The sequence below is a fragment of the Triticum aestivum genome, chromosome 3B, assembly GCF_018294505.1.
Source record: "Triticum aestivum cultivar Chinese Spring chromosome 3B, IWGSC CS RefSeq v2.1, whole genome shotgun sequence".
Classification (NCBI taxonomy): Eukaryota; Viridiplantae; Streptophyta; class Magnoliopsida; order Poales; family Poaceae; genus Triticum; species Triticum aestivum.
Window position 1 is genome coordinate 459,751,716 of NC_057801.1, and position 72,089 is coordinate 459,823,804.

Sequence of the window (72,089 nt, forward strand, 5' to 3'; positions counted from 1 at the left end):
TGGCACATCACTAGCATGTTTATTCATGGGGAGCATATGGTGCACACAAGTAGTGGGATCATGCAAAGTATGGGATGGATCAAAATCTCCTAATATGGATGAGGAAACTATGGGGGTCTCCTCATGAGCAATAGCGGAAACATCATATGGAGAAAATGGATAACATCGGAAACAATGCATATTCAAAGCTAGGTGGTCATGGCATGGCATATGAGATAAATGATGCAAAGGAAGCATATCAATATTATCACAAGAAAAACAAAAGCCAATAACCAAGGGCTTGTCATTTATGCCATATGTGAAAATTGGGTTAATTTTAATGGCATATGCATAGTCCTACGATGAGATTGCAAATATGACATATTGTTAATCTCATGCATAGCATATGACAAGTCAAGGGATTGTCAAACATGATGTGACCGAGAGAATTATCACAAGAAATCCTATGTAACATGGCATCACAACTAATAGACTCCACATGGCAATCATCAAACTCATCATAAATGGGTAAATCGTCACATGGGGAAGTCGAACTAGCATGAAGCATGACAATAGGTGGATCAACATCATGCAAGCAATCAATGTCAAGAATGTCCACTAGTGGGACTAGAGCATCACCTTCACCTATGTTACCATTCTCATTCCACTCATGTGGTGTAGGTGAGGTGGCAAAGACCAAATGGTGGTCATCCTCATCAACTTGACAGAACCATGTGGGGGGTACATCATAATCCACCATGGCTATCGTCTTGTCCAAAGGAAGGACGAAGTCGTCGCGGATCGGTGCGTCATCATAAATGGGACCTAGCACCAAAGGAGAAGACACAATAGAGGGAGTGGTTAAGTCGTTAGAAATCATAGTGGCCTCACATGCCCTATCAACTACCTCACTCTCTCTATGTGGTGGTGGCTCACTCACTCCCTCAAGGTAGGTGCACTCAATGTCACATATGGTGGAGTCACTCAAATCACTCAAGTGGTGGTGGTGGTAACTCTCCTCACATGGGAATTGGGGCAACTCATCATATATGGGGCTAGTGGTGAAGTCACTCTCACTCTCAATATGGTGACACAAGTCACTCAAGTCATCATACGTCGCTGTGGTCGAAGGGAAAATCCCATGCTCAACCATCTCATCACCGTTGCCGTGGATGAAGGCCGATGTAGGCGTACTCGTCGGAGGTAGGCAAAGATGTCGTACGTCCAAAGGCGAAGATGCCTTGATAACACTTGGCGAAGATGCCGAAGTGGTGGTAGTAGTCGTAGCTCTGTCTTGTTGGTGCTCATCTCGCGGTCTTCTCTTGTGCTCATGAAAGTTTTCTTGATGGTGTTGTGTGGTACTTGCATCTTGTGGCCGTTCCGAAGACTTGCGACTCGAGTGTCTCTGCCTTGAAGATGACGAAGAGGAAGAAGACTTGTAGTTCGCCCACACGTGTCGGATGTCATCCAATTGTGCGTCCAACTTGGTGTCGATGTAGTCCCTTGTCCGTGCTTCGCTTTGGTGAATGTCGACGGTGAGTCGCTCAATGCCTCGCATTGCTCGTTGTAGTTCGAAGATGGGCGTTTTGGTGATGTAGTTGTTCGCACTGTCATTGTCGTGGAAGACCGGAGATGAAATGCCTTGCCTATCCATCACAAGACTCGAGCAAATGTAAGTGGAAGAAAGGAAAGAACTAGACAAATGTACCTTATCCAATATTGAAGATGGATCAATGATCACTCAATAATGTAACAAGGAAATAGCACAATTGGTATCGGATCTTGTCAATTCTCACACCTACACAAGTAAGGCTTATGGTGGAGCTCAGTGAGGATAGTGGCACAAAATTTGATGCAAAATGTTAGCAAGAGTCAATAATGTTGGAAAAGATTCACAAATTCGCAAGTGAAACAAGTAGACCAATAGCAATATGTGGCACATGGAAACACACACACGGATAGATAAATGGGGTCGTGCAACCAAGGAATGAGCACCAAATATGGAATCCACGGAAAACGCTCGTGTTTCACAACTCAAGAGAGACGCTAGCACGATTGCTCAATAGGCATATACGACACTTGTGCACAACCTATAAGATGCAAAAAGTATGAGCTTTCTATCCCAAGTATGCTATGTGTATGATGTTCCCGATGTTCTTCTCAAGGTAATCCAATATGGTTGGATATGATAATCTTATGTGCAATGTGGTATGATGCTATGGCTCTTGCTCACAAGCTCTTTGCTCTCTTTTTGCTTAAAAGCTTATTCTCTTTTTTTTATCTGGCCACTTATGCGAAATGCACAAACCAAGATAACAATTGTGTATATGCGGGTACAATCTTGTGACACAAGGGATGATATGATGATACCAAGATGATACCAATATGATATGGTATGTATGCAATGGGAGGTACAGATCACTAAGGTGCACAAGTAATGTTGCCGGCAATACTCAATGGCTAGTCTCGATAGGCAAGTGACGCAAAATGGGTTAAGGGGTTAACAATGTAATGGCAAGAATGAATGTACAATGATGGGATACCACGATAGCAAGATGATATAGAGGTTACCGTTCTTGCTTACGGTTAGGTTGTCAAAATGGTGAAGTGCTCGATGTCAAATCCTTGTCGAAGGTGAGCGGCGGTGTTGTCGATGTCGAACCATTCCTAGTTAGCCAAAACACCCTAGGAAACGGAAAAAACCACAAACTCAAAATCTCAAAGGAAAATGTCAAAAGGTGGTAGCGGAATGCGTTGGTGGTTCCGGAATTAGCAACGTGGAAGTGGTGGTGGTGGTTGATGATGAAGCAACCATTCCTAAGTAGCCGAAACACCTCAGGAGACTCAAGTCACCACTCAAGCAACCACAAATGCTAAATGGAGCAAAATGGGTTAAGTTGCGGAAAGCGATGGTGGCGGCGGATGATATGGTGGATGGCCTATGCAAAGATGCCAAAATACCAAAATTTTGATGGACTTGAACATATCTAGATGGATGGGGGATGTCAATAGCTACTCAACGAGCTAAAGAACGTCAAAATCAGACTCCATGAGTGAAAGTTATGGCCAAAATGGTGAATGTTGGTGGGCTGATTCGGGGGGGTGCGGGCACCCGGGGGTGAGAGGTGCGGGTGCCCGGGATGGTCAGTGGAGTTGGGAGGAGGAGATGGCCCGGGGGTCCGGGTGCCCGGGGGTAAGGGGTGCGGGCACCCGGGGTGGTCAGCGGGGTTGCACGGGGGGTCCGTGTGCCCGGGGTATGAGGTCCGGGTGCCTGGGGGTCGCGGGTTTGGACGGAAAATCGTGGAGAAAAGAAAGAAATTGGTGGATTTCATGGACGGAAAGGTGGAGATGGATGGGGGGAATGCTAGATCCACTTGAAACCAAGCAAATCTATGGATCAAATCCAACAAAATCTCATCAAACCAACAAATCACAAAAAAGAAATTTTTTGGGGGCTATTTTTGTGGGGATTTTCGATTTTGGATGAAAAACAACAAAATGAAGCTAGCAAATGGGGGGATGGGACTCCAAGATGTGAATAAACCTTGCTCATGATACCAAGATGTTGTAGGGTCAAACCCTAGAGGGGATCTTTTCACACTTGGAGGGGGATGAGGGAGTCCTGGATTAGGGGGTATCCGGACAGCCGGACTATATACATCGTCCGGACTATTGAAGCGTGAAGATACAAGACTCAAGACTCCGTCCCGTGTCCGGATGGGACTCTCCTTTGCGTGGAAGACAAGCTTGGCGATCCGGATATTGTATTTCCTTCCTTGTAACCGACTCCATGTAAACCCTAGCCCTCTCCGGTGTCTATATAAACCGGAGAGGATGGTCCTTAGAAGGCCGATCACAATTACAATCATACCATCATAGGCTAGCTTCTAGGGTTTAGCCTCTACGATCTCGTGGTAGATCTACTCTTGTACTACTCATATCTTCAGTATTAATCAAGCAGGAAGTAGGGTTTTACCTCCATCGAGAGAGCCCGAACCTGGGTAAATATTGTGTCCCTCGCTTCCTGTTACCATTAGCCTAAGACGCACAGATCGGGACCCCCTACCCGAGATCCGCCGGTTTTGACACCGACATTGGTGCTTTCATTGAGAGTTCCTCTGTGTCGTCACTGCAAGGCTTGATGGCGCCTTCAATCATCAACAACACGGTACAGGGTGAGACTTTTCTCCCCGGACAGATCTTTGTGTTCGGCGGCTTCGCACTGCGGGCCAATTCGCTTGGCAATCTGGAGCAGATCGACATCTACGCCCCCGGCCACCAGGTCAGGTTCAGAAACCTGAACTACACGACCGATATCCGCGGAGACTTAATCTTCGATGGAATCTGGCCTGTGCCAGGAGCGCCAGACAGTTACGATGAGCACGGCCTAGACCTGCTATCGGACAGTGCTCGGGATATCACCCCTGCAGTATCCTCGGACCTAAATCCGGAGCAAACTGCATGGCCCAAGGACGGGTGGATGGACCCCGCCCCGCAGGCCGCGCACCCATCGGCGGTAGAGCCGAACTCAGGCCTCACCTCTAGGGACGCCTGTGATGCCGGACCCCCGGACTCATATCCGATTGTAGGTTCCAGTCAGTGCGCTCCTGAACCCTCCGAGCCTGGTTGGGCTCCGGTAATGGAGTTTACCACTGCGGATGTCTTCCAGCACTCGCCCTTTGGCGGCATGCTGAATTCATTAAAGTCTCTCTCTTTGTCAGGAGGCTCTTGGTTGAACTATGCCCGGCTCGAGTGGGAAGCTAGCGACGAAGGAATTCGTTGCCCACCCACCACCCACTTCATAGCCACGGTCGATGATTTGACCGACATGCTTAACTTCGACTTCGAAGACATCGACGGTTTGGACGACGATGTAGGAGAAGAACAGGAACCACCACCCACGGGGCGGTGGACAACCACCTCTTCACATGACATATATATGGTGGACACTCCAAAAGAAACCAATGGCAATGAGGCAATGGAGGATAACCCCTCCAAGAAGAAAGCAAAGCAGGGGCGTCACTAGCATCGCTCCAAGCCCCGCCACAGCAATACCGACACCGGAGACGAAAACAATTCGGACGATGCCGAAGATAAATACAACCCCGATCAGCCCGCCTTCGAGCAGGCCGAGCAGGAAGATGGGTAGGACAGCCCAGATGAACAGGCGACGGACGGGTATCCGGAGGAGGACAACTACATGCCCCCTCCGAAGACGAGATTAGCCTCGGCGACGATGAGTTCGGCGTGCCTGAGGACCCCGCGGAGCAGGAGTGCTTCAAGCGCCGGCTTATTGCTAGTGCGAGGAGCCTGAAGAAGAAACAACAGTAGCTTCAAGCTGATCAAGACCTGCTCACAGACAGATCGACAGAAGTCCTGGCAGCCGAGGAATATGGACTCGAGCGCCACACGGCTGACCGGCCACCTCGAGGTCGGGATAAAACGGCATATCAGCCTGAATACCAGCCCGCACCCCCACGCCAGTTTACTACGGCCCGGGGCAATACTCAGGACCTGCGCGATAGATTGGATAACACCGTAGGACAACCAAGATTGATCTACGGATCACAGGGGCGCGCTGCAGCACATGACGATGTCCGACATACCGGATACACTAATAGTAAATCTGGTCGGGCCGAACACAACCAGCCAGACTTAGTCGGACTGCGTCGCGACATAGCCCGGCACAGAGGCGCCGCACACACCCTCTGCTTCACTGATGAAGTGATGGATCATGAATTCCCAGAAGGGTTCAAACCCATAGACATCGAATCATACGATGGCACAATAGACCCCGCAATATGGATTGAAGATTTCCTTCTCCACATCCACATGGCCCGCGGAGACGATCTACACGCCATCAAGTATCTTCCCCTTAAGCTCAAAGGACCCGCCCGGCACTGGCTAAACAGCTTGCCCGCAAATTCCATTGGCAGTTGGGAAAACCTAGAAGACGCATTCCTCGACAACTTCCAAGGCACATATGTGCGACCACCGGACGCTGATGACTTGAGTCACATTACTCAATAGCCCAGAGAATCAGCCAGGAAATTCTAGACTCGGTTCCTAACTAAAAAGAACCAAATAGTTGACTGTCCGGACACCGAAGCCCTGGCGGCCTTTCAGCATAATATCCACGACGAGTGGCTCGCCCGACACCTCGGCTAGGAGAAACCCAAGTCCATGGCAGCTCTCACGACACTAATGACCCGCTTTTGCACGGGCGAGGACATCTGGTGGGCTCGCAGAAGCACTACGCCACATTCTGGCACTTCAGACGTCCATGACAATAATGGCAAGCTACGGCGCAATAGACACAAGCAACGGAACAATGGCGACAACACCGAAGACACGGCAGTCAACACCGAATTCAGCGGATCCAAATCCGGTCAGTGGAAGAAGCCATTCAAACGAAACAATCAGGGACTGTCCAGTCTGGACCGTATACTGGAGCGCCCGTGCCAAATTCATGGCACTCCAGACAAGCTAGCCAACCACACTAATAGAGACTGCTGGGTGTTCAAACAGGCCGGCAAAATAAACGCCGAAAACAAGGACAAGGGGCTGCACAGCAACGACGACGAAGAGCCCCGGCGTCCGAACACGGGGGACAGAAGAAATCCCCCCCCCCATGTGAAAACGGTCAACATGATCTACGCTACTCACATTCCCAGGCGGGAACGGAAGCGAGCACTACGGGACGTCTACGCAATGGAGCCAGTTGCCCCAAAATTCAACCCATGGTCAGCCTGTCTGATCACCTTCGATCGTAGGGATCACCCTACTAGCATCCGTCACGGCGGTTCAGCCGCATTGGTTCTAGACCCAATCATAGACGGATTTCACCTCACACGAGTCCTTATGGACAGAGGCAGCAGCCTGAACCTGCTTTATCAGGACATAGTGCGCAAGATGGGCATCGACCCTTCAAGGATCAAGCCCACCAAAACCACCTTTAAAGGTGTAATTCCTGGAGTAGAGGCCCGTTGTACGAGCTCTATAACATTGGAAGTGGTCTTCGGATCTCCGGATAACTTCTGAAGCGAAGAGTTAATCTTCGATATCGTCCCTTTCTGTAGTGGTTACCATGCACTGCTCGGACGAACCGCATTCGATAGATTCAATGCGGTACCACACTATGCATACCTCAAGCTCAAGATGCCAGGACCGCGCGGGGTCATAATAGTCAACGGAAATATGGACCGCTCTCTCCGTACAAAAGAGCATACTGCAGCCCTTGCAGTGGAAGTGCAATGCGGCCTCCTCCGACAAACCACCAATCCGGCGATGACAACCTTGAGCACCGTCAAGCGAGTCCGGAGTACCCCGCAACAGGATCACCAGGCGCGCCAAGAGCGCGACTAGTAGTCCAGCCTCCACTCAAGCCCTATCAAAGCAGCATTCGTGCCACTCGTACACAATTACGCACTCAAAATACCATGGGCACAGGCGGAGGCTCAGCAGTACCTAAGTCAACATTGCGGTATCACCGCAACATACTTTTGTAACCCTCCCTTTTTATCTTTCAGGACATTGCTTTAGGGCAGCCTCTTCAGAAGATCCGGATTGTCGGACTTACATAGGAGAGAAAACCAAGGAGGTAACAGGCTTTGTGCATCAAAGGAAATACCCAGGTGGAATCTGTTCATGATCGTTATACCTGTTTTATATACCTACATGCAGCCTGCCCTTGGATAGGACATGTTAAATAGTCCTATTTACTTCTGCTTAAATGCACCCACTGTAAACATACGCTTAAATGTATTATTTATCAATGGGAAATCATATACAGCGTCAGCTTATTATTCCTATCTGCACATTTTTTCTATAAATGTTTATTTACTATTGCATGCGTACACTTTGGTACGTTTATTTTTCCAGGGGCTTCTTATGGCGCCCCGCAATGCAGCAAGCAAAGTCCAAACACTTTCAACAGTGCGGCACCCCGAACTTATAGCATTATATGCATCAGCTCCGAATCGTGTCTTGGGTCTACAGTTGGGTTAGCCCGGCTCCCTTGTTTTGGTACCTTACGTTCCGTTATATCGGCTAAGGTAGCGCAGGGAGAACTACTGCGATTGTGTCTCGGTTCTTCCGGACGAGCACCTCAGTAGAGAAAGCCGAAAACTGACCGGCATGATGTGGCGAGAGCTGGTCGCTGTTCGAGAGGTCTTAAAATCCTTAAATATTTTCTCCGCTTTAAGCGAGGAATCGGCCTCGTCCAAAATAGGCGTATATAGCGCCCCAGTTCAGCCTTCCGAACTCTAGGGGCTTTGCCAAAATTTAAAATTGTAGACTTCTATGGCTAAGTGAAAGTTATAAAGCCGCGTAGTCCGATTGCCTTGTTCGCTGCGCTAGACACCTCCTTTAGGGACCAAGTATTTGGATAAAGAGTGTCTGGGTTTTCCACGAACACCCCAGTACTAGTTGCATGGGGGCAGAAGCCGACGACTGGCCTACTTTCAGAATTTTATAAACAGCCGCATAGAAGGTAATATTTTAAATCAAAAAGCGCTAAATAGCGCAAGTAACTTTGTCCTTATATTACAAACATGACAGAAGTGAATTCATTCTAAAATAGTGTCCTTGGTACATTCATCGGTGAGACGAGCGCCCTTCATAATGCCTTCATAATATTTCTCGGGATAGCGATGCGCCTTGCCCTTCGGCGGCCCGTCCTTCACCAGCTTCTCCGCATCCAGCTTGCCCCAATGCACCTTCACACAGGCAAAGGCCCTGCAGGCACCCTCAATGCAAATGGGTCGTTTGATCACTTCAAGCCGTGGACAGGCATTCACCATCCGCTTGATCAGGCCGAAGTAGCTAGTGGGCAAGGGCTCACTAGGCCACATCCGGACTATGAAATCCTTCATAGCCACTTCGGCCGCCCTGTGGAGTTCAACCAACTACTTCAGTTGGTCTCTCAGAGGCATTGGATGTTCGGCCCCAGCATACTGGGACCAGAACAGCTTCTCCGTCGTGCTCCCCTCCTCGGCGCGGTAGAACTTCGCGGCATCCGATACGCTGTGTGGCAGATCTGTGAATGCCCCTGGAGAGCTCCGAATTCGGGTAAGTAAAAGAAACGCCTCCTCCACATGCTTGCTTTGCATAAAGAATTTCTTACTCGCTGCTATCTTCTTGGCCTCCTGGATTTCCTGATGTGCCTTCTCGTATTCGGCCTTGGCGTCTTTTATACTAGCAAGGGCCTTCGCAAGCTCGGCCTCTTTCACCTTAAGCTCATGCTCCACGGACTCGAACTTCTTGCCGAGCTCCTGGAGCTCTTGCTGTACCTCGCCCACTCTAGCATCTTGCTTTTCGCGCTCCTTGCATTCCAAGGCCGCCTTGTCTTCGGCCTCGGACAATGCTTTCTTCAGAGATGCCACTTCGGTGGTGGCCCCTGGTACAAAATCACGATGCTCCGTCGTCAGAATAACCAATTTTATCTATCATTCATTATATGAGAGCAGGGAATCACTCACATTTGTTCTCTTCGAGCTGCCTTCTTGTGAGGTCGAGATCTCCCTGCGCCTGCTCCAGGTCCTGTTTTAGTCCGGCGATCTCGGTCGTACGGACAGCGGCGGCAAGCAGCACAACCTGCTTATTCACATTCAAACTTATTGTTAGACTCCTTCGGATTATGATTGACCCTCCATTTGGTTTTTCTTTCCGAACACCAAACAGAGTATCATGGGCTACTACCTATCGAGTGATAATTGCACAAGTTTTTATTACTTACCTCAAAGCCTGTCAGGAGGCTGGTGCAAGCTTCGGTTAGTCCGCTCTTAGCGGACAAAACCTTCTGAATCACCGCACTCATAAGAGTACGGTGCTCTTCATCCATGGAAGCGCCTCGAAGCGCTTCCAGCAGATAATCCAACGCCTCGGGCGTAGAGGAAGTCCTCGGCACAGACGGCTCGCCCTCCCTAACGAGGGACTGTCCGCCTGAGTCCGGAACCACGGGAGGTTCCGGAACAGTGTTCGGCTGAGAGTCCAGCTTACTACGGCTCTCATCAACACGGTCCGTGGGGATCTTGAACCCCGTGTGTCTGACGTCTGGAATGCCGCCTTGGGGCGCCTCCAGAGCCACCTCCCCCCGCTCTGGGAACCTTTGGGACAACACCTTCGTGTCGTCTGCAGGCTGACGAGTAGTGGCTGTCGGGAGCGAGTTCATCGCTGAATCGCTCAAGGACCCATCCGAAGACGACACCTCGGGATGGACCCTGGCCGGACTATATACAAGTTCGGCGTTATAACAAAACTATGAAGCAAAATTACGATAGAGTGCGGATACTTACGATCGCACTAAGGGCTTCTTCCTGGGCAGCCACCCCTCCTCGCTATCGGCGGCGGTGGCGGAGTAGTCCGAAAGGGACGCCTTTCCCTTCTTGGACGTCATAGCCTCCCCCTCCGGGGCGGCCTTCCTCTTTTTCTCCCCCCCCCCCCAGTACGGGGAGGCGGAGTTTCTTCTTGTTTTCCCCTGCCTCCACGGGAGGAATCTGCCTCATCGTCATCGGACGATGAGGGTATGACGGCCTTGCGCCGGGGGCCTCTCCTGGCCCCATGGTCTGCCCTCTCAGGCCCCCCGTCCTCTCCGGATGGGGCGGCCTCCTCTTCTTCTTCTTATTCCCCTTCAGGGGAGGAGTGCGCCTCGTCGTCTTCGAACGAGGCCTCCGGTACAACTTTATGCCGGAGACCCTTCCTGGTCCCCGGGGCCTTCTTCTCGGCCTTCTTCTCCGGTGCCTTATAGGGCGCCGGAACCAGCATCTCCGTCAGGAGAGCATTGGCTGGACCTTCGGGCAGCGGAGCCAGACAGTCGATCCGCTCTGCTGTCTCCACATAATCCTGATCAAACATGCACAATTGCTTAAGACTCCCCCACAAATACATTAAACTGAATCCGGTGGTAGTCAGAAAACTCACCGAACGAGGAAGCCGTGCGGCGTGAAGTCCACGGTCCTCGGATATGGGAGGAGGTCCTTCGGAGGACTTGAACAGTGCCTTCCACGCGTCTTTGTGCTTCATGCCATAGAGCTTTTGAAGCATCTGGTGTTTGGACGGGATGAACTCCCACAAATTAAACACCCGCCTTTGGCATGGAAGAATCCGGCGAACAAGCATGACCTGGATCACGTTGACAAGCTTGATGTTCTTGTCCTTCATATTCTTGATACAATTTTTGAGTCTGGTCAGCTCTGTAGGTTCGCCCCAGGCCAGGCCCTTCTTTTCCCAGGAGGTGAGCCGCGTGGGGGTTCCGGATCGGAATTCGGGGGCCGCTGCCCAGTTGGCATCGCGCGGCTCGGTGATGTAGAACCACCCCGATTGCCACCCTTTTACGGTCTCCACGAAGGAGCCGTCAAGCCAGGTGACGTTAGGCATCTTGCCCACCATGGCCCCTCCGCACTCTGCTTGTTGGACACTCACGATCTTCGGCTTCACGCAGAAGATTTGCAGCCACAAGCCAAAGTGAGGCTGGATGCGGAGGAAGGCCTCGCATACGACAATAAACGCCGAGATGTTGAGGACGAAGTTTGGGGCTAGATCATAGAAATCCAACCCATAGTAGAACATGAGCCCGCGGACGAAGGGATGAAGTGGAAATCCCAGTCCACGGATGAAGTGGGCGAGAAACACGACCCTCTCGTGGGGTCCTGGGTTTGGGACCTGCCCGTCGTCCGATAGCCGGTGCGCTATGTCTGCGGCCAAGTATCCAGCCGCCTGAAGATTCGCGATATGCTTCTCCTTCACGGTGGAAGCCACCCACTTGCCTCCTGCTCTGGACATATTCAGCTGTGCGGAGAAGACTTGGACTAGGGCGCTGGAGCTCGAGGAAGCAAGCAGGAGCAAAGGAAGAGGAGAGCATGGGCGAAAATGGGGATCCTTTATCCCTTTATAGAGGCGACGAAAGCGGTGCGCCTCCCCACTTACCCGTTGAGAATCGCTTACTTCCCAAGCGCCACGATTGATGGCATGATGGGATTACCTACCCGTATTGATGAGAATCCCGTGATAAGGGGACATGATCTTTGCTATGACAAGACATGTCAAGGAAACCGCCTCGCAATATGCGTTGTGGATGGTTGTGGGAAAACGGTTCGAATGATGACCCGACCGTAATGACATATCACGTTGTCTAAAAAGTTGTCAGCTGAAATATCATTCTCTCTACGGTGGTATGTAAAGATCATTTTGCAGATCCGGACACGGTCTACGTGTTCGATAATAAATTTGGAGTATTCGGAGAAGGAACCCGCCTTGCAATGCCGAAGACAAGACTGCGCGCCAGACTCATCGTCATTGAAGCCTGGTTCAGGGGCTACTGAGGGAGTCCTGGATTAGGGGGTATCCGGACAGCCGGACTGTATACATCTTCTGGACTATTGAAGCGTGAAGATACAAGACTCAAGACTCCGTCCCGTGTCCGGATGGGACTCTCCTTTGCGTGGAAGACAAGCTTGGCGATCCGGATATTGTATTTCCTTCCTTGTAACCGACTCCATGTAAACCCTAGCCCTCTTCGATGTCTATATAAACCAGAGAGGATGGTCCTTAGAAGGCCAATCACAATTACAATCATACCATCATAGGCTAGCTTCTAGGGTTTAGCCTCTACGATCTCGTGGTAGATCTACTCTTGTACTACTCATATCTTCAATATTAATCAAGTAGGAAGTAGGGTTTTACCTCCATCAAGAGGGCCCGAACCTGGGTAAACATTGTGTCACTCGCTTCCTGTTACCATTAGCCTAAGACGCACAGATCGGGACCCCCTACCCGAGATCCGCCGGTTTTGACACCGACAGGGGAAAAGCAGGAAGAACACTCAAGAACACAAGGAACAAAACACTCAAACAAACCCAAATATCACATCCACTAGAGTAGCATACATGAGATCCACAAGATTACATGAACAATTCAAGGAGAATAGAACTAGGTAAGTTCTTCCCACTAGGTGAGGTCTTGATGATGATCTTCTCCAAGAGGAGGCCTTGACCAAAGGATTCTTCCCTAGGTGGGGGCTTGATCTCCAAAGAGGAGGGGATACAAGGAGCAAAGCTCACAATGTTTTCTCAAATACTTTGCTATCCTCCAAATGAGCTAGGGAAAGAGTTTATATAGCCTAGGGATGAGTTGGGAGAGGGGAGAGGGATACAAGGGTAAAAACCCAACAAGGCACGCAGGCTCTCGGAGTCGTCCGGGCACCCGGGGTCAAACCGGCCGAGCACCCGGACCGGTTAGAGGGCTGGCGCGGGGTAGGCTGGACACCCGGGGGTGAGAGCCCGGGCACCCGGGGCGAGCTGGGCCAGCACAGGCAGGAGGCCGGGCACCCGGGCCCAAGTGACCGGCCACCCAGGGTGCGGGCCGGGCGCGGTCCAGGGAGGGACCGGGCACCCGGTGTCCAGAGGCCAGGCACCTGGGCCGGCGGCCTGTGGCACTGGAGGGGGGGGGGGCACCCGGGCCTCAAGGTCGGGCACCCGGGGTGGCCTGGGCCGTGATATGTCTCCAACGTATCTATAATTTTTTACTGTTCCATGCTATTATATTACCCCTTTTGGATGTTTATGGGCTTTATTTTACACATTTATATCATTTTTGGGACTAACCTACTAACCGGTGGCCCAACCCGTATTGCTGTTTTTTTTGCCTATTTCAGTATTTCGAAGAAAAGGAATATCAAATGGAGTCCAAACAGAATGAAACCTTCGGGAGCGTGATTTTTGGAACGAACATGATCCAGAGGACTTGGAGTGCAAGCCAAGAAGCAGCCGAGGCGGCCACGAGGGTGGAGGGCGCGCCCACCCCTACAGGGCGCGCCCCCTGTCTCGTGGGCCCCTTAGGCGGCCACGAACGTACTTCTTCCTCCTATATATACCCACGTACCCCGAAACATCCAGGGAGCCAACAAAAAACAATTTCCACCGCTGTAACCTTCTGTATTCGCGAGATCCCATCTTGGAGCCTTCGTCGGTGCTCCGCCAGAGGGGGAATCGACCGCGGAGGGCTTCTACATCAACACCATAGCCCCTCCGATGAGTTGTGAGTAGTTTACCACAGACCTTCAGGTCCATAGTTATTAGCTAGATGGCTTCTTCTCTCTTTTTGGATCTCAATACCATGTTCTCCCCTCCCTTGTGGAGATCTATTCGATGTAACTCTTTTTGCGGTGTGTTTGTCGAGATCCGATGAATTGTGGGTTTATGATCAAGTTTATCTTTGAGAAATATTTGAATCTCCTCTGAATTCTTTTATGTATGATTGAGTTATCTTTGCAAGTCTCTTTGAATTATCAGTTTGGTTTGGCCTGCTAGATTGATCTTTCTTGCAATGGGATAAGTGCTTAGCTTTGGGTTCAATTTTGTGGTGTCCTTACCCAGTGACAATAGGGGTTGCAAGGCACGTATTGTATTGTTGCCATTGAGGATAAAAATATGGGGTTTATATCATATTGCATGAGTTTATCCCTCTACATCATGTCATCTTTCTTAATGCGTTACTCTGTTCTTATGAACTTAATACTCTAGATGCATGCTGGATAGCGGTCAATGTGTGGAGTAATAGTACTAGATGCAGGCAGGAGTCGGTCTACTTGTCACGGACGTGATGCCTATATACATGATCATGCCTAGATAATCTCATAATTATTCACTTTTCTATCAATTGCTCGACAGTTATTTGTGCACCCATCATAATACTTATGCTATCTTGAGAGAAGCCACTAGTGAAACCTATGGCCCCCGGGTCTATCTTTTATCATATAAGCTTTCAATCTACTTTTATTCGCATCTTTACTTTTCTTATCTATATTATAAAATACCAAAAATATATTTATCTTATCATACTATCTCTATCAGATCTCACTTTCGCAAGTGGCCGTGAAGGGATTGACAACCTCTTTATTGCGTTGGTTGCGAGTTCTTTGTTTGTTTGCGTAGGTGTGTGGGACTTTTGAGGAGCCTCATACTGGATTGATACCTTGGTTCTCAAGAACTGGGGGAAATACTTACGCTACTATTGTTGCATCACCCTTTCCTCTTCAAGGAAAACCAACGCAAGCTCAAGATGTAGCAAGAAGGATTTCTGGCGCCATTGCCGGGGAGGTCTTTGCTCAAGTCAAGACATACCAAGTACCCATCACAAACTCATCTCCCTCGCATTTACATTATTTGCCATTTTCCTCTTGTTTTCCTCTCCCCACTTCACCCTTGTCGTTTTATTTGCCCTCTCCTTCCCAATCTCCTCCTCCTCTCTCTTTTGTTTGCCTTCCCGTTTCCATGGCCGAATCAAAAAGAACTAAGGGTCCTTTCCAGGGTTCTAGTACCTTGGATAACCCCTCTATCCTCTCTAAGCTCATAAATAATGATGCTATGGAAAGACCCACCGGGGTCACCAATGAGAGCTTAAATAATTTTGATGAAGATGACTCTGGAATTTTTCGCTATTTGCTTGATGAGTCCTTAAAAGATGCTTGGGATAGGTTATTAAGGATTCGGGCTAGCTATGTGCTACAATATCAAATTGATGTTTACTTAAAAGGTTTCTATGTTGTCCTACCCGCTTCTTTCAAACAAGTTCTAGATTCTACTTTTGAAGAAGGTTTTCTTGAAGGGGATGCTATAGATACTTATGAAAGAATGAAAACTATATTTGGGCACCCCATGAATGATAAGGTTGAATCTTCCACCCTCTTATGCTTTTATCAAAACAAAATTATCAAAGAGATGAAGTCAAGTTTAGATGAAAATTTCTGTAACGTGCTTAATCTTACTTCCTCCATTAATGGCAATGTACTTTCCCAAAATAGAAGGATGAATGCCATAGAAAGGAAATTTGCTCTTTTCTTTCCAAGTGCCAAAGATGTCACTACTTAGATCTATCTTCGCTTTTGTGCCTAGCTAGGGGCGTTAAACGATAGCGCTAGTTGGGAGGCAACCCAATTTTATTTGTGTTTTTTGTTTTTCTTTCTATTTAGGAATAAATTTTGCATATACCTTCTGTTTATATGTGTTTTTATGTTTTAATTAGCATTTGTGCCAAGTAGAACCTATAGGATAACCTATGGTGATAGTTAATTTGATTCTGCTGAAAAATAGAAACTTTGTGTGCACGAAATTAGTTTTGTTAAATCACAGAAACGTGCTTTTGTGTTGATTCTTTCTGATGCTGATCAATAGGAAAATTTACCAGGACTTCCTATTTTAGTAGGATTTTTAAAGTTCCAGAAGTTTGCGTTAGTTACAGATTACTACAGACTGTTCTGTTTTTGACAGATTCTGTTTTTCGTGTGTTGTTTGCTTATTTTAATGCATCTATGGCTAGTATTAAGTGGTATGAACCATAGAGAACTTGAAATAAACTAGGTTTAACATCAATATAAATTAAGAATGAGTTCATTACAGTACCTTATGTGGTGGTTTTGTTTTCTTTCACTAATGGAGCTTATGAGATTTTCTGTTGAGTTTTGTGTTGTGAAGTTTTCAAGTTTTGGGTAAAGATTTGATGGACTATGGAATAATAAGTGGCAAGAGCCTAAGCTTGGGAATGCCCATGGCACCCCAAGATATTAAAGAGTAGCCAAAAGCCTAAGCTTGGGGATGCCCCCGGAAGGCATCCCCTCTTTCGTCTTCGTTCATCGATAACTTTACTTGGAGCTATATTTTTATTCGCCACATGATATGTGTTTTGCTTGGAGCATCGTGTATGATATTAGTATTTGATTTTTAGTTTTCCACAATCATCCTTGCTGTACACACCTTTTGGGAGAAGCCTACTTGATTGGAATTTATTAGAATACTCTATGTGCTTCACTTATATCTTTTGAGCTAGATAGTTTTTGCTCTAGTGCTTCACTTATATCTTTTAGAGCACGGCGGTGGCTTAATTTTGTAGAAATTGCTAGTCTCTCATGCTTCACTGATATTATTTCGAGATTATCTTAGAACAGCATGGTATTTGCTATGGTTATAAAATTGGTCCTAGAATGGTAGGCATCCAAGTTGGGTATAATAAAAACTATCATAGGAAGTGAATTGGATGCTATGATCAATTTGATACTTGATAATTGTTTTGAGATATGGAGGTAGTGATATTAAAGTCATGCTAGTTGGGTGATTATGAATTTAAAGAATGCTTGTGTTGAAGTTAGCAAGTCCCGTAGCATGCACGTATGGTTAAAGTTGTGTAACAAATTTGAAACATGAAGTGTCCTTGGATTGTGCATCCTTAGTGGCGGTCGGGGACGGGAGATGGTCTTTTCCTACCAATCTATCCCTCTAGGAGCATGCGCGTAGTGCTTGGTTTTTGATGACTTCTAATTTTTGCAATAAGTATATGAGTTCTTTTGACTAATGTTGAGTCCATGGATTATACGCACTTTTACCTTTCCATCATTGCTAGCCTCTTCGGTACCGTGCATTGCCCTTTCTCACCTTGAGAGTTGGTGCAAACTTCGCTGGTGCATCCAAACCCCGTGATACGATACGCTCTATCACACATAAACCTCCTTATATCTTCCTCAAAACAGCCACCATACCTACCTATTATGGCATTTCCATAGCCATTCCGAGATATATTGCCATGCAACTTTTCCACCGTTCCGTTTATCATCATGACACACATTACTATTGTCATATTGCCATTGCATGATCATGTAGTTGACATCGTATTTGTTGCAAAGCCACCATGCATACTTTTTCATACATGTCACTCTTGATTCATCGCACCATCCCGGTACACCGCCGGAGGCATTCATATAGAGTCATATCTTGTTCTAGTTTTGAGTTGTAATTCATGTGTTGTAATCAATAAAAGTGTGATGATCATCATTATTAGAGCATTGTCCCCAAAAGAAAAAAAGAAAGGCCAAAAAAAAAAGGCCCAAAAAAAGAAAAAGAAAAGATAAGAAATAAAAAGGGGCAATGCTACTATCTCTTTTTCCACACTTGTGCTTCAAAGTAGCACCATGTTCTTCATATAGCGAGTCTCATATATTGTGCTTCAAAGTAGCACCATTTTCTTCATATAGAGAGTCTCATATGTTGTCACTTTCATATAATAGTGGGAATTTTTAATTATAGAACTTGGCTTGTATATTCCTACGATGGGCTTCCTCAAATGCCCTAGGTCTTCGTGAGCAAGCAAGTTGGATGCACACCCACTAGTTTTCTTTTGTTGAGCTTTCATACATTTATAGCTCTAGTGCATCCGTTGCATGGCAATCCCTACTCCTCATGTTGACATCAATTGATGGGCATCTCCATAGCCCGTTGATTATCCTCGTCAATATGAGACTTTCTCTTTTTTATCTTCTCCACACAATCCCCATCATCATATTCTATTCCACCCATAGTGCTATATCCATGGCTCACGCTCATGTATTGCGTGAAAGTTGAAAAAGTTTGAGATTATTTAAGTACGAAACAATTGCTTGGCTTGTCATCGGGGGTGTAGAATTTGGGTACATTTTTGTGTGACGAAAATGAAGCATAGCCTAACTATATGATTTTGTAGGGATGAACTTTCTTTAGCCATGTTATTTTGAGAAGAAATGATTGCTTTTATTAGTATGCTTGAAGTACTACTATTTCTTATGTCAATATGAAGTTTTATTTTGAATCATTTGGATTTGAACATTCATGCCATAATAAAGAAAATTACATTGAGAATTATGCTAGGTAGCATTCCACATCAAAAATTCTGTTTTTATCATTTACCTACTCGAGGACGAGCAGGAATTAAGCTTGGGGATGCTTGATACGTCTCCAACGTATCTATAATTTTTGATTGTTCCATGCTATTATATTACCCCTTTTGGATGTTTATGGGCTTTATTTTACACATTTATATCATTTTTGGGACTAACCTACTAACCGGAGGCCCAGCCCGTATTGCTGTTTTTTTGCCTATTTCAGTATTTCGAAGAAAAGGAATATCAAACGGAGTCCAAACGGAATGAAACCTTCGGGAGCGTGATTTTTGGAACAAACGTGATCCAAAGGACTTGGAGTGCAAGCCAAGAAGCAGCCGAGGCGGCCACGAGGGTGGAGGGCGCGCCCACTTCTACAGGGCGCACCCCCTATCTTGTGGGCCCCTCGGGCGGCCACCGACCTACTTCTTCCTCCTATATATACCCACGTACCCCGAAAACATCCAGGGAGCCAACGAAAAACAATTTCCACCGCCGTAACCTTCTGTATCCGCGAGATCCCATCTTGGAGCCTTCGTGGCGCTCCGCCGGAGGGGGAATCCACCACGGAGGGCTTCTACATCAACACCATAGCCCCTCCGATGAGTTGTGAGTAGTTTACCACAGACCTTCGGGTCCATAGTTATTAGCTAGATGGCTTCTTCTCTCTTTTTGGATCTCAATACCATGTTCTCCCCCTCTCTTGTGGAGATCTATTCGATGTAACTCTTTTTGCGGTGTGTTTGTCGAGATCGATGAATTGTGGGTTTATGATCAAGTTTATCTATGAGAAATATTTGAATCTCCTCTGAATTCTTTTATGTATGATTGAGTTATCTTTGCAAGTCTCTTCGAATTATCAGTTTGGTTTGGCCTACTAGATTGATCTTTCTTGCAATAAGAGAAGTGCTTAGCTTTGGGTTCAATCTTGCGGTATCCTTACCCAGTGACAATAGGGGTTGCAAGGCACGTATTGTATTGTTGTCATCGAGGATAAAAAGATGGGGTTTATATCATATTGCATGAGTTTATCCCTCTACATCATGTCATCTTTCTTAATGCGTTACTCTGTTCTTATGAACTTAATACTCTAGATGCATGCTGGATAGCGGTCGATGTGTGTGGAGTAATAGTAGTAGATGCAGGCGGGAGTCGGTCTACTTGTCACGGACGTGGTGCCTATATACATGATCATGCCTAGATAATCTCATAATTATTCGTTTTTCTATCAATTGCTCGACAGTAATTTGTGCATCCACCGTAATATTTATGCTATCTTGAGAGAAACCACTAGTGAAACCTATGGCCCCCGGGTCTATCTTTTATCATATAAACTTTCAATCTACTTTTATTCGCATCTTTACTTTTCTTATCTATATTATAAAATACCAAAAATATATTTATCTTATCATACTATCTCTATCAGATCTCACTTTCACAAGTGGTCGTGAAGGGATTGACAACCCTTTATTGCGTTGGTTGCGAGTTCTTTGTTTGTTTGTGTAGGTGCGTGGGACTTTTGAGGAGCCTCCTACTGGATTGATACCTTGATTCTCAAAAATTGAGGGAAATACTTACGCTACTATTGCTGCATCACCCTTTCCTCTTCAAGAAAAACCAACGCAAGCTCAAGACGTAGCAGGCCGCGGCTGGCCAAGAGAAGCGGGCACCCGGGGCTACAGGCCGGGCACCTGGGGCCGGCTGGGAGCAGCGCCATGGAGGGGCTGGACCTCCAGGGCCAAAGCGCCCGGGCACCCGGAGGGTCCAGAGCCTCTCCTTCATCTCTCTTCTCGCTTCTCTCCTCCTTCTCCTCGACCGTAGGTGCTTGGGTCTTCGTGCTAGCCTCTCCATGATCAACCCCCTGACATCTAATCATGCATAGTACTTCCGTTTGAGGTAGGACCCAATTCTCGTGTGAAATAGAATGGAACTCGGAGAGGAAAGAAGTGACCTCGTTCTCGATGTTGCGTGGACGTGCTCTTGTCATCGGTCCTCGAGGTGCTTGACGAGTTGTAGTAGAGTCCATGGGGATGAGCGAGGTATGCTCCGCATGACGAGTGGTTTTTTTTGGGTGGGCTAAGGTAGTCAAGAGCGAACGTGACAGCAGTCCTGACGCCCGCGCCTGTGCTCGCGGTTTGTGGGAAAAAGCACATCCGAGCCGTCGAGCGGACCGACAAAACACATTTGGACCAACAATTGCGGGCAGTTTGAGGGTTGGCCTTGGAGATGCCCTTAGGATGCATTGTGCATTCCCGGAGAAACGTGGCATCACGCTTGATACGTGGAAGTATGTTACTATTATTATTTTTTATTTAAAAGAATCTTTGATGTAAATGCAAAATGAGGTAAAACTTCGTCTTAAGAAATAAAATGTCCATTCGGATCAACACCATCTTGGCGTGGGGCGTCTCCGACGAGAAGCTTCAGCTCAGAAAGTAGTGTAGCTTTTGGTCCACAGCCACAGCCACAGGGATCAACTCAAAGTCCATGACTGACTAAATTGACCCGTCCCCATCAACCCTTTCTCCAAGCAAACATAGACCATTCCATCCCCAGCTTCTTTCTCTTCAAGACAAAGGCAAGCAACACCCCGCGGCAAATAGATCTACGCCGTTCATCTCACAAGAGCCCTCCTTCCAGTTCCATCCCTCTCCGCCCCCCCAAAACCCACTCCGGACCCGATCGACGCCCCTTCCAAGCAGGCCCCGGTCGACGTCCCTTCTTCCAAGCCGGCCCCGGTCGACGCTCCTTCCAAGGCGGCCCAGGTCGACGCCCCTTCCATGGCGGCCCAGGGTGGCGCTCCTCCCAAGGCGGCCACCGGTCCCGGTCTCTACTCCGAGATCGGCAAGAAGGCCAGAGGTCAGGACGAGCGCGCGCTTCCCTTTTGGGTTACTTTCCAGGGGTTTTGTGGAATTTTGGTGCTGATGATTCTCGATTTGAGCTTTCTAAGCGTCCCCCTTTACTAATTTCTGGTTGCTGTCCTTGGTGCTTTTGCAGATCTTCTGTACAAGGATTTCACCACGGACCAGAAGCTTACCCTCACCACTTACGCCGCAAATGGAACTGTGAGTAGTAACGATCTCTGCTCGCTTTTCGTGGTTTCCTGTCATCCTGTGGAATGCTTGCCTCGCATGATTCGTTCATGTATGCGGCAGTTTGTAATTGTTTGAGTTGGATTCTAGATGGCTGCTGGGGTTTTCGTTTGAGGTGTTGTCTTGTGTAGCGTGCATTTGGGAGGATCCGAGGCTTCGTTTTTGTTTTCTGCATTTTTATGCAGATTGGGGATGAAGTGCGTCTTCGCCAGCGGTCTGATAGGCTTTTGGGGGATGGTTCGATTTTGAGATGAGTTGGAGTGCACGAGATCTCAGACTGCCTTAAGAATAGTTGGTGGATGAGGCGTGATATTGGGCTTTTTTTTCAGTTCAAATCGTTGGTAGTCCCTGTCTCGGATGCTCTAGTTTATTATCTATGTTGCCCGTGAAATTTCTGTACCGGTGCGATGGTGCTACTAGTTGGAAAATTGGATCTTTTGTGGGTCTTATTGTGGTGGGCTAACGATACATGTGGTCATCTTTAGATTGAATTACTGTGTTCATGTTATGTCATATGGAATGTTGATTACAGGTTGGATAGAACTTGCAATTTTCCTGGTTTCAAATTTGAAGTGAAGCTGTATGCAAGTGTTTTTGGTGTGTGTGCATTGTGACATGCATATTGATGGTTTTCATGGATTGAAGCTGTATGCTTGATGAAAGTGGCATTTGGGGTTGGATGTAATAGCTAGTGAGGAGCATGATGCTTTAGTATCTGCAGTTTTCACTTTTCACCAAGTAAACCTAGACCTGATATTAATTAGGTGTTATTCCCTTTATTCTGTGCCATTGTTCATCATTTCTTCGCCCTCCTGGTTTATTTAGTGTCTAAAAGTACGTGTTAATACAGAATTAATATGAACTGCTTTCTGATATTTAGGATTTGATGTCTGGTACCTTTGGGTGTTAACATTTTGGTTCAAGATCTGCTTGCACTCTACCTAGTTGTCCTTATTTTTGGTTTCAGAGATTATGTTTGCACCCAGATAAACTTCATGTTATGTTTTAACTGGAACTACGTCATGTTACTCAACAATGTAGGATTTCTAACGTGTATTTATGAACTTTCTTTGTTGATTATGGCCGAAGCCCCGCCCTGAATTAATAGGTAGGAGTAGATTATAAGATAGATAATCATTAGAGAGTTTGCAATTATAATGTAACAGTAAATACTAGATTACATTATTTGTATTGGTTTATTTTGGTAGGACCATTGTTAATATGTTAGTTCACTTTGTCTACTGCTTTATAGATACACATGCTGACAAACAACTGATTCAGTCACACTTTTTCATTTTTATATAGTCCATTGTTAACTGACACTGTCAAAATTTCAAAACCTGACAGTTCAGCGACACTTGGCTTGCTAGAAATCCTTATTTTTGGCTTCAGAGATTGTGTTTTCACCCAGAAAAACTTCATGTTATGTTCTTTAACTGGAACTACGTTTATTTAACTTATCAGTGTAGGATTTCTAATGTGTATTTATGAACTTGATCTTTATTAATTGTGAGTGAAGGCACGCTCTGCGAATAGGTAGATGAACATAGATAGTCGTGAAGGAGTTAGCAATTAGAATGTGATAACAGTAATACTAGATTCTAGAATTTGTATTGGTTTATTTTAGCAGGACCATGGTCGATACGTTAGATCACTTTGTCTACTGTTTTATAGATATATGTTTGCTCATTATGTGATACAGACTGACAAACAACTGATCCAGTCACACTTTTCAGTTCTTTTATAGTCCCTTGTTTACTGACACTGTCAAAATCCTAAAACCTGCTAGAACAGCTCTTGTTAGTACTTGGCTTGCTATAAAATTATGGCCTGTTGCTAGTCTTTATCCATTTTCTGTCCATACTCGTCTCATCTTTCATATGTCTGTAAAGTTCAGCTCCCGCTGTCTTAAGCTTTCAGTTCTAGGTGTGAACTATAAATCTGATAATATATTCTGTAATTTATCCCTATAGGCAATCACTGCTACAAGCACAACGAAAAAAGAAGCTATCCTTAACGAGATCCAGACCCAGTTTAAGTACAACAATGTCAAAGTTGATGTGAAAGCAAATTCAGACTCTCAAGTAAGTTTGTGGCTGTGTCCTTTTCCTGTCAAATCTTATTGTAAGGAAGTCTCAGATTCTGATGATGAACCAAGCTTAATCAATTGTTTCAATGTTTCCTTTTTAGGTGTTAATCACAACCACATCCGAGTTTCGGTACATACCAGGCTTGAAGAGAATTGTGACCATTCCTTTGACAAACCACACTCCTGCTAAGGTACCATCATTTTCCAGATTGGTTTGGTCTTTTATAGCTCAATAAAAATGATGTCTTTTACACTCTTACCTTCTTCTTGCAGGCTGAGTTGCAATACTTCCATGACTACGCTGGAATCAGTGTGGGTTTTGGCCTACACTCAAAACCTCTGATTAACGTTTCAGCTCTGGTTGGCAACAAAGCTCTTGCTCTTGGTGCTGATGTTGCCTATGATAGTGCAACTGGGGATTTCACCAAGTGCAATTTTGGAGCGAGTTTCACCAATGACGATCTTTACGCTGCTCTGATGCTGTAAGTTTTTGCTTCTAAAAGACTCTTGGCCACTTCACCTTTCCTGCAATCTTGCATGAACTAGATGGGGGTGTGTATGAATGGTGGATGATTTCCCTTTTCAGGAACAACAAAGGGGATAGCCTATCTGTGTCTTACTACCAAATGGTGAGCAACAGCCAGGCCGCTGCTGGAGGAGAGGTGAGCCACAGCCTGTCGAGCAATGAGACCACCACCACCTTGGGGTTTCAGTATTCCTTGGACCCTCTGACGACCACGAAGGTGCGCTACGACAACCATGGCATGGTCAGTGCCCTCATCCAGCACGAGTTGAGGCCCAAGTCATTGCTCACCATCTCAAGCAAGTTCGACACCAAGGCCATCGAGAAGAGCTCCAAGATCGGGCTCTCGCTGCTCCTTAAGCCCTGATGATGATGATGATGATGATTATGCCGATCCCTTTAGGTTTAGGATGGGGGTGGTCGACTGGTAGCTTTTCATATCGCATATTACACCTGAGGAGGTCGTGTTTGGTGCGACTCATCTCGTTTCTGCAAACTTGTCCTCGCTTGGTGCCATTTTTTTATTTTTTTTGAGAATTAGTACTACTTGCCCAATGTCCGTCCAGTAGCTTGTTTTAGATGTTCGAAAGCTAAATCAGTGATTCTCTAAGTATTGAACTGAATCTCGTAAATGCCTCTATCTAGAAAATGCAAGTCCCGTTCCGTTATGCTATTATGCCTCCCCACAAAATTCTTGGATCCCTCTTGCTACTTACTTCCTTCGTTCCTAAATATTTGTCTTTCTAGAGATTTCAACAAGTGACTACATACGGAGCAAAATGAATGAATCTACACTCTAAAATATGTCTACATACATTCGTATGTGGTAGTCTATTTGAAATCTCTAGAAAGACAAATATTTAGGAACGGAGGGAGTAACATGCTGTGCAAGTGTACAACTTGTACTTGAATACACTAGAAAAACATGATATGCTTCATTTATTCTCGTATAAATCAAACAAAGTGACTTCAACCTTATTGTAAATGCACTATCTTACATATATCAGACAGAGTGGGGTAACCAATGTCCAGTAGCTTGTCCTCGCTTGGCGTCATTTTATTTTGAGAATTGGTACTACTTGCCCAATGTCCAGTAGCTTGTTTTAGATGTTCCGAGAGATAAATCAGTGATTCTCTAAGTATTGAACTGTATCGTAAATGCTTTTGGCCATCATATGCCTCTTATCTAGAAAATTCAAGTCCCTTTCCGTTATGCTATTATGCTTCCCCACAAAATCCTTGGATCCCTCTTGCTACTTAACATGTTGTGCAAGTGTACAACTTATACTTGAATACACTAGAAAAACATGGTATGCTTCATTTATTCTCGTATAAATCCAACAAAGTGGACTTCAACCTTATTGTAAATGCACTGTCTTACATATATCAGACAGAGTGGGGTAACCACTGCAAATAAGCATCAGGCAATTTGCCTTCAGTAGCAATGTTTCTGCACATAGATACAAAATATGTTCAATTGCGTACATATTAAAGCGTTGCTGCAGGGAAAATGCTTCCACTGCCATTGCAATCGCCTTTTCTCGGCACCACTAGTGACCAAGTCAGCCACTCCATTCTGATGCCATCTCTTCCTACCTGTATGCTATTAGTAGATTAATTATACTGAGTAGCGGTGCGACAAAGTCTAGGACGCCGCTTCCCAGATTTTGTAATCATGTCCCTCTGCTGCAACAATCCAGTTTATGGGACCAGTTGGTTCAAAATGTCCCGCGCCAATCTTCATCAGTAAATTCTCATTAATCTCGGCGGCATATAAATTCTGTTCTGCCTTGAGTATCTTGATCTACATACCGACATATACATATGACCAGAAATTTTAGATATTTGTTCATTGCATATATGGACATCAAGTGGAAGGGAGAAAAAAAGGTACACATTTTTATACCTTGCTGCGGCACTGAATCTTTAAGCGGCGTCTGATAGACATTAATTTGGCAATATCTTGCTGTAAGTGTGAGAAGATGTGATCATAGAAGACTGCAGGAGTGCCAGGATGTGTCAAGATATAGGCATAGCCTTGCATCTCCATACCATAGGGAAATCTCCAATGACCCTACAGTTATACCAAAACCCATGTTAGGAGTATCAAGATTGGTAACTCAGAGTTGAACCCCGGAGCACGTGCTTCCGGCTTAATATAAAACATTCCACATTGTCAAAATTATTGACAAAAATATTGCAAACACTTGTTATCTTGTGCCCTGTGAAAAAAGAGCAAATTCAATGCATACAAAGTTGCTAGAAACTATTCTAGCAACTCATTCTTCCTTTTTGTGAAGAACAGTTACTAACATACTTTGTCATGAATTGCTGTCAAAAAAAAACTTTGCCATGAATTGCTGTCAAAAAAAATACTTTTCATGAAAATTTGCAGGTACATGCACATGGCTGAATTTTTTCCAGAATTTTATGAAACTTCAAAACATCCTCTTTTGAAAAAAAAACTGAAGGGTGCAAACTAGCTTGGGAGCACAAAATCTCACTCTTGGATGAAGACCTGTAGAAAAATTTGCAAATTCTTGCAGTTGGGGGGGAGGGGTGATCTTAGAACATAATTCATTTGTACAAGAATTCTCAGGATTCCAAATTTCAACAGCGATGGAGTAAGACAGGGTATTTTAGAAACCGTGTTTCAAAAAATAAATAGAAAAGGGAAACTGAGCAACATTAAGTAAATAAGAAAAAGGCAGATACACAGTGTTTATTACTAAGGTACATCAGATGGCAGGATACCCAGCATAGAATGGCAAAAGCTTTTGACTATTCCTGCACAAATACATTTAAGCCAGGATATGTCCACTTGCCCAAGGTTCTGTGCATACTCATACCAATATTAGGGAGATATGGCTAACATTGTGTCACATGCTAAACTTTTGGGGTCCATGCCCATGACACATTGATCCGTGCATATATAGAGATAATGTACTGTACCTGAGTAGATCCGGTGTCATGATTTTCTATAAATGTGACTGCACGTGAAGGCCACCAACCTAATACTCCAGGGGGGTTTCCTTTTTCATCGGACAAGCGCCAATACTCAGATCTTTCCAGTGCCTGTGCAACGCAAGGAAGTTCCATATTACAGTCGTATAGAAACAAAAGAAGAAACTAGAAGAAGAGTACACGATGTCCACCAGTACAAAAACAAACAATGGGTAAGACTAAGCACTAAAATCATTCATGAGTTAAATAGCATCAGGAAACCACTTCAGAACAGATTTATCAACAATTACTGGAATGGAAAAACTATGTAAAAGCAAGTTTAATTAACTAACATCATGATGGTTTTGCACCTGCATCTCGCGTTAAAATCAATAAAGAACTTATTGTAGAGAAAAATACTCAATCATCAATAACACTTACATGATCTTTCTGTAAAAATATATAAGACATGATTCAACCAAGCAGGCAGGCAATGCTTCACGACGCATATGGCAACAGAAGTTACTTGAACGAATTTCGCTGAAATCTTACCATATGAAGTATTCCCTTAGTAGTGACATCAAATGCACCAGCAGTTCCGTTTGTAGCATTTATCCAGTCAACAATTCTCTGCCTGTGAGCATCCTGGTTATAATCCATCTCACCATAAGTATAACTGAGAGAGTCCCAGTACTCTCCTACTGCAAAGTATGGTTCAGTTGCTTCCATGTAATCTTTGACATATCCACCCCAAAAGCCACGAGCAAAATCAAGTCTCCATCCATCATATCCAACTTCCTTTCTGCAATTCGAGCAGAACAACTATGAAAACATGTGATGCTGGCATTTCCGCAAAATTCAGGTCCAATTGTCCATAATTCAATTAATATCCTAAAGTTAATGGAAAATATACCAACACATTAAGATTTGTCAGCTTCTCACATATTGGAGTAGTGGGAACATCAAATGTTCTATCTCCAAAGGAAGGAACAGGTAGTATTTCCTAATAATGTGTCGCTCATTCAACAAACTATTTATGTATTAAAATTGTGGAATGTGTTGTGTGGGCTATGTGTCAGGCCATCTTGAGTTTTCTCCTCTTTCTTTTCTCAACGAAGCAGGCCATGTTAAGTTTGTTAGACATTCCTATCAACCAACTATCCGAAAAGACTGGTCTGATAGGAAGAGGAGATATAATATACTCTACTTAACACCCCCCCCCCCTCCCCCCTTCACATCCGACATGGATATGGAATGATCAACACCTCCCCCCATGCCCGATATGGGCATGGATAACTGATTGGGGAAAATACAGGGACTGAGAAAAAGAACTCAGGTCTGATATTATGTTAGATATTCCTATCAACCAACTATCCCAAAAGACCAATCTGATAGGAGGAGATATAATATACTTAACAAAGTTGTGGTGGTATGAATCGTTTTTTATAGGAAAACTGTACGACAGGAAGGGCATCGAATGAATGGAACTCTGAATTCCATATCCATTTATCTGCCTCTCTTATCTTCTTCTCAGATCATATCCCTGATCCCCAACTCTCTGGTGAATTCACACAGTATCCAGACCAATTCACTGAGAGATTTGATCGTCAGAGTTGAGAATACAAGTCATATAACACACAGCTGCAAATTAGATACATAAATGATGCATTTACATGTAGTCTATTAATGGATGATGCACATTTGAACAGCTCATGCATTAACAGACAGTTAAGAATGAAAAAACATAGGAGCTTTCACCAAGAAATGAAAGGGTAGCAGACCTCAGCCAGCGAAGCCATTCTTTAATATCAGTTCTCACAAAATCTTGTGAGTGATCAATGTTTGGTGCAGCATGGAAGTTATCTCCACTGCTCTTGTTTCCTCTTCCCTACAAGCACAAGAATTTCGCCATGGTACAAAGGGTTAACAGATATCATATGCTGCAGAAGGAAAATAAAATGGTAAAAGCATGTAGAACAATCTTTTTGAAAGGAATGTAGAACAACCTTGTAATTTCTAATTTTACTTCTGGAGGTGGATATTTATTTCCTTCTATTTCAGAACACAGGTCAAGTTCCATTAAGTTATTTGCACAACTTAAGTATGAATGCAAATTAGTGCATTTTACTTTCAGTGCTAAAAAGGTAAAACAATAAAAGGCAAAAAGGCAAAGAGTTAGTCAGAATTTGCAGGTCACTCAGCCAGACTACCTTTAAGCATCATTTTGTTGGTTGACTTAAGTTTATTTTCTCGTAACTTCAGTAAGCCCACACTTGAGGGTAAATATCGGTGAAATTTCATTACTATACCCATGCAGAGGAATGATGCAACCCATTTTATGTTTGTGTCTTCAACAGAAATTATAGCAGCACAGTGGAAGAACCAAACAACCACAATCGGTGATGATATTAGAGAATCAAAATGAACTTTGAAGAACGACGTACTCGAAGTCGATTAATCAGGTTTAGTTAGCACGGAAAAGCCTCACCTGGAAATGTGGATCATCAGCAACGACCGCTCGGTCATCCCAGTTCATGCGCCCACCAAAAATATTCCAGATCCCGTTTTGATTCTGAAACTGAGCACATCTGTGATTTAGAACAGCATCACCAAGAACCTTCACACCATTTTCATGAAAAATATCCACAAGCTGCTTCAACTCTGCCATGGTTCCATATCTGAAACATTGATGATATCATGGTAATGCAGCATAGCTCGCGTGATGAGGTTGGGAGAAATTCGGAAGGAAAACAAGCTAAGTACAATTTTGCAACAAGATTAGCAATGCTTTTCTCATTTAATACCCAAAGTGCTTGCAAGGTCATGTTTCTACAGTCTACAGATAGTAGCAAGATATCCAGAACAACAAATATACACCAGAGTCACAACATTTACTACATAGCCTCATCAGTCACCTAATACAGAACACACATCACCTGCCTTGTTCATTCATTAGGAGGAAAACTTCTGATCAGTTCATCATTTACTCAACAACCACCAAATAGTTTTCCAAGTTTGCACATTGGCATGCATTACACTAGCAGGCAAAACTTTACACAAGCAAAATCACAAACAATGCAGATGGGTATGCGATGAGACATTGGTTTGCCGAACTTCTACTTCATGACCAAATAATATAATGAATAATTCATGCAGGAAATAGTATCATGGCAGTGCTTGCACTAACCATGGAAGGAAATAAGGTCTCAAACATTTAGTGCAGATAAAAAGGGTCAACATCCATAAGGGGCGTACTTGCTGGTGAAGTTAGGAACAGCATTACAGGATAAAGAATATACAGCTTGAAGATGGTATATCTTAAGGACAACTGCTAGCATCAACAATTTGCATCTTGCACAAAATTGCATTGAGAAGTTTGGCATGTATGTGGGCTTTGTTAATCAAGTTTCCTTATTTTGTTCAAGCTCAAAATATTAAACATGGTATTGGTCATGCATCAGCCAGTTGCTCCAAAAGTCCGAACTGATGGAGAGAGGCGGGCAATATATTTCAACACTCCACCTCATGTCTAGGCTTATTTAGTCCTTACACGTGGAATCGATGTAAGCCTCAGAATCTATTTTTTATACTGCGTTGGCAGGGTCTTGAACTCATGACCTGTTGGCTCTGATGCCATACTGAATTCATGCACCAGCCAGTTGCTCCAAAAGTCCGAACTGATGGAGAGAAGTGGGCAATATATTTTAACACATGTAACTAGTTTGCACATTATACACTGACATCCAGTTCAAGGGACCAGCAAAGGAGATACTATGGCAGAAAACAGAAACTAATAAAATAAAGTAAGATAACATTACCAAATGTATCCAATTCTCAAAGGACCATTTTAAGGAATATAATGTTTTTTTCACAAGTAAATATACCTGGAATTTAGGTTGTATAAATCCCTTGGCATGTATCCTTCAGGTGATACAGAGTCAGTAGGTGGTGGTGACCAAACAATGGTGAAACCCAGGGATGACAACTCCTTGGCCTTTGTACCAAGTTCAACATACCATTTTCCTGACTTATGTGACTCCCAGTTAAATCCTTGGCACACTATTTCGAATCCAGATCCAGTGCCAGAACAAGCTGGCTTCACGCTTTCTGGGTCATCGATGTAAACAGGGTCTTCTACGGCATCAATAGTGGGGCTCCTAAATATGCTATATGCTTCAGCTGCTAACCTCTCGATTTCTTGCAGAATATCTTCTTGCAGAACTTTATTCTTTGCTCGTTGACCTCTTCTAGACGACAGGCCAACCACCAGAGTTCTTATATCGCTGATTAGACCATCAGTTTGCACAGACTTATCATCAAGTTTATGTTCACCAGCCTTATGAGGCTCTTGAGTGCTGCCAAATTGCTCCACCCTCGTAAGAGGAATATAGAAATCAAATCCATTCTCTGGATTTCTCAACCAAGTATGCTCATTAAGTTTGAGTGCGAAAACAAGACCCGAGTAGTCTGCATCCAGTGGGAATGATACAGCATTGCCTGTACCATCAGTTTTTTGCTGCAGCACCAGGTAAGATGTGTGAATATGAATAGCTAACTGATTTTTAGGCAGCTTAAGTTACTGGATCTCAAGAATAGTACATGTAAGCTCTGTGAATGGAAGGAAACAAGAAAGAAAGAAAAATGGCAGCACCCCAAAAACACCTTGTCAACTCAAAAAAGTAAAACTTGCTTGTGTGTGCATTCTGCTTTGAAGATATAGGAGAGAACCACTCCTAAACAGACTAGGGAGTTTGTCCTCGCCTGACCAACCAAAGCAGGAATCACCCAGAAAGGAAGCACATTTTTAGCTCCATGGGGGCATGGAGCAATGGCACCATTCTCCTTTGTCATTAGACACATGAGTCCATATTGGATATGCACTGAGTTTAATTATGTGGGTTCCCAAAGTCAAGTACATTAATTATATAAAGTGTAAAGTGGTATATATGTTTTGAATTGCTGAAACGCACGATCCCCGAGGTCTTCAGAGATTTGCCAAATATCAGACTAGTTTTTATACTTCACTGTTTCTCTATAGAAGGTTCAATTAAATTCCAAATTATCCAATGGGTTTGAAGAAAAAGTTAAGTTTCAACCAGACCTTTGGTGGAGTTACAGCGGAATCCTAAGTTTTTGTTCAAGTTTTGCAAAACTCGCATGAAAATCAGACAACCTTTCATGGTGCCTTATCACCGTCAGTGGTGACGATGGAACAGGAGGAGCTGTCCTCGTCGCTTATCTGCCCCACTAGCTTGCCAAGGTCAGCACTAGGTCGAGCTCATGCATGTCGCCGGTCACTGCTGATCCGTGTTAACATGCCTATTGTGTACGTGACAGCAGGGCTTCCAGGAGGATTACACGCCGTATCTATTAGGTACTTCAGGTTGTTAGCTATGCATTAGTGCATACTTATCCATTGTAAACCGTGGTTTATCTCTCTGATCTTCCTTGTTCTTCTCGATCTAATCCCAACAACCTGTATGCTTATCAGGGATAAGCCCCTGCATATTTAACACGTACCTCAATCTTAATATGCTATGGGAGCCAAGAGATCTTGAGTTCAAGACCCTGACAACGCGGTATTAAAAAAAGATTCTGCAGCCTACATCGATCCTGCGTCGAAGGACTAAATAAGCCTAGATGTGAGGCGGAGTGTTGAAATATATTGCCCGCCTCTCTCCATTAGTTCGGCCTTTTGGATGAATTGGCTGGAGCATGAATTCAATAATCCACGCTAACCTTGGTCAAGAGAATCTTGTTCTAAGATTAATCCCTAACTCCTAACTAGTTTGACAGATATTATCTTAAGGAATCATCATATGGTGTAGAGGGGTGGAGCCAAGGCTCTATGGTTCTGCAGAACTTTTCTCAGCGGATAACTTGAGGGGAGGAGGCTCCATGTGATTTCATCGCTCCAGGGAAGGAGTCGCTCGCGTCGCTCCAGGGGGCGGCTCGGGCGATCCAGATCTCAGCCGCCGCCGCTGCCCCCACCCCTTCCACCTCTGCCCCCCACCGCCGCCGGAGGAAGCCACCAGGCTAAGCCTGCGCAGCTGACGGCGGCGGCGGGCCTTCATCTCCTCGCACGACGAGTGGCGGCACGGGCTCTTCATCCCCACACGGTGGGATCTCCGACTACTGCAGATTGGCGGCCCTGGATGTCGAGGTGCACGCGGCGGAGACGGATGCCGGGGCGGCGGCCCCGGTCTTCTTTGGCGACCTTGGTGACTGTTGTGGCCGCGAGGGCGGCACGGCACCTGGTTCGGGGGACTCGGAGCGGCTAAGCCCCTCATCTCCGCCTGGTGCGGGTGGTGAAGGCGGTGTCTGCTCAATCTCTGGCCTGCTGTTGGGAGCCGGCGGGCGACGGCGTGGGGGCCAGTCGTTCTGCCTAATAAAGGCGGCGGTCCTAGGGTTCCTCTCACACGAAGACGAAGATCTGCTTGATGCTTGTCCTCCTTGATCTGGCCGGAGTGTCAAGTTCCGGAAGGCTCCGCCGGCGAACTCCCTTGGGCGTTTCATGCCTGGAGATTGCTGGATCGGATGGGATTCGGTCGTGCGCACCCATGTTTTTTCCGACCGTTTGGTTTCTGGAGGGAGCGGCGCGAAGCTTTGCTATTTGCTGCCATCATGGGACATGTCTTTTTCGTTCTATGGTGAAATCAGAGGCAGAGAGTGTCATGGAAGCTGTGATCTGAGGACTAGTAATGGTGGTTCGAGTCTTTGCGGTGATGAGGAATTTGCTTGGTGTTTCAGGACTCGTAGCAGCGGCATGCAAGTAGGGGAACACAGGAGAAGTTCAAGGTCTTACCTTTCAGGGTAAAAATCCAAGGTCTAGCCTTAATTGGTTGTGCCTGACAATGGCCTTTTCGAAGGCATTGTTTTGAGATCGTGAACTTTCTTGAGGGTGAAAACCTATGATCTATGATCAGCCGATGATGGCGCTTGTGCAATGTTTCCTTCTTGAAGGTGTCGCTTTTGGAGAATTTGGAGTTTATGTGGTCTTGGTGGTGTTTGTACTGCTGCTTCAAGGACTAGATCACTGTAGCAGGACTTTTTTTTAGCTTCTTTTTTTGACTGTGTGCATCCGTAGTGCCATTAGGGTATTGCGTTGTTGCGGAGGCTGGGTGTAATTGGTATCTCCGCAATATTAATATATTCCCTTTGTCGAAAAAAACTTGAGGGGGGGCCCTGACAGTAAAATTTTATTTAAACAAGAAAAAAAAGTAAGGCGGCCTGTTGATAACAGAATTCCATATCCTATAGACCCAAATATTTAATCCCCACTACATCTATTTCTCTCAACACATACCAGCCAACCCTCCACATCATCAAGTACATGCAATCCCTTCATATTCCATTTTCGAGTACATGCACTATAACGTGCAGCCAACCTCCGCTTACTGCTAGGTCTATATATGAAGATAATGTGGAGGGGCATTATTCCCATATTCTAATTTTATTCTTTACATACTTATTGCTATTGATTGGAGAGTTTCCCTCCTTCCCCTTCCTCCCCTCGCTGCCGCCGGAGGATGCCGGCGGGCGAAGCCCTCGACGGTGGACGACGGCGGCGGGCCCCTCGTTCGTGTGCTCGCCTGCTGGTGTTTGGCACGCTGGAGCGGCGAGAGCGCGCAGTGGCGTGGCGGGCGGCTGTCTGCAAGCAGGGAAGGTCGAGATGGCGTGGAATGCGTGCGCGGTGACGCTGCTATGGTGGCGGTCGGCCGCTACAGCGAGCAGCAGAGTTGAGGGCACCCAGATCTGGGCCGTGTGGGCCCCGCCCTGGCCCATGACAGTCACTTTGCCCCCACTCACCCACCCTCCTCCCTCCTCCCACCCTTCACAGCCGCCGCCGGTGGTTGCCGCTGGGTTGGTGAGCACGCACGCGGCGACCCTGACGGTTGCTATGTTGTGCCCCGGCGGATCCTGGCGGCGGCGCGGTGCAGGTGACTGTTGTCGCCTACTAAACGCACTCCCGGCGGTGGTCGGCCTGCTGGCGCTACGCTGGTCGGTGCCCACTCCTGCGACGACAACGTTCCTAGGCTTCCCTCCTCCATGTGTGTTAGTCTTCTCCGACGTTCTTCACCATGTCCGGTCTGCCACTGCATCTGAGGTCTTTGCTCATGGGTCGGGACGAAATCCCCGCGCGGCGACGGCCTGCGCTGTCAACGGCGATGCCCGAGGGTGCCGTCACCTCCTTGGAGGCGTTGGCATGACCCTGACTAGACCTCCTCCTCGAGCACCGGGAGAAATCCTAGGTCCGACCTCCCAGACCGGGCAGCGGTGGCGTCTCAACGCCGTTCCCCTCTTGAAGGCGCTTCTTTGGCTGCCAGTGGAGTACTTGATGTGGCAGATGGTGGCTAGTGATGCATCGCTCTGGCGTAGACTGCTACACAGGGAGCAGGTCGCAACGTATGCCAGCACCGACGCTCCCCCAATGAATGCTACGCCAGTTCCTGTCGGGACCTACCCTTCACCCGCCGACTCTCTAGGCACATGGGTGCTAGGTACATTGGCCTGGGCAGTCCTGGAGTTGCAGTCATCCCTGGAGGTGTCTGGCAATGGCGGTGATGCTGCCATGTTGCTCTGAGTCTTTGCGCTTTGCCATTTTTGGCTGGAGGCAAGGTTGGGCTAGGCCTAATGTCGTTGTGTGTCTGTAGTTGAGGGCACACCTTACCTAGTCGCTTGGTGAGGACGTTCGTGTGTGTGCGCGCGCGCATGTGTGCCCATGTGATAGCTATCGGCCAAGGCCAGTGAGAGCTTTTCAAGAGTTGGGGGTATATCTTTAACTCGAGCAGCATCCGCTCCCGAAATGTGAGGTCCGTTTAGTATCCCAAAACTGCTTAGCAACAATCGGGCATGTGGGTAATGTTGGGGTGAACCAAAAAAGTTTGGGTAGAGCCGTAAAAATATTTGGAAGAAAAGGACTTATTTTTCCATAGTACAGTCTTATTCTTTAGTAAAATCAAGATCATTTTGCCTAGCTTAATAGGGATGATAGACTACTCATATCAATAAAGAATTCCTTCTTTTCTGGGAGCCCATTCGGAAAGAACTCCAAAGTTACGCATGCTCAGGTTGGAGCAATTCCAGGATGGGTGACCGACTAGGAAGTTGGTCCCAAGTGCGCATGAGTGAGGACAAAGTGCGCATGAAAGACTAGTGTTGATATGTGAGGCCACTCTAGATCCCGCCAGGAGTAACAACCAGTAACCGGCGGGTGTGTCCGAGGCGTTACAAGTTGGTATCAGAGCTGATCCTCGTGGTTATGTTTGCAGGTCCGGTGCACGCTCATGTTGTGCATGACGTGTGTGACCCATCGTGGCACACGACATGACACATGTGCTGGACTAGATGCACAGACGTGTGCCAAGAGGGAACGCTCATGTGGGCCGACGAGGACGTCGGTTCCTTTGAGTGGGGGTGTATGTGATAGACTGGCTTAATAGGGATGATAGACTACTCATACCAATAAGGATTTCCTTCTTTTCTGGGAGCTCATTCTGAAAGAACTCCAAAGTTAAGCGTGCTCAGCTTGAGCAATTTCAGGATGGCTGGCTGACTGAGAATTTGGTCCCAGGTGCGCATGAGTGAGGACAAAGTGCGCAGGAAAGACTAGTGTTGATATGTGGGGCCAGTCTAGATCCCGCCAGGAGCAACGGCCAGTAACCGTCTGGTGTGTCCAGGGCGTTACAGTTCCTCCTTTTTGGAGGTTGTACCCCCGATGTCTTCTTGTTCAATGAAATGAAAGCAAACTGTTTTGCGTTTTCTCGAAAAAAAACTAATTGCTATTAATTCCTACAGCAAGGCATGGGGTATTAGCTAGTTAGGAGTATAAAGGAAACAGCAACAATTAATTGCACAACAGGGCCAACTTTACTATTTTAGTGAATTCTGTTTCCGTTATTCCCTCATCAGATTTAAAAAGACCCTAAGCTTGTTTTGTACACTTTTCCTAGTAAAAGGGGCACGACTGAAAGAAGTAGCCCTGTTAACAAGGGGATTATATTACAGAGCAAATACTCCCTCCGTCCCAAAATTCTTGTCTTAGATTTGTCTAAATACGGATGTATTAAGTCGCATTTTAGTATTAGATACATCCGTATCTAGACAAATCTAAGACAAGAATTTTGGGACGGAGGGAGTATCTTTCAAAGATAAATATTTACAGAAAATGTTGAAGGGTAAACACAAGTTTATGGCAAAGTGAATAATACCAAACTCTCCTTTACTTTTCAATTTTGGCAAAATTCTTTATACATTACAAAATATCATTTATTTAAAGAATGTTAAGTTTCTATGGATAATCTATGGTAAGCACCATCACACTTTTCCAGTTTAATATACTGTGGGTTGGTGAATTTTAGTCCATACAATTTCAAAAGTGCGCGTGGTACAATTTTCAGTTTCCATTATACATGGTGAATCAGAAAATAACAGTCTGTACAAGTGGCATGATGTGATTCTACTTTTGCAAACTGCTTTTCATGCCATTTATTAGAGCAAAGCTTGTCAGTATCTTAACACAATTCAATTTCATCTCTCTTTCTACAAAGGGCTCAAAGTTATCTCCTTACCTCTAGCAAGGTCTGAAGAGCTTTCTGTCGGAAGATCTTCGTGTTTGGTGGATGCGGTTCGGGTGGGATCCCCCAAGTCATGCTATTGCCTTTGCAAACTCCCCAATGAATGATAACATCTCCAGTAATGTCAGTATAGAATTCCACGAGACTTTTATCTGTTCCAGTGTTCTCCATCACAGCAACAGATACAAAATGCTCAAAATACTCTGGTTTTAAGATAGGATATTCCTCATAGAACTCTGAAATGCATTTTGTGCTTGGACCTTTATCCCCAGGTACAGTTTCTTTTAGCTGAGCACTAGATCCTTCAGGTTTCACTCCTAAGACACAAGAGAATCCAGTATGTTAGATAGCCTTCCTTGAAGGCCCCAAGAAAACAAATTCTTCAGTTTGTGAAAGCCAATACCATGTAATTTTTCAGTCAGAACATACCATGTAATTTTTCAGTCAGAACATACCATGTAATTCTCTGAGAATGCTACTGACTACTGCAGAGCAGCAATTGACTTGAGGACAAAACAGGTCGTCATCCAAAAAACAATAATAGCAGGAAAAAGGGAGCAAACTTATCGAGGAGAACCACATTACATAAGTCAGCATTTTTTATAGCAGTTGCTTGCAACTATGATTGCTTTAAAAGAGGATTTCCTTGGTTTATGCAAGTGAAATCCATTGCTTGTATGCTAATGTTCTTACGCTAAACATCAAGAAATGTTGTTTTTGCCACGAACTAAGGTGAAAATGGAGCAAATTATCGATGCAGCAGTATTTATTCTGCTAAGGGTGTTATGGCTTTTTCCTACTGGTCTAGGGTTTGGGAGTGTTCTTGAATCCTTGTAATATAGTTTGCCCCTTTGGGCAGTGCAATACAACAAGAGTCATATAACATGGTACTATGGTAGTATAGCACCAATGTTCAGGCTATGGTCCTGTATTTTCCACCGCCGTCGCCCCTCTTCAGCCACTACTGCTCATCGTCTTCCATTGCGCTTCCCCCAAGAGGAGCGAATTCCGCTCCTGGGGCTAAACAAACTCATCCGCAAACCTGTAATTCATTGTAGCGGGCAAGGATAACCAGTGGTTGCATCTAAAATTTCCTTTTACTTTGCTCAGGGCTCTTGTATTATTAGGTACTCCCTCTGTCCCAAAATATAAGAACGTTTTTGACACTAGTATAGTGTAAAAAACGTTCTTATGTTTTGGGACGGAAGGAGTACTTTTATAGAAGAAACATATTTATCTAACTGAAGGACCAACGCAAACCCACTCGAATAGGACAGAGTACTTAAAGCACTAAAATAATAATAATCCAAGAGAAAGTGCTGTAAAAAATCCGTGAAAAAGTAACTGTCATTTTTTTTTACGCGGAAGTAATTGTCATTGAGAATCTTAATAACCTAGGTAGACATCAATACCTTGTTTTGCTCCTAATGGATCTCCATCCTCGAGGGATCCACTTAAGGGTATTCTGAAATCCCCACCCTTATGTTGGAACCATGCACCTGTTCCCTCTTCCTAACAAAGCAACAATCAATTGAGACATTTAAAGTGGAAGCTGAATAAACCCTTCAAACCTAAAAGAGCCAGAGCAATGCACATAATTTAACTAATACTCCCTCTGTAAAGAAATATAAGAGCATTTAGATCACTATTATGGAGGGAGTATATGGATCTATTAAAATATGAGGGCAGGCCTGGCGCAGTGGTGAAGTACTCCCCACTTGTGCCAAGAGGTCCTGAGTTCGACGCGGCCTCTCTGCATTGCAATTGCAATGTGCAGGGTTAAGGCTTGCCTCGTATAATCCTTCCCCAGACCCATGCAGATATGCATGTCTGTGGTGTACGATATCCTTTGGTTAGACAACTAGAGAATGCATAGACAACTTTCCACAGCCGCATTACCTTCAGTGACAGTTTAAATGGAATGGAATTGAGTGGGCAAGTCCTATATTTATGGTGACAGTTTTAATATAGTATAGTAAGTTAAGAAACAAATGTCGCCTGGGAAATAAATTGAAAGCAATGCACTCGTGTAAAGTTTGAACCTTGAGAACAAAATTGATAGCGGCAATTGGAGTGTCCTTGTCAAATTTGATTTGCACTTCATGAAGTATATGTCCTTCTGAATTGGGTGAAATCTCCAGTGGTGTTTCAATTGCAGAGTCCTGAAAGTTTCAAATATTGTTTAGCAATTTGAATCCTAGATAGTTACAGAATTATAGCTAAAGTATAAATAAGAAAGAGGTTCCTAAAAACAATTGAGTCGTGCAGACACCCATATGGCAGTGTCAATAGCTGAAAACTGCTTTAAGCGCTTGCTTGAACAGTTTTCACAAGTTTAGAACAACCTTGATTGGAACCGAACCAGGAGGTCTAATTTCCGAAGGAGGTTGATTCCATTCGCTGCAAATATATAGATAAGGAGGATAAGATGAAGTCAGTTCTTTTAGGGAGCAGAGCATCTACAAGACAATGGCCTACGAACCAAGGAGACATAACACACATTGGTATGCAATCGAATTTGCGAACATGATCTTCGAAAAAGAAGACATGTGAACATTTCCACCCAGTTGTGCAAACATGCGATTATTAGTTAGCATGTGCTTCAATGATTATTACAGAAGAAAAAAGGTTGGATGGATATTCAAAGTATTTTGGAAATGTGTTCCAATACCATTAGTTCCTTATGCAACAAAAATGTAGTGTCAGGTTTTGTGCTGGATTTTCTCTGCTTATTGATTGGGAGCAACCACATTGCCCACCTGATCTGATTTACTAGTCTGAAACGAACATGTTCATAGTTTTCCCAGGCATTCACCAAGAGATTAACCCGGTGCAGTGAAGCTGCATTGATATGGCGAGGCAAACCTACCTCGCTGACAGGTGACAAGGCGTGCATACCTGCCGGTCTCACCGTGGTAGGAGACACCCCAGTGCAGCAGCCACTTCCCCTCTACGTCGCAGCCGATGACGACCTTGCACTTGCCGTCCGCATCCGGCTCCGCCTCCACTCTCACCCACGCCTTCCCTTCCACCTGGACACACCACACCAGAGAATCAAAATACCAGCCAGAATAAAATGAAGAAGAAAAAGGAGAGGCACAATCCACAGTTCCACGCGACGGGGCACAGAAGAGGTTACAGTTTGGCATCGGCGGAGGGGGAACTTCTCGGAGAAGACCACCGCGGGCTCTCCGGAATCAGCCACGGGCACCTCCGCCGCGCCGGCGTGGGCGACGACGACGCCGCCTCGAGCGAGCCTGACTCTCCTGGGAGCGGCACGGGACCGGGCCGCCCGTGGGCGCGCGGCCACCAGGAAGGCCTCCCCTGGCGGCCCGGCCCTCGGCGGCGGGACCGCCCGCGGGATCGCCGGAATGCTCCAGCTAACCGCCGACATGTCACGGTCTCTCGCTCTCTGTCCAACGCTCTCGTCTGCGTGTGCGTGTGCGTGTGCGTGTGTGTCTGTGAACGGGGAGGGAAGGGAAGGGAAAAGGACGGGAACGGAAAATGGGGTGGGACGGGAAAAATAAAGGGTGGGCTTAAAAAGGAATGGCCCGTCGTCGTCGGGAGATGGTTTCCCGGGCCCGCGCGTCAATGGGGGGAGGGCCTCGCCACGACCGGTGGAAAATCGCTGCCGCGTCGAGGCGGATTGGGAAGGGGGGAAAGTGGTCGATCCTCCTCCCGAAGCTCGATTTGCTAATTTTGGGATCCCAAAGCGGACGGACGGCTCTCTCGCCGACTAGCCGTGCGCAGCGGTGCTGTGGTATCTTTTTCTTCTTCGTTTCCTTGAACTGACGGTGGTGTGGTATTAATAAGCGATTGATTACGTGTTCTAAAAAACAAGCGATTGATTACGTGTCCGGCCGTTAACTAACGGATGAGTGGGAAGACAAAAGGAAACGGAATTGCTTCACACACGACTGTGTGCATACGATTCGTACGATCCTTCCAGCAAAGCTAATCCTTCGTGCCTGTGCCTAGAGTCCAGCCCATCCTGCCCGTGCCTAGAGTCCAGCCCAAACCCAAACCCAAACCCAGTCTACCCAAACCCATAAACTTTCACGCCTTCTCCTCTCCCCGCCACTGCCTTTTCACGCCTTCTCCTCTTCCCTCCAAACATGGCCGTCCAACTCCTTCACGATCCCTCCCTTGCTCACTAGTGATAGTGAGTCAATCTCACTCTTGCGTAATCTGCAGCTAGTACAGAGAAGTTCGATCCCTTCCTTGCTGGTCAGAAGGTAATCCACACTTATCAGATGCATTGCCCGGATCCAATCTACACATGCCCTAGATTTAATTTATGGCCCTCACACAATATCTTTGATCTTTTTGTTGGCAGTTTTAAATTCGTGATGGAGCCAAATCTGATTTTTGGTGAAGTAGTAGATAAGAACAGAGCATTTGAAGACGCTGACGAAGATGCTTTCATCTTTGAGGAAATTAGGGGTTCTTCGGATGATCAACAAGTAGAGCAGATCATGATGTTGCAGCCTAAGAAGGGGATGACGTTCGATAGTGAGGATGCTGCTGTTAACTTCTCTAAAGATTATGCCAAAAAAGAGGGATTTGGTGTAATAAGAAGAACCACTAGACATGGAGAAGATAGCAAGCTTGTTTATTTTACTCTTGCTTGTAACAGGCAAGGGAAGGCTCAATATTCATCCAAGAACTCATTTAAACCTAATCCATCAACGAGGATGCAATGCCCAGCTAAGATTAATTTCTCTCGTTGTGAGGAGAAGTTCTGCATTACATCTATTACGCTTGACCACAATCATCCTATAAGTCCAAGTAAAGCCAGATTTCTGAGATGTCACAAGAAACTGGACTTGCATGCCAAGAGAAGGCTGGAATTGAATGATCAAGCAGGAATTCGTCTGAATAAAAATTTTGGTTCACTTGTTATGGAAGCTGGTGGGTATGGTAATCTTGAGTTCGGTGAAAAGGAGTGCAGGAACTATTTGCAAGAGACAAGAAGGCTGAAACTTGGTGCCGGAGATGCACATGCTGTCTACCAATATTTTCTTCGGATGCAATCAAAAGATCCTGACTTTTTCCATCTTATGGATGTGGATAAGGATGGAAGACTGAGAAATGTCTTTTGGGCAGATGCAAGAAAGGTTGATGCATACCGTGCTAGCCATGCTGTTCAAGTACAGGCAGAAGATCCAACATCAAAGCATGAAGATACAATGTTAAACAAATAAAAACTTGTACTCAGTCCAATCCCTGTTCGCAGTGCAGGCCGTCCTCGTTCAAAGAGAAAGATATCTAAAGTGGATCAAGTGATCCAAAAATTGAGAGCAAAGAAGCGGCAGGTGCCAACAAGTACAACCGAAGTGCAGACTCATAAGGGGAGAAAGGTATCTAGATTTACAGTTATTTTTTTTCTTGCCATTGTAACTTGCTAAAGTGTAAGAACTACCTTATAGCAGAATTACGTCAGCAAATCAAAAAGTGGGCTCCAGAGTTCAAAACAAACAGAGGTAATATTTCATTCAGATACTGTTATTATAGTATTTCAACATGTTTCCCTTTATGTGTAAAGCTTTTTTTCTTCAGGGAAATATTCAATATGAAGGATATGGGGCTGGAAGTTCTTGGTTCTTTCTAAATGAGTTTCAGGTACTTAGTTTGAGAAGTTGTAATTTACAGTACAGTACCAATATATAAGACACTCAAGCATTGCTACATGCTACTTGTTCCAGGAACTACAAACAGATGAGCATGCTACCCCAACTCATATCATTTCTTACATTGATATTCTCCAGGTGCTACACATATTCACAATCAACTATTTGTTGTTAGAAACTATTTGTCAATGACTAATTCGGTTCTTTTAATTTGAAAGGGAAAGAAAAATGCCATGGATCTGCTAGCTGCCAACCTGAAGGAATGAAAAATACATGCTCTGGAGTCTGTTGTACTTCTGAATGGATTTGACGACAATGTCGCTTATAGCATTGGATGCCTCCATTTATTTTCATTAATGTAATCGTATTGTGAGAGCCATCTGTCTGTGTCATCTAGAACAGCTTGTGAGTACTAATTTATCTCTTTTGGAGACAGAGTTATCTAGATCAGCTTTTGGAGATATGTACAAGAGCAATTCTTGTTTGCATTATCTTATATTCATTTAAATGTTTCTGTGTTTCACTTATGTTTTTGAAATATTTCTGCATTTACAGTTTAAACTCTCGACCAACATATTGTTAGAGCCATCTGTTTGTGTTATCTAGATCAGCTTGTTTGGTTTAACTCTGTAATCTGAGAAAATGTTCTGAATTTCGGTCAACTAGCAGTACCTCTGACTGGAGAGAAAAACTGAAACAAATCTGAAAGAAATAATTGTCATAGTGTCATTCCTTTCACATATGCGCACTTTGAGAGTACAAGTAACTTCACATGCCGATGGCTTCACAACCAGCTCACATGTAGCCGACAGAGTACAGAATAACAGAGGAACAGCCGGTTCTTGTATTTACAAGTCAATTTCTTGCCACTAGATTAGCAATCCAAGTTACAGAAGATCACGACAACTCTTTTCAACCTCAGATCAGCATGACAGGAAGACAAGTGATTGATGAGAGGCGCGGCGCGGATGGCGGCGGCGGTGACCAAGACGACGATAGCGTGCTCGCGGACTGTTGCACCAACGACTGCGGATGAAGACGATGAAAGAGATAGAAAGGCGATGTTTGTCGGGGTTGCGGAGGGCCACAAATCCATGTGCAGGTCCGGCCGTCGGTGGGATGTTGCGGCGGCCACCGCGTCGACCGCGCGCGCGAGAGAGAGAGGGGATGAGAAGAGATGGCGTTGGACTATGTCAATTCGGGCTGGTCATGGGCTATGGGTTGGTCTTGGGCTGTGGATTTAGGTGGATGGTCCTCTCTGTTGCCCCTCCTGCCCGCGCACGCTCGCAGCAGCTCTGCCACGTATGATCGTACAGGCATCCGATACAAATGTGTCGTACGTATAGCAGCGCCGAAAAGGAAATGGCGCGCGCGGAAGCGTGGAGTCAGAGCATGGAGCTTGTTGATAGTACGCTAAAAGAGATAGCGGAGTGGTCACAGGCGGTAGGTGGTGTTAGTGGACTACAACGGTTCATGAGGAGTTAGCCTAGAGGCAGTTTGGGTGGTGTTGGTGTTGTTGTATCCGTGTGGGCCGTATGTTCGCATTGGGGCCACACTTCTTGTAATTATAACTTTTCTTCTTCTTCTATAAAAATATGGTACGCTTTTGGCGTACTCTCGAAAAAAAAAGAACATGGGGCCGCATGTCCTTGGCTCGCCCCTCCGCATGGGATTTCTCGGCAACGGTGCGGCTTGTCTGGTCTGCAAGAAAATCTCCAGACTCTCCAGACCAACTTGTTTTCTGAATCAATTCAAGATCGACTCGAACAAAAAATGAGCTAAGTCCAAATTATGTAGCTGAAACAAGCCGAAAGTTGAGTCAACACTAGCTCGCTCGATGATAGTTTGGCCTAATATCACTACTACGTTAAATGATCATGCCATGTACTAAATGGAAATATGATAATTTATACTAGCAAATATGGAAGCTTAATTAAGTGCAGAGAAAATTTAGACCTTATTAGGGTACTTGATCGACGGTGTGTTAAACAATAATACTTCCTTCGTTTTTATTTAGTCCGCGTATTAGCTTTGGTCAAAGTCAACCTTCGTAAACTTTGATCAAGTTTATAAACAAAAATATTAACATATACAATAACAAATCAATATCATTAGATTTATTATTGAATGTACTTTCGCATCATATAGATTTGTTATGGTAAATGTTTATATTGTTTTCTATAAATATGTAGAGTAAATAAAAACGGAGAAAGTACTACACCCGCGGATAACTAACAGACTTTCATGGATAGTTAAAGTAATTAATCTCCCTCCCCCAGAATTTTGGGTCGGGTGGTGGGGCTGCCTCTCCCTAATCCAAACCAAAGATGAGACATGTGCCCCTCCGTTGAGTCTGTAAAAATTAGTCTGTATGTCTAGCATCTCTCAGTATTATATATCTTTTTTTGTATTATATATCTTTTTTTTGGCAAAAGTTTTCAAGCATATGCACCTTTGTTTTATTGTCTTCTGTTCGTCATCGAACGTTAAGCGTGCGGACCTTACGGGTTCGAGAACTATGTAGGCATGTCCGATACATCTCTCTGGTCAATAACCAATAGCGGAACATGTATACTCATATTGGCTCCCACATATTCTACAAAGATCTTTATCGGTCGAATCGTTATGACAACATACGTTATTCCCTTTGTCCATCGGTATGTTACTTGCCCGAGATTTGATGTCGGTATCTTCATACCTAGTTTAATCTCGTTACCGGCAAGTCTCTTTACTCGTTCTGTAATACATCATCTTGCAACTAAATCATTAGTCACTTTGCTTGCAAGGCTTCTTATGATGTGTACTACTCAGAGGGCCCAGAGATACCTCTTCGATACTCGGAGTGACACAAATCCTAATCTCGATCTATGCCAACCCAACAAACACCTTCAGAGATACCTATAGAGCATCTTTATAATCACTTAGTTACGTTGTGACGTTTGATAGCACATAAGGCATTCCTCCGGTATCCGGGTGTTGCATAATCTCATAGTCGAAGGAATATGTATTTGACATGAAGAAAGCAATAGCAAAAAAACTGAATGATCATTATACTAAGCTAACGGATGGGTCTTGTCCATCACATCATTCTCCTAATGATGTGGTCCCGTTCATCGAATGACAACTCATGTCTATGGTTAGAAAACTTAACCATCTTTGATTAACGAGCTAGTCTAGTAGAGGCTTACTAGGGACACGGTATTTTGTCTATGTGATACGTCTCCAATGTATCTATAATTTTTTATTGTTCCATGCTATTATATTATCTGTTTTGGATGTTTAATATGCATTTATATGCTATTTTATATTATTTTTGGGACTAACCTATTAACTGAGGGCCCAGTACCAGTTTTTGTTTTTTGTCTGTTTTAGAGTTTCGCAGAAAAGAAATACCAAATGGAGTCCAAACGGAATGAAACTTCCGCGATGATCTTTCTTGGACCAGAAGCAAACCTGGAGACTTGGAGATGAAGTCGGAGACGCAACGAGGCGGCCATGAGGGTGTAGGGCGCGCCCCCTACCTCGTGGGCCCCTCATGGGTCTCCTGACCTAGTTCATTCGCCTATATATATTCTTATACCCCAAAAACATCAAGGGGAGCCACGAAAACACTTTTCCACCGCTGCAACCTTCTGTACCCGTGAGATCACATCTAGGGGCCTTTTCCGGCATAGAGGAGGGTTCGATCATGAAGGGCTTCTACATCAACATCATTACCCTTCCGATGGAGCGTGAATAGTTTACCTCAGACCTACGGGTCTGTAGCTAGTAGCTAGATGGCTTCTTCTCTGTCTGATTCTCAAAACCATGTTCTCCTCGATGTTCTTGGAGATCTATTCGATGTAATACTTGCCGAGATCCGATGTGGATTTATGATCAGATTATCTATGATTATTATTTGAGTCTTCTCTGAATTCTTATATGCATGATTTGATACCTTTGCAAGTCTCTTCGAATTATCGGTTTAGTTTAGCCTGCTAGATTGATTTTTTTTTTTGCAATGGGAGAAGTGCTTAGCTTTGGGTTCAATCTTGCGGTGTCCTTTCCTAGTGACAGTAGGGGCAGTAAGGCACGTATTGTATTGTTTCCATCGAGGATAAAAAGATGAGGTTTTCATCATATTGCTTGAGTTAATTCCTCTACATCATGTCATCTTACTTAATGTGTTACCTCATTCTTTATGAACTTAATACTCTAGATTCATGCTGGATAGCGGTCGATGTGTGGAGTAATAGTAGTAGATGCAGAATTGTTTCAGTCTACTTGACACGGGCGTGATGCCTATGTTCATGATCATTGCCTTAGATCTTCATAATTATGTGCTCTTCTATCAATTGCTCGGCAGTAATTTGTTCACCCACCATAATATTTACAATCTGGAGAGAAGCCACTAGTGAAACCTATGGCCCCTGGGTCTATTTTACATCATATCAGTTTTCCGTCAACTTGCCAATTTCTGTCGCCGTTTCTTTAATTCGCAATCTTTACTTTCCAATCTATAAACCAAAAATACCAAAAATATTTACTTTACTGTTTATCTATCTCTATCAGATCTCACTGTTGCAAATAACCGTGAACGAATTGACAACCCCTTACCGCGTTGGGTGCAAGTTTGTTGATTGTTTGTGCAGGTATTCGGTGACTTGTGCGTAGTCTCCTACTGGATTGATACCTTGATTCTCAAACTGAGGGAAATACTTACTCTACTTTGTTGCGTCACCCTTTCCTCTTTAAGGTAAAACCAACGCAAGCTCAAGAGGTAGCACTATGTATCCACACATGTATCAAGTTTCCGGTTAATACATATCTAGCATGAATAATAAACATTTATCATGAAATAAGGAAATAAAAAGTAACAACTTTTGTTATTGCCTCTAGGGCATATTTCCTTCACCAGGAGACTTGGAGATCAAGTCGGAAGAGCCACGAGGGAGCCACAAAGGGGGAGGGCGTGCCCAGGGGGTAGGGCGTGCCCCCTGCCTTGTGCCCCTGACTCCCCTGACCTAATTCTTCGCCCTATATATTCACATATATCCCTAAACCACCAGAAGCATCCACAAAAACACTTCTCCACCGCCGCAACCTTCTGTTCCCGTGAGATCCCATCTAGGGGCCTTTTTCGGCATCCTGTCGGAGGGGATTCGATCATGGAGGGCTTCTACATCAACTCTATTGCCCTTCCGATGAAGCATGAGTAGTTTACCTCGGACCTATGGGTCCATAACTAGTAGCTAGATGGCTTCTTCTCTCTCTTTGATTCTCAATACCATGTTCTCCTCGATGTTCTTGGAGATTTATACGATGTAATCTTCTTTTGTGGTGTGTTTGTCGAGATCCGATGAATTGTGTATTTATGATCAACTTATCTATGAATATGATTTGAATCTTCTCTGAATTCTTATATGCATGATTTGATATCTTTTTAATTCTCTTTGAACTATCGGTTTAGTTTGGCCAACTAGATTGGTTTTTCTTGCAATGGGAGAAGTGCTTAGCTTTGGGTTCAATCTTGCGGTGTTATTTCCCGGTGACAGTAGGGGCAGCAAGGCACGTATTCTATTGTTGCCATCGAGAATAAAAAGATGGGGTTTACATCATATTGCTTGAGTTTATTCCTCTACATCATGTCATATTACTTAATGTGTTACTCTGTTCTTCATGAGCTTAATACTCTAGATGTAGGCAGGAGTCGGTCGATGTGTGGAGTAATAGTAGTACATGCAGGCAGGAGTCGATATACTTGACACGGACGTGATGCCTATATTTCATAATCATTACCTTAGATATCATCATAACTTTGCACTTTTCTATCAATTGCTCGACAGTAATTTGTTCACCCACCGTATTATTTGCTATCTTGAGAGAAGCCTCTAGCGAAACCACAGGCCCCGGGTCTATTTTGCATCATATAAGTATCTGATCTACTATTTTCCATCATATAAGTTTCTGATCTACTATTTTGCAATCTTTTGCTTTGCGATCTATAAACTGAAAAACCCAAAAATATTTTACCTTTTGTTTATCTATCTCTATTAGATCTCACTTTTGCAAGTGCTCGTGAAGGGATTGACAACCCCTTTATCGTGTTGGGTGCAAGTTGTTTGATTGTTTGTGTAGATATTGGTGATTTGTCCGTTGTCTCCTACTGGATTGATACATTGGTTCTCTAACTGAGGTAAATATTTATCTCTACTTTGCTGCACCACCCTTTTCTCTTGAAGGAAAAAACTAATGCAAGCTCAAGAAGTAGCAGGAAGAATTTCTGGTGCCCTTGCTGGGGATATCTACGCCAAGTCAAGACATACCAAGTACCAATCATAAAACTCTCATCTCTTGCATTACATTATTCGACATTTGCCTCTCGTTTTCCTCTCCCCCACTTCTAATACGATTTTCGAAAAGATTCACCATTTTTCTTCGCCCTCTTCGTCCGTTGATCTTCTTCATTGCTTTTTGTTTGGTCGTGCGCTAGTTCGCTTGTCTTGCTTTCATGGCTAGTCCTCCCATTATTGTTAGTGAAGGAAATATGCCCTAGGGGCAATAATAAAGTTATTATTTATTTCCTTATTTCATGATAAATGTTTATTATTCATGCTAGAATTGTATTAACCGGAAACTTAGTACATGTGTGAATACATAGACAAAACATAGTGTCCCTAGTATTCCTCTACTTGACTAGCTCGTTAATCAAAGATGGTTATGTTTCCTAACCATAGACATGTGTTGTCATTTGATGAACGGGATCACATCATTAGGAGAATGATGTGATGGACATGACCCATCCGTTAGGTTAGCATCGTTACAGTTTCATTGCTACTGCTCTCTTCATGACTTATACATGTTCCTCAGACTATGAGATTATGCAACTCCCTAATACTGGAGGAACACTTTGTGTGCTACCAAACGTCACAACATAAATGTGTGATTATAAAGGTGCTCTGCAGGTGTCTCCGAAGGTGTTTTGTTGGGTTGGCATAGATCGAGATTAGGATTTGTCACTCCATGTTTCGGAGAGGTATCTCTGGGCCCTCTCGGTAGTACTCATCACTATAAGCCTTGCAAGCATTGTGACTAATGAATTAGTTGCGGGATGAAGTATTACAGAATGATAAAGAGACTTGCCGATAACGAGATTGAACTAGGTATGATGATACCGACGATCGAATCTCGGGCAAGTACCATACCGATGACAAAGGGAACAACATATGTTGTTATGCGATTTGACCGATAAAGATCTTCGTAGAATATGTAGGAGCCAATATGAGCATCCAGGTTCCGCTATTGATTATTGACCGGTGATGTGTCTCAGTCATGTCTACATAGTTCTCGAACCTGTAGGGTCCGCACGCTTAACGTTCGATGTCGCGTAAAGATCGATATATTGGAAGGCTATATTCAGACATCAGAAAGGTTCCGAGTGACTCGGGTATTTTTTGGAGTACCGGAGAGTTACGGGAATTCGCCGGGGGAAGTAATGGGCCTTAATGGGCCATATGGGAAATGAGAGAAGGGCCTCAAGGGGTGGCCGCTCGCCCCCCCCCCCCCATTGGCTGGTCTGAATTGGACTAGGAGGGGGCGGCGCCCCCTCCTTCCTTCTCCCCTCTTCCTCCTTCCATCCTTCTCCTACTAGGAATAGGAAAGAGGAGGGGAATCCTAATTGGACTGGGGAGTCCTAGTAGGATTCCGCACACCTGGCGCGCCCCCCTTGGGTCGGCCACCTCTTCTCTCCCCTCCTTTATATACATGGCCGGGGGCACCCCATAGACACACAAGTTGATCTTTTAGCCGTGTGCGGTGCCCCCCTCCGCAGTTACACACCTCGGTCATATCGTCGTAGTGCTTAGGCGAAGCCCTGCGCTGGTAACTTCATCATCACCATCACCATGCTGTCGTGCTGACGAAACTCTCCCTCGGCCTCAACTGGATCAAGAGTACGAGGGACGTCATCGAGCTGAACGTGTGCTGAAAGAGGAGGTGCCGTACGTTCGTTACTTGGATCGGTTGGATCGTGAAGACGTTCAAATACATTAACCGTGTTAACTAAATGCTTCCGCTTTCGTTCTATGAGGGTATGTGGACACACTCTCCCCTCTCGTTGCTATGCATCACATAGATAGATCTTGCATGATCGTAGGAACTTTTTTGAAATTACCGCGTTCCCCAACAGTGGCATCCGAGCCAGGTCTATGCGTAGATGTTATATGCACGAGTAGAACACAAAGAGTTGTGGACGATAATAGTCATACTGCTTACTAGCATGTCATACTTTGATTCGGCTGTATTGTTGGATGAAGCGGCCCAAACCGACATTACATGACCGCGTTCATGAGACTGGTTCTACCGACGTGCTTCGCACATAGGTGGCTAGTTGGTGTATGTTTCTCCAACTTTAGTTGAATCGAGCTTGACTATTCCCGGTCCTTGTTGAAGGTTAAAACGACACACTTGATGAAAAATCATTGTGGTTTTGATGCGTAGGTAAGAACGGTTCTTGCTAGAAGCCCGTAGCAGCCACCTAAAACTTGCAACAACAAAGTAGAGAATGTCTAACTTGTTTTTGCAGGGCTTGATGTGATGTGATATGGTCAAGACATGATGATATATAAATTGTTGTATGAGATGATCATGTTTTGTATAAGTTATCGGCAACTGGCAGGAGCCATATGGTTGTCGCTTTATTGTATGAAATGCAATCGCCATGTAATTGCTTTACTTTATCACTAAGCGGTAGCGATAGTCGTAGAAGAAATAGTTGGCGAGACGACAACGATGCTACGATGGAGATCAAGGTGTCGTGCCGGTGACGATGGAGATCATGATGATGCTTCGGTGATGGAGATCATGAGCACAAAATGATGATGGCCATATCATGTCACATATTTTGATTGCATGTGATGTTTATCTTTTATGCATCTTATTTTGCTTAGTACGGCAGTAGCATTATAAGATGGTCCCTTACTAAATTTCAAGGTATAAGTGTTCTCCCTGAGTATGTACCGTTGCTACAGTTCTTCGTGCTGAGACACCACGTGATGATCAGGTGTGATAAGTTCTACGATCACATACAATAGGTGCAAGCCAGTTTTGCACATGCAGAATACTCATGTTAAACTTGACGAGCCTAGCATATGCAGACATGGCCTCGGAACACTGGAGACTGAAAGGTTGAGCGTGAATCATATAATAGATATGATCAACATAGATATGTTCACCATTGAAAACTACTCCATCTCACGTGATGATCGGACATGGTTTAGTTGATATGGATCACGTGATCATTTATATGACTAGAGGGATGTCTATCTAAGTGGGAATTCTTAAGTAATATGATTAATTGAACTTTAATTTACCATGAACTTAGTCATGATAGTATTTTGCAAATTATGTTGTAGATCAATAGCTTGCGTTATAGTTTCCCTATGTTTTTTATATGTTCCTAGAGAAAACTAAGTTGAAAGTTGATAGTAGCAATGATGAGGACTTGGTCCGTGATCTAAGAATTATCCTCATTGTTGCACAGAAGAATTATGTCCTTGATGCACCGCTAGGTGACATGCCTATTGCAGGAGCAGATGCAACGTTATGAACGTTTGGCTAGCTCAATATGATGACTACTTGATAGTTTAGTGCACCATGCTTTACTTCTTAGTACCGGGATTTCAAAAACGTTTTTGAATGCCATGGAGCATATGAGATGTTCCAAGAGCTAAAATTGGTATTTCAGACTCATGCCCGTGCCAAGAGGTATGAGACCTTAGGCAAATACTTCGCCTAAAATATGGAGGAGAATTGCTCAGCTAGTGAGCATGTACTCAGAATGTCTGGGTACTACACTCACTTGAATCAAGTGGGAGTTAATCTTCCAGATAAGATAGTGATTGGCATTCTCTAGTCATCATCACCAAGTTACTAGAACTTCGTGATGAACTATAGTATGCAAGGGATAAGGAAAACGATTCCTGAGCTATTCGTGATGCTGAAATCGATGAAGGTAGAAATGAAGAAAAAATATCAATTGTTGATTGACAAGACCACTAGTTTCAAGAAAAGGGCAAAGGGAAAGAAAGGGAACTTCAAATAGAATGGCAAGCAAGTTTTCACTCCCGTGAAGAAGCCCAAAGCTAGACCTAAGCCTGAAACTAAGTGCTTCTACTGCAAAGGAAATGGTAACTAGAAGCGGAACTACCCCAAATATTTGGTGGAAAACAGGGATGGCAAAGTGAACAAAGATATATTTGATATACAAGTTATTGATGTGTACCTTGCTAGTGTTTATAGTAGCCCTTGAGTATTTGATACTTGTTCGGTTGTTAAGATTAGTAAATCGAAACAGGAGTTATAGAATAAATAGAGACTAGTTAAGGATGAAGTGACGATGTATGTTGGAAGTGGTTCCAAGATTGATATGATCATCATTGCACACTCCCTATACTTTCGGGATTAGTGTTGAACCTAAATAAATGTTATTTGGTGTTTGCGTTGAGCATGAATATGATTAGATCATGTTTATTGCAATACGGTTATTCATCTAAAATAGAGAATAATTGTTATTTTGTTTACATGAATAAAACCTTCTATGGTCATACACCCAATGTTGATGGTTTATTGAATCTCGATCGTAGTGATACACATATTCATAATATTGATGCCAAAAGATGCAAAGTTGATAATGATAGTACAACTTATTTGTAGCACTGCCGTTTGGGTCATATCGGTGTAAAGCGCATGAAGAAACTCCATAAAGATGGACTTTTTGGAATCACTTGATTATGAATCATTTGATACTTCCGAACCGTGCCTCATGGGCAATATGACTAAAACTCTATTCTCCGGAACAATGGAACGGGCTACTGACTTATTGGAAATAATACATATCGATGTATGCAGTCCAATGAGTGTTGAGGCTCGTGGCGGGTATCGTTATTTTCTTACCTTCATAGATGATTTGACCAGATATGGTTATATCTACTTAATGAAGCATAAGTCTGAAACATTTGAAAAGTTCAAAGAATCTCAGAGTGAAGTGGAAAATCATCGTAACAAGAAAATAAAGTTTCTACGATCTGATCGTGGAGAAGAATATTTGAGTTATGACTTTGATCTTCATTTAAAACAATGTGGAATAGTTTCACAGCTCACGCCACCTAGAACACCACAGCATAATGGTGTGTCCGAACGTCATAATCGCACTTTATTAGATATTGTGCGATCTATGATGTCTCTTACCGATCTATCACTATCATTTTGGGGTTATGCATCAGAGACAACTGGATTCACTTTAAATAGGGCACCATCAAAATCCGTTGAGACGATGCCTTATGAACCGTGGTTTGGCAAGAAACCAAAGTTGTCGTTTCTTAAATGTTTGGGGCTGTGATGCTTATGTGAAAAAGTTTCAACTTGATAAGCTCGAACCCAAATCGATAAAGTGCATCTTCATAACAAAGGAAACTATTGGGTACACCTTCTATCACAGATCCGAAGGCAAGATATTCGTTGCTAAGAATGGATCCTTTCTAGAGAAGGAGTTTCTCTCGAAAGAAGTGAGTGGGAGGAAAGTAGAACTTGATGAGATAATTGTACCTTCTCTCGAATTGGAAAGTAGTTCATCACAGAAATCAGTTTCAGTGATTCCTACACCGATTAGTGAAGAAGATAATGATGATGATCATGAAACTTCAGATCAAGTTACTACCAAACCTCGTAGGCCAACCAGAGTACGGTCCGCACCGGAGTGGTATGGTAATCCTATTTTGGAAGTCATGTTACTAGACCATGATGAACCTACGAACTATGAGCACAAATTCCATGAAATGGCTTGAGGCCATGAAATCTGAGATGGGGTCCATGTATGAGAACAAAGTGTGGACTTTGGTGGACTTGCCCGATCGGCAAGCCATAGAAAATAAATGGATCTTCAAGAGGAAGACGGACGCTGATTTAGTGTTACTATCTACAAAGCTCGACTTGTCGCAAAAGGTTTTCAACGAATTCAAGGTGTTGACTACAATGAGATTTTCTCAACTGTAGCGATGCTTAAATCCGTCCGAATCATGTTAGCAGTTGCCATATTTTATGAAATCTGGCAGATGGATATCAAAACTGCATTCCTGAATGGATTTCTGGAAGAAGAGTTGTATATGATGCAACCAGAAGGTTTTGTCAATCCAAAGGGTTCTAACAAAGTGTGCAAGCTCCAGCCATACATTTATGGACTGGTGCAAGCCTCTCGGAGTTGGAATAAATGCTTTGATAGTGTGATCAAAGCATATGGTTGTATACAGACTTTTGGGGAAGCCTGTATTTACAAGAAAGTGAGTGGGAGCACTACAGCCTTTCTGATAAGTATATGTGAATAACATATTGTTGATCGGAAATGATGTAGAATTTTCTGGAAAGCATAAAGGAGAGTTAGAAAGGAGATTTTCAAAGAAAGACCTCGGTGAAGCTACTTACATATTGGGCATCAAGATCTATAGAGATAGATCAAGACGCCTAATTAGACTTTCACAAAGCACATACCTTGATAAAGTTTTTTTGAAAGAGTTCAAAAATGGATCAGTTAAAGAAGTAGTTCTTGCCTATATTACAAGGTGTAAAGTTGAGTAAGACTCAAAGCCCGACCACGGCAGAAGATAGAAAGAGAATGAAAGTCATTCCCTATGCCTCAGTCATAGGTTCTATAAAGTATGTTATGCTCTGTACCAGACCTATTGTGTACCTTGCCATGAGTTCGGCAAAGGGGTACACACTACAAAAAAATACACTTCCGTGATGATACGTGTTTGTCACAGTAGGTCGCGTTTTTTGTCATGCATGTACATCCATGACGATTTTATGATAGAATAAAGATAGTCATACCTGTGCTGTCGTAGAAGTGTTCCATGACATTACCAAAATTATCATCATGGAAGTGTCCACTTCCATGATGATAAATCGCGCGTCATAGAAGTGCTTTCGCCAAGGATGACAGACACGTGGCATCCACCATAACGGAATGCCGCTAAGCTATCGGGTCGGGTTTTGGATCCGATAACCCGTTAACAGCCCGAACCAATGGGAAATTTCCACGTGTAAAATTCTGAATGGCCGAATGAAACACGTGTCAGCTCGTTAGTGGGTCAGATAGGCGCCTATGATATGTCGACACGTGCGACGGCCCACCACTGGACCATTTAGCTTACAAAGCCGGCCCGTTTGACTTGGTCAAAAGTTAATGGGCTGGCCCATGAAAAGCCTGTTAACGGTCTCTTCGCAAATAACCCATTTTATGGCCCGTAACTCATGACCCGTTAGGGCCTAACGGAAATCGGCCCAACAACATCATGTGGGCCGTCGAATATAACACCAGCCTGTTTCACTTTCGGCCCATGTATGGCCCATGACGTATTTCGGCCCATATGAGGCCTTCGTATCTTTAGGCCCTTTAGAGGCCCACGGTGACTCTAGCCCATAATGAACAATAAATTTCTTTGTACCCGTTAACGGCCCGTGATTCACATGGGCCGTTTCCAGGCCATGTTAGCTTTCGGCCTATTGACGGCCCATACGTTCTTGGGCTCCTTTCTGGCCCTCGATTACTTCCGGCCCATTACTGGCCTATTCCATTAATGGGCCAAATTTGGCCTGTGGCAAGAGTCGGCCCATTTCTGGCCTGTTAACCCATTGCGCCGTTTCCAACCCGTCCTATATTCTAGCCCATTAATGACCCGTTATGCTTGTGACAAAATTAAGCCTTTGTTGTCCTCCGGTCTATTAACGGCCTATTATCGTGCTGGGCCGATACCAATTACGCCCGTTTACGGCCCATGTAGACCCATTTATCCGATGGCCTGAGGCCCACCGATTCTACGGCCCTATTGGAGGCCCATTTATCGACGGCCCTAGGAGACCCATGGATCCTACGGCCCGTAGCAGGGTCAAGGTTACCACGGTCCGTATATGGCCCATGGTTGTTGCGGCCACTAGCAAATCAGGGGAAAAGAAGACTAGGAAATAAATAAGGCTGAAACTAATGCTAGGCTATTAAGGTGATTGCACAGATTACATCCACTCAGCATCAAAGATCGCCACCAGTGCAAATATAGGGAACACCCTACACTATACAAAAATGGCTTGCTGTTTTCTTCAGCCGGTGGCTACACGTTAAGAACAAATTTTGTATCGCACCAAAACAAATTACAACTATAAAACAAAAGGAAGGTTGGCATAAAAGTTAACAGTCTAGCAGATAAATGCACCACCAGAAGTTCAGAAGCTCAGTTCATTTGACCTGACTAGTACGTTTTCATGATGTATTGTCCGATGGAGCACCATAACCTTTGCCTTCATTTCTCCTAGGCTCCTGAACAACATAGGAAATGTCTGATAGTCTGGTTTCAAAACCATGCATATCTTGACGACATCGAATAATGTCTCTCCTTGTTTCACAAAGGGTCTCTGTTAGGGAATGGACTTGTGTCTGGAGCGCAGATACAACATTGTTTTGAGCTTGCATATCTTGATCATGAGGCATTTTGGACGAGATTGCCTTAACAACCAACCCAGTATTACGCAGGAACATGCTTTTGGCACTGTTAGTGGACAGGTACTGACACACTATAGCAAGAGCTGACATTGTGGTTATAGTTGCCTCGCCACCTTCAGAAGGTGGCGGTTCCACCATTTTTTCCATAGCTTGCTGAAAAGTTGAGTTTTTACATTAGTAGTACCAGAACAGAAGATATTAAGGAGGCAGCAAAAACAAACAAAATAGCTTTGGTCTATATACAAAACTTACTTTGGTGAACCCATGTAAAATATTAGTTGTATTTTATTGCAAAGTACATAATAAAACCAGGTTCCAAACATATGACCATGTACCATAGCTAATGTATTGTCTATTTCTTCACATTGTATTGAGGGCTAAGGATAAAGAGACGAAGTTTATGATACGGTAAGCATAGTATGACATCATTCATATCACAAAACAACTGAGAACAGACAAACAGGCAATTGTAACATTGTGTGGGCAAGTCCAGCACGGAACTAGATTACAGGTCAAGATCAAAGGAACATCACTCCTCTCTTTTAAACCTTCTAAGGTGCAATGATACGCTAAGACAATTGTGTATAAAATTGAAAAGAGTAATAGACATTGGCTGCAAACCATGCAGTTCAAGGCACAAGTCAGAGTAAGTAGTAGTTAAAAGGCATGAGGATTAAGGACTTACAACAGCGGCTTTGACTGGTGTAGTCATGCCCTTCTTCTTGCTGGTGTGATAGTCCTTGAAGATTTCCACAGCATTTGGTTCAAGTACTTTTTGGTCCTTGTGGGCTTTCCTCTACATTTGGAACAAGTCAATATAGATATGATAATATGGTACAGCAAAAAGAGTGAAACATCAGCTAATTACAAGAGCCTCGCAGTGTGCAATATAGCTACGAGATCCTGTCGTCTGTTGGAATTTCACTTTCGTATGGTTGGCCTTGTTCTTTGAACAGTTCACCTACAAGAAGATAGATTTATGTGGCACATGCGTAAATAGGACTTCAACATGTGATCTGATCACATATATATATTATACCTGATACTTTGGATCAGACTAGTGTTTAACAAGGCCTCTCCAGTCTTCATCCGATATATTTTCCACCAGAGATGTTTGGGCAAGTTCACTGTTAGCCTTACCTTCAAAGTGAGTTTTCCTCAAGTTATACCAATACTGTCGCAGAGCAGACTTGAAAATATGGGTGCAAGCTTGTCTGGTTGAATCATCTTGGCTATCCAACTTGAACCTCATTTGTTGAAAATTATGGGAGTCTCATTATCAGCAACCTAGAAAGTATGGGACAGAGCAAGACGATATTACTAGTTTCCATACATAACCATACTTACAGATAAATGGTCGAGGAAGGTGTTGAACTGGGTTTCGTCTTTGTCATTCCTGTACTGAATCCACATTGGGAGGATACGTACATGACACCTAACGGCAACCGTTGCCTCTGATACTAACTTGGCTGACTCTGTGGCATCACGTGGCCTTTTTAAACCTGCCTCAAAACGGATCTCCATTCTTCCTCCTCTAGATTTAGTTAATCTATCGAGCATTATCCCTGATGTTTGTTTTCTCTTGCGCCTAGGTGCTAGTCCAACAACGAACATAGGAAGTGTTAGTGTACATCAAACTGTGAGACTACATATAAAGAAGCATGCAACTGTAACTTGACTCCAGCAACTACCTTCTTGCTGTTGAAGCTCACAAGGTTCATCTGATCTTGCCAACTCATCTTGTGTCAAGAGTGCTTGGGAAGTAGTGTCAGGTGGCAAGGGAGCTTGGGAACGTGCTGCTAGCTTAGTTGACGCATGAGTAACTCGTGCAACTGGTAGTACCGTGGAAGATGTTGCAAGAACTAGGGATATCTCTGCTTGTTTGGTGGCAGCTATTTGTTTCTGTTTGGCTTTTTCTGCAGCTCGTGTAGCATGGGATACCTTGTTTGTAGAATTTCCCACTGGACTTTGAGCTTCTATTGCACCATCAGTACCAGCAGAATCTGCAGGATTCTTCCGCTTCCCATCCCCTGCCATTCTATGTTTCTTCGTCTTTCTCTATCCCATGTTAAGTCAAGCCGACAAGAAAAACGAATACCAATTTAGTTCTTTAGAACAAATTGATGCGTGATACAGATGAACTGAACTTTGATGTTAGACAACCACATCATAGGAGGATTAATATGTACGAAAAACAGGACGAAAGAGATAACCAGAATTATGATGTGTAAACTAAGCAGAAGACATTTCACTATATTAGAAGCAATGCAATGGAAGGTAGACACCATATGAAAGATGCTACAAATATCGCTCTGCCAAGTTAACATTTTCTCATCATAAATGGTGTTTAAACAAATGTGAAGTAGTGCAAGAAATAAATCATATGCAAGATGCAAACAACATCACACTACCAAGTTAGAGGTCTCTCGTCATTAGTGCCATTGCATATTCACAACATTGCATATTCAGAGCTTATGATGTGTAAACTAAGGAGAAGGCATTTCAACAAATTAGAAGTAATGAAAGCTAGACACCATATGAAAGATGCAACGAATAACACTCTACCAAGTTAAAACTATATCGTCATAAGTGCCATTTTAACAAATTAGTAGTACAAGCTAGAAAAGAATGCGAGATGTAACCTATATCACACTCCTAAGTCAAACGTGTCTTATGATAAGTGATTGTTGCAGGTTACACAACAGTAGTAATTTGATGTAAGAACATGGTGTGATAGACAGATATTGTATGTTCTAGAAACAGGAACACGTGTCTTATTCAAGTATAATGTGTAAAGTAAGCAGATGGAATTCAACAAAATTAGAAGCAATAAAAGCTAGACATCGCACATAACATGCAACCACATATAACAGTGCCAAGTTAGAGGGAGCACCGGTGATGGTGCACTAGGGGAGACGTGCTCCTCATCAACACAACTACGTTGAGTGTCTATGCATGTGTTGTCTTGCAAATCATCTTGGGGGGATGGAGGAGTAGAATCTGTAGAGGCCCTCCGTTTGGAAGGAGCACCTTTATCCGCTGCCTTGCTAACTTCCTTCCGCTTTATTGATTTTGAATTGTCAAGTAAAACCGACAAGAAAAAGCAATAAAATTCCCTCTTCAGAACTCATTCATGCATGATACTGACAATCACTACTTTGATTTAAGGCAAACACATGATACCATGATGGAATATGTACGAAAAATAGGACGGCATGGCATGTTCACAACTGTTTGTGTAAATTGAGCAGACACCATTCCAACAAATAAGAAGTAATGCAAGCCAGACACCACATGAAATATGCAACCAATATGACTCTGCCAAGTTAAAAGCGTTCCATCATAAATGGCATTTCAACAAATTAGAAGCAGCGCATGCTATAAATCATATGAAAGATGCAACTAATATCGCACTACATATACTAGAGTTGTCTCGTCATATTGATTGATGCGGGATACAAAAAAACAATAGTTTTATGTAAGGACATGCTTAATAGACAGATGTACTATGTACTAAATACAGGAAGGCATGTCACATTAACAGGTATAATGTATAAGCTAAGCATAATAGCACATGCAGTTTAACCAGATTGGAAGAATTACAATCTAGACACCATATGCAACATGCAACCACATATCACGTTGCCAAATTAGAGCAAGCACATGTGATGCTAGTGTAGGGGAAATGTGGTAATCAACTACAGAGCTACGTTCACTATCTTCATCTAGCCTTGTTGTTTCTTGAGAATCATGTCGGGAGGCTGACGCTGCATTCTTTAAATGAGGAGTAGTGCACTTGCCTGACTGCCTCATCATAAGTGATTGATGAGGGATACACAAGAATATTAGTTTGATGTAAGAACATGGTTAATAGACAGATGTACTAGTATGTACCAAAAACAGAAAGTCATGCCATATTCAAAGGTATAATGTGCAAGCTAAGCAGATGCAATTTAACCAAATTGGAAGCAATACAAGCTAGACATCCGGCTGGAGTGGTGAGCATGATCATCTAGGACCTGAGAGCCTGGTGGGAGGCGGGCTGCTTCGCCACCATTGTGGCTTTTTAGTTGGCTTCCAGGTGATGTCTGTCTGTGCTGGGTTGTAGGACCTTGAAGTATGTCTAGAGGAGGGGTGATTAGACTACTTGACCAATTAAAAACTTAACCTTTTTCCCAATTTTAGTCTTTGGCAGTTTTTAGCAAACTTAGCACAAGTCAAGCAATCTCCACAAAATTCAAGCAAGCATGCAAAGAGTATATGAGCAGCGGAATTTAAAGCATGCAACTTGCAAGAAAGTAAAGGGAAGGGTTTGGAGATTTCAAATGCAATTTGGAGACACGGTGATTTTTGAGCCGTGGTTCCGATAGGTGGTGCTATCGTACATCCACGTTGATGGAGACTTCAACCCACGAAGGGTAACGGTTGCGCGAGTCCACGGAGGGCTCCTCCCAAGAAGGGTCCACGAAGAAGCAACCTTGTCTATCCCACCATGGCCGTCGCCCATGAAGGACTTGCCTCACTAGCAGTAGATATTCGCGAAGTAGGCGATCTCCTTGCCCTTACAAACTCCTTGGTTCAACTCCACAATCTTGTCGGAGGCTCCCAAGTGACACCTAGCCAATCTAGGAGACACCACTCTCCAAGAAGTAACAAATGGTGTGTTGATGATGAACTCCTTGCTCTTGTGCTTCAAATGATAGTCTCCCCAACACTCAACTCTCTCTCACAGGATTTGGATCTGGTGGAAAGAAGATTTGAGTGGAAAGCAACTTGGGGAAGGCTAGAGATCAAGATTCATATGGTAGGAATGGAATATCTTGGCCTCAACACATGAGTAGGTAGTTCTCTCTTAGAAATGGTAAGTTGGAAGTGTAGGTTTGTTCTGATGGCTCTCTCCACGAATGAAGAGGAGGTGGAGGGGTATATATAGCCTCCACACAAAATCTAACCGTTACACACAATTTACCAATCTCGGTGGGACCGAATCAACAAACTCGGTCGGACCGATTCAGTAAACCTAGTGACCGTTAGTGATTTCGGTGGGACCGACATGCAACTCGGTGGGACCGATATGGTTAGGGTTAGGGCATAACGTAATCTCGGTGAGACCAATTACACAAACTCGGTGAGACCGATTTTGGTAATTAGCTAACCAGAGAGTTGGTCAGGTAAACTCGGTGGGACCGATTCGCTCTTTTCGGTGAGACCGAAATGTTACGAAAGGGAAACATAGAGTTTACATTGCAATCTTAGTGGGACTGATCGCTCACTTCGGTTAGACCGAAACGTTACGAAGGGAAACAGAGATATTACAATCCCATCTTGGAGAGACCGAGATCCCTATCGGTGAGACCGATTTGCCTAGGGTTTGTGGCAGTGGCTATGACATCTGAACTCGGTGGCGCCGGATAGAAAGAATCGGTGGGGCCGAGTTTAACTTTAGGTTTAGGTCATATGTGGATATGAGGAAGTAGTTGAGGGTTTTTGGAGCATATCACTAAGCACTTGAAGCAAGAAACTCATTAAGCAACACCTCACCCACCTTGATAGTATTGGCTTTTCCTATAGACTCAATGTGATCTTGGATCACTAAAATATAAAATATAGAGTCTTGAGCTTTTGAGCTTGAGCCAATCCTTTTATCCTTAATATTTTGAGGGATCCACTTTCATCATCCATGCCATGCCATTCATTGAGCTTTCCTGAAATATTTGTCTTGGAATAGTATTAGCTCAATGAGCTATATGTTGTTATGAATTACCAAAACCACCTAGGGATAGTTGCTCTTTCAATCTCTCCCTTTTTGTTAATTGATGACAACATATAGATCAAAGCTTCGACAAATGATAATAAGATAGAAAAACATCATCGCTTTGAGAAGTATGTGATAAGCAAGAGCACCCCCTAAATTTGTGCATGGTTTAAGATTTGCTTTGGAATGCAAATGCACAAGGAATTAGGCTCATGGGTTACTCTTCCATGTCACATACATCTTGGTGGAGCGCTCAAAATAATAAAGATTGAATACATGCACTCATCACCAAGCAAAGTGAATGATCATATAAAGATAAATAGGATAATATCATCTAACAAGCATAAGTGTAGCTTATGATCAAACACATGATCATCAATGTCTCACAGATAATAGCATAGTATCTCAAGCAAGCAAAAGCAAATAAAGTTCAACCACGAAGACAAGAGAGAACAAAAGCAAACTCTCTCTCTCTCGAAGCCTATGATCTATACATTTTTCTCCCCCTTTGGCAACAAGTTACCAAAAAGTTCCTAGAAAATGCATAGTACTATATCGTCTCTCAGGCTTGGTCTTCAGTTGGTGGTGTAGAGATGGCTCCTTGGACGAAGACTTCAGTTGATGCGGATGGAGCTGAAGGAGTTGGTGCTGGAGCTGGTTGCACTGGAGCTGTAGCTGGTGCAGATGAAGTGGCTCTGGTGTCTGTCACTGGCTCTGTAGCTGATCTCTGAGCTCGAGGCACTTTGGCAAAAGCATCAGTGGTTGTTCTGCCCTTCCTCTGCTGCATGTCATCCTGTAGCTGCTCCACAACTGACTGAATCTCAGTTACTTTCACATCAAGGTCATAGAATTTTTGTTCCATGATTCTTTCCAGGCTCTCCTGGTTTTGAGTTAGGGTGGCCAACCCCTTCTCAATCCTCAGAGTTGATGCTATCAAGTAACCAAGCTGGTCTTGCTTGCTCTTCAAGAAGTACTCGGATGCCTCCTCTAGTGTTGGCATCTTGGCGGCCTTCTCCTTCTTTGCTTTCTCCTTCTTCTCTTGAGCTTGCACTGAGGATGGTTCATTCTCATTCATGACAACTTGATTGTCCTCAAAGTCTGGATAGAGAACAAAGTGTTCCTTATCCAACAGATATTTTCCTGTGCCCATCTTTGAGTTGATCAACTCCTGGATTTGTGGGGCATACCCACAACTTCTCTTTTGGTCTGTTGCTGTCCTCTTGATTGTCTCAACTATGAGGCTCATGACCTTGAATTTCTGTGGCACATCAAAAATGTGAAGCAAATTAATTGCATGCCCTCTGATCATGTTGTAGTCACCTGACTTGGGCAATAGAGTGTGCCTTAGGATCCAGTTGATTGTTGGCAGCCCTGACAGAAGAAAGTGGACATATCCAAACTTGAAGGTTTCAAGTGCCTTGTCTGGGATCTCCTTGTACATATGGGACATGGAATTGTGATCCTTCTTCTTCTTGGAGTAGACATCCAAGTCATCTTCTTTCTCCTCCGGGGCATTGATCAGATTGGCCCATTCCTCAATAGTTGATTGGTACCTTGTACCTTCAGACATCCAGACAATTCTGCCATCAGGATAAAAATGAGCTGTGGAGTAGAATTGCATAATTAGCTCATCATTCCAGTTTGTGAACTTCTGTCCAACAAACTCATCAACTCCACAAGCCTTAAAGCTGTCATATACTCCTGGGTAGTAATCCTCATTTTCCTTCATGTATTTCCAGTCTACCCACCTCATGTCATAGACTATGGGCTTCTTATCCAACAACATAGTCTCATAGAAGTCCTGCCATTCCTTAGTGTGGAACCTGTAATCTACAACAGTTCTTCTCCTGATTGCATATGGATCAGACAATCTCCACTGCCTGAGCCCTGCATCTTTCCTCAGCTTCATATTCTCAGCCACTGGATGAGCATCGTTGTGGTCTAGAATCTTGGGTTTGAGCTTCCTCAGGACTTGTCCTTCATCATCTTCCTCAGCAGCAACTTCAGGCATTGGGGCCTTGTTCTTCTCAGCAGCTGGTATGCTCCTGGTATTCCTCTTAGGTGTAGACTTGGCCTTGGAGGCAGCTTTGGGTGCTTCTTTGGGCTTTGATGATGCAACCCCTAACCTTATAGCATCACCCATCAGCTTTTGTGCCTTGGGTGCTGGTGCAGCAACCTCTTCTTCCTCCTCCTCTTCCATCATGGAAGGTTGTCCAACAACTCTGGCCATGGTCTTTCTGACCCTTTCCTTTCTCTTCTTTCCTTCTGCAGTTGGCTCTTTGGGATCAGGTTTCTTTGGTTCTTGTGTTGATCCTCTGACCTTCAGCATAGGTGTCCTCTTGGCAGGGACCTTCCTATTAAGTCCAGGCTTTGTGGTCTTTGCTGAGTCATACTCCTTTTTGAGAACTACCTTCTTGGAAGTAGCCTCATCTTCAGCTACCACATAGTCCTCATCCTCTGAGTCTGAGGTACTCTTCCTTCTGGCTCTTGTGGCTGCTTTGGGCAAATTGCTAGGAGTGCTTCTGCTGCCATCATCTGAGGAACTAGAGGGACTAGTGCCTTCACTCATGTGAATCTGCTCTTCTTCTCTGTTCTGGCTGTCACTTTGGTCTGACGTGTTGAAAAAACTGACTGCTGACCCTGTGAATAGTTATAGATGAGATAGAATGGATGAGCATCACAAAATGCAGAGATTTTTGCAAAAGAATGATTCAAAAACTTAGTTTTAGTTTTCCATAGAAAGCATTTCGGATCAACCGATTTTCAAACTCGGTGATACAGAAGTAGCTTTTGGAACCTAAACTAGTGATCTCAGTCAGACTGAGTCACAGTTCGGTGGCACCGAGACTGCTAGGGTTCCACTGAGTTCTAAAATCGGTCACACCGATTCGCAATTCTCGGTCAGACCGAGAGTTACTTGTGCAATGGCATTAGCCGAATCGGTGGGACCGAGTTTTTCAACTCGGTGGGTCCGAGATGGTTTTGGCGGAAACCTAACCCTAAATTTTCAAATCGCATCTATTCTAGAGATTGTTTTGACTGGATAGAGGTGTTTCAATCGTGGCAAGAATCTTAATGAACACAATGTGCTAGGAATTGGACGGGGATAGCACTATGATCGAGTCCATACCCTAGTTTGGCGATGAACTCGCTACGGCGGCAATGGCGGGGATGAATTCCATTGACGACGGCGGAGACCAGCGACTGGAGGCGGCTGGCGACGAAGTCGACGATCCGGAGACCTAAGAGGCAGAGCGAGCTATGCGCGGGCGAAGTGGTATGGAGAAAGTTTTCCAAATTTTGCCCGTGTGTATATATAGCCCGACCCTGTCGGTGTGACCGAGTGGAACAACTCGGTGGCACCGAGATGCATAACTGTTAACAGTTACAGCAACTCGGTGAGACCAAAAAGTTCAAATTGGTTGCACCGAGATTGAAAACCTAGATTGACTTAGTGATCTCGGTATGACCGAAATGGAAGACTCGGTCAGACTGAAACACAAAAGAAGTTTTGGAAGTTTAAGTCCATGACAAATCGGGGACTCCGAGTGCTCCTCACACAGAGTGGTTCGAATCTGACTTGATCAAATTTTGTGATGTAGCATGAATAGAGTTTGAGACAAGAAAAGCATAGATAGCTAGAGAAGGTTCTTAGGCATTCTTGTTCATCCACTTGGCAAAAGAAAAATAAACCAATCAATCAAAGCAACAAGTGGATGTCCTCGAATGAGTTAAATATGCAACCAACATGCTCACACAACAAAATGGCAAATGAAATATGTGGCAAAACATGCACATCCAATTCTAGCATCTATCAAACAATTGGCGATGACTAGGTCATCTATATATGAGTATATTGACTTAGGAGTCAAATGAGAACATTTGATCATAGGTCATACTCATCGTTTAAGCTCAAGTGGGGTTACCACTTTTACATAATGCATTGATATGTTCACACCATTAGAGTTGCTTTGACTCAATTCTTAGAGTTAAGCTCCCCCTAGATGTGAGATCCCCCCTTAGAGGGATGAACTAACCTTGGGTTTTGTCGATGATGACTTCATGTAGGTGTTGAAGATGTGGATGCTCAATGTTGATGAAGATCATTTGGAGCAATCCTTTGGAGTAAGTTGCACTTTCAATACCTACACGGGTTAGTCCCACAAGGAACAAACAAGTATATCCATAGACATTGAGTGATGCACACACAAGATGATGTCCATGAAAGCATTAGGTTACCTTGTCCCTTGCCTTACCAGCATGACGGTTTGTGACTCCTTGAACTAGTGCAAGATGTGGAAGTTGATTGCACTTGTCCTTGCCATAATGATATGAGTGAAGAATGTTGGCGTAGTCACCCTTAAGAACTCTCTAGTTCTTCTTCTTCGGGATCCACATCATCTTGATGGGAATCCTTGGAGTTGTAGTTGTACTTGATGAAGTAGAACTTGACGTAGTCTTGGAATCCACTTGACCAAGGCCTTAGGAGCTTCTTCAAATGCATCTATCTCCTCTTGAAGCTTGTCCTTGCCTTTGTTCTTGTGGTCTTGTGGTGGAAGATCATCTTGAGCTTGTGTTCCCTTGAAGGAAGTGGGATCATACTTATCTTATTGAGGAGCAAACTTCGTCTTGGGGTATTGATCTTCTTCCCACTCAACTCCATTGGCATTGAACTTTCGTTAAACCAACACCTTGATTCTTCCGGTGCCTTCCTTGCTTGCGTACAATTTCCTCGAATTGCTTACTCCCGGCAAGGCTCTTGTATACACCTTTCTCTATAATTCCCTTCAATAAGCTATTTTCTTGCTCAAGTGTAACTTGGCTAAGAGAATCATTAGTGGAATCAAGAGAACTACTAGAAGCAACAATATTGGATTTAGCATGATTATTGTTACTACTAGAGGAAGAATCCTTCTTGTTCTTGTTACTAGACTTGACTTGAGGCATGTAAGTAGATAAGAGTAAACGCTTGGCAATGTAATAAGAACTTTTCTTGCGAAGATCATCATTGATTGCTTTTAAGAACTCATGCTCTTGCTCAAGATTGAGCTTTTCAAAGCGTAACTTCTCATGAGTCCTCAAAAGTTCTTGATGATCCCCTAAGATAGTTTCATGAGCTAACTTAAGAGTGTTTAGTTCTTTAGTTAGAAGCTCAATCTTCTCCTTATCATTGTTATTCGTTTTATCTTGTTTAACATGATTAATTGACATTTCATCATAGTATTCATCACTAGAGTTGTCAATAAGTAAATCATCATCACCTAACAAGTCATCTTCATCACTATTGAAATCAACATACTCAGGGTGAGTTACCTTAGGGCCTTTAGCCATGAAGCATCTTCCAATTCCTTCATTTGGTGAATCAAATATGTCGCAGGAGTTGGTTGACACAAGATCTAGACCGGCAACACCTTCATCTTGAGTATGTTCGGAGTCGGAGTGATAACTTCTCTCAGAGTGATGTTCAGAGTCGGAACCGGATACCCATTCACCAACATGAGCTTGATGTCTTCGTTTTGTGTGGCTCTTTGATGACTTGTCCTTCCTTTCCGAATCTTTGCTTCTCCGGGATATTCTTCATTCATAACGATCATCTCTACTCCTTCTCTCTCTTGGCGGTGATTCTTCTCTTCTACTTCTTCTCTTGGGAGAATATTCTCTTCTTTTGTAGGGTGCCGTACACTCATTGGAATAGTGTCCGGGTTTCCCACAATTGTAGCAATTGTGCTCTCGACTGGAAGATCTTTTATCATTGTAAGACCTTGACTTGGAGCTTCTTTCTTTGCTTCTACTCTTGTAGAATTTGTTGAAGTTCTTCACCATTAAGCTCAATTCTTCATTAAAGGTTTGTTTATCACTTGATGATGTAGGGGCTTCACGTGAGGCTTTGTAAGCACCACTAGACTTGTTGTGAAGTTCCTCTTTATCCTTGAGCGACATCTCATGAGCAACAATTCTTCCAATGACCTCCGTTGGCTTGAGATTCTTGTAGTTGGGCATCATTTGAATCAATGTGCACACGGTATCATATTTTCCATCCAATGCTCTTAGGATCTTCTTGATGATGAATCTGTCAGTCATCTCTTCACTTCCTAAGCCCGCAATCTCATTTGTAATAAGAGCAAGCCTAGAGTACATTTCAGCGACACCTTCACCATCCTTCATTTTGAACTTGTCAAGCTGACTTTGGAGCACATCCAACTTGGATTCCTTGACGGAGTCGGTACCTTCATGCATATCAATCAAGGTACCCCAAATTTCCTTTGCATTCTCAAGACGGCTGATTTTGTTGAATTCTTCGGGGCACAATTCGTTGAAGAGGATATCACAAGCTTGAGCGTTGTATTGCAGCATCTTCAATTCATCCGCACTAGCTTCACGGTTTGGTTCCCTCCCATCAAAGAATTCACCTTGCAAGCCAATACACACAATATCCCAAACGGCGGGGTTATGTCCGAGAATATGCATTTTCATCTTATGCTTCCAACTAGCAAAGTTAGTGCCATCAAAGTAAGGACCTCTACGGTGATAATTTCCCTCACTAGACGCCATACTCTCCTAGATTGTGAAACCAAGGCTATGACCACCAAAAGCTATGGAAATCAAAGCAAATGGAAACCACAGCTCTGATACCACTTGTAGGACCTTGAAGTATGTCTAGAGGGGGGTGATTAGACTACTTGACCAATTGAAAACTTAACCTTTTCCCAATTTTAGTCTTTGGCAGATTTTAGCAAACTTAGCACAAGTCAAGCAATCTTCACACAATTCAAGCAAGCATGCAAAGAGTATATGAGCAGCGGAATTTAAAGCATGCAACTTGCAAGAAAGTAAAGGGAAGGGTTTGGAGATTTCAAACGCAATTTGGAGACACGGTGATTTTTGAGCCGTGGTTCCGATAGGTGGTGCTATCGTACATCCACGTTGATGGAGACTTCAACCCACGAAGGGTAACGGTTGCGCGAGTCCACGGAGGGCTCCACCCAAGAAGGGTCCACGAATAAGCAACCTTGTCAATCCCACCATGGTCGTCGCCCACAAAGGACTTCCCTCACTAGCGGTAGATCTTCACGAAGTAGGCGATCTCCTTGCCCTTACAAACTCCTTGGTTTAACTCCACAATCTTGTCGGAGGCTCCCAAGTGACACATAGCCAATCTAGGAGACACCACTCTCCAAGAAGTAACAAATGGTGTGTTGATGATGAACTCCTTGCTCTTGTGCTTCAAATGATAGTCTCCCCAACACTCAACTCTTTCTCATAGGATTTGGATCTGGTGGAAAGAAGACTTGAGTGGAAAGCAACTTGGGGGAGGCTAGAGATCAAGATTCATATGGTAGGAATGGAATATCTTGGCCTCAACACATGAGTAGGCAGTTCTCTCTCAGAAATGGTAAGTTGGAAGTGTAGGTTTGTTCTGATGGCTCTCTCCACGAATGAAGAGGAGGTGGAGGGGTATATATAGCCTCCACACAAAATCTAACCGTTACACACAATTTACCAATCTCGGTGGGACCGAATCAACAAACTCGATCGGACTGATTCAGTAAACCTACTGACCGTTAGTGATTTCGGTGGGACCGACATGCAACTCGGTGGGACCGATATGGTTAGGGTTAGGGCATAACGTAATCTCGGTGAGACCGATTACACAAACTTGGTGAGACCGATTTTGGTAATTAGCTAACCAGAGAGTTGGTCAGGTAAACTCGGTGGGACCGATTCGCTCTTTTCAGTGAGACCGAAATGTTACGAAAGGGAAACAAAGAGTTTACATTGCAATCTCGGTGGGATCGTTCGCTCAGTTCGGTTAGACCAAAACATTACGAAGGGAAATAGAGAGATTACAATCCCATCTCGGTGAGACCGAGATCCCTATCGGTGAGACCGATTTGCCTAGGGTTTGTGGCAGTGGCTATGACATCTGAACTCGGTGGCGCCGGATAGAAAGAATCGGTGGGGCCGAGTTTGACTTTAGGTTTAGGTCATATGTGCATATGAGGAAGTAGTTGAGGGTTTTTGGAGCATATCACTAAGCACTTGAAGCAAGAAACTCATTTAGCAACACCTCATCCCTCCTTGATAGTATTGGCTTTTCCTATAGACTCAATGTGATCTTGGATCACTAAAATATAAAATGTAGAGTCTTGAGCTTTTGAGCTTGAGCCAATCCTTTTATCCTTAATATTTCGAGGGATCCACTTTCATCATCCATGCCATGCCATTCATTGAGCTTTCCTGAAATATTTGTCTTGGAATAGTATTAGCTCAATGAGCTATATGTTGTTATGAATT

At 44.1% G+C, this 72,089-nt stretch overlaps 2 protein-coding genes, 1 long non-coding RNA gene and 1 pseudogene across 4 annotated transcripts; 3 read left to right on the forward strand and 1 right to left on the reverse strand.

Moving 5' to 3' along the window:
* Window positions 1-21,219: 21,219 nt before the first annotated feature.
* LOC123070354 (mitochondrial outer membrane protein porin 4) lies at window positions 21,220-25,030 on the forward strand. Its single transcript, XM_044493516.1, has 6 exons — window positions 21,220-21,517; window positions 21,656-21,723; window positions 23,724-23,834; window positions 23,941-24,030; window positions 24,113-24,321; window positions 24,426-25,030. Exons 1-6 carry the CDS (start codon window positions 21,439-21,441, stop codon window positions 24,727-24,729), a joined length of 861 nt encoding a protein of 286 aa, XP_044349451.1. The 5' UTR covers window positions 21,220-21,438; the 3' UTR covers window positions 24,730-25,030.
* A 630-nt stretch (window positions 25,031-25,660) lies between these two features.
* On the reverse strand, window positions 25,661-41,391 carry LOC123070353 (alpha-amylase 3, chloroplastic). 2 transcript variants are annotated; one of them, XM_044493515.1, is made up of 14 exons: window positions 41,237-41,255; window positions 41,022-41,168; window positions 40,781-40,914; window positions 40,228-40,282; window positions 39,925-40,044; window positions 39,295-39,394; window positions 37,877-38,199; window positions 31,190-31,821; window positions 29,794-29,983; window positions 29,087-29,193; window positions 27,858-28,107; window positions 27,315-27,437; window positions 26,269-26,436; window positions 25,661-26,166 (listed from the first exon to the last, which is right to left on the reverse strand). In XM_044493515.1, the coding sequence occupies exons 7-14, from the start codon at window positions 38,051-38,053 to the stop codon at window positions 26,008-26,010; spliced, it is 1,806 nt and encodes a 601-aa protein (XP_044349450.1). In that variant the 5' UTR covers window positions 38,054-38,199; window positions 39,295-39,394; window positions 39,925-40,044; window positions 40,228-40,282; window positions 40,781-40,914; window positions 41,022-41,168; window positions 41,237-41,255; the 3' UTR covers window positions 25,661-26,007. The 2 variants fall into 2 exon arrangements, with proteins under 2 accessions (XP_044349450.1, XP_044349449.1); XM_044493514.1 differs by having other exon boundaries at window positions 41,022-41,391.
* Window positions 34,653-35,548, forward strand: LOC123070355 (uncharacterized; annotated as a pseudogene).
* Window positions 41,392-41,573: 182 nt separating the features above from the next.
* On the forward strand, window positions 41,574-43,955 carry LOC123070356 (uncharacterized). The gene is made up of 5 exons (XR_006433619.1): window positions 41,574-42,117; window positions 42,219-43,365; window positions 43,442-43,504; window positions 43,588-43,650; window positions 43,731-43,955. It is a non-coding gene; the product is annotated as an uncharacterized lncRNA (long non-coding RNA).
* Window positions 43,956-72,089: the final 28,134 nt, after the last annotated feature.

Coding starts and splice junctions, on each gene's coding strand:
- LOC123070354 (XM_044493516.1), top strand. CDS start 21,439: ATGGCGGCCCAGGGTGGCGCTCCTCCCAAGGCGGCCACCGGTCCCGGT. Junction 23,835..23,940: donor AAGCAAATTCAGACTCTCAA/GTAAGTTTGTGG, acceptor TTTCCTTTTTAG/GTGTTAATCACAACCACATC. Junction 24,031..24,112: donor CAAACCACACTCCTGCTAAG/GTACCATCATTT, acceptor TTCTTCTTGCAG/GCTGAGTTGCAATACTTCCA.
- LOC123070353 (XM_044493514.1), bottom strand. CDS start 41,276: ATGTCGGCGGTTAGCTGGAGCATTCCGGCGATCCCGCGGGCGGTCCCG. Junction 40,283..40,780: donor TACCACGGTGAGACCGGCAG/GTATGCACGCCT, acceptor ATATATTTGCAG/CGAATGGAATCAACCTCCTT. Junction 38,200..39,294: donor TCCATTAGGAGCAAAACAAG/GTATTGATGTCT, acceptor CTTGTGTCTTAG/GAGTGAAACCTGAAGGATCT.